Raw genomic sequence first — 72089 nt, 5'->3', positions numbered from 1 at the left:
CGTAGCCTCTGTATGTAGCTCTTTGATAAAACCAGCTTCTCTGAGTCGATCAATCTCTGACAGCATGGCTTTGCGGTTTGGTTCCGAAAAACGCCGCAAAGGTTGTTTGATTGATCTCGCTAATGGATCCAAGTTTAGGTGGTGCTCGGCAAGTTCCCTGGGTACTCCTGGCATGTCAGCTGGACACCATGCGAAGATTTTCCAGTGCTCACAGAGGAACTTGACGAGCATGCTTTCCTATGCGAGGTCCATGTCTGTTGCAATGGATGTCGTTTTCTTTGGATCTGTCGGGTGAATCTGCACCTCCTTGGAATCTTTCGTAGTGTTAAAGGTTGGATCCCTGAGAGGGCTTCCTACATCTGGCAACACATCATAATCAGTTGTGAGCCTTGACGCCATATATTCTGCTTGCATCCCGAAAGTTTCTGACAGTCGATGAAAATCCTTGTCGCATTTATCAGCTAATGCAAAACTGCCTTTGACTGTGATTGGTCCTTTAGGTCCTGGTAACCTCCATAACAGGTACGTGTAGTGTGGTACCGCCATAAACCTGGCATATGCTGGTCATCCCAACAAAGTGTGATATTGCGACGGGAAATCCACGACTTCGAACTCCAGCCTTTCGATCCTGTAATTTTCTCGGGTTCCAAACTGAACGTCGAGATTGATCTTTCCTAGCGGATAACTTGGCTTCTCTGGCGTGATTCCATGGAAACGTGTGTCAGTTGGTTTTAAGTTTGCCAAGGATATATTCATCTTCCTTAGTGTATCTGCATACATAAGGTTTAGATTGCTGCCTCCATCTATGAATACTCGAGATACGTCGAATCCTGCGATCACCGCTGGTAAGATAAGTGCTGACTTCCCTGGTCGAGGAACTTGCTGCGGGTGATCCACAATTGTGAAACCAATGTCCTGTACCGACCAATTTAGGTACTCAATCGTTGGTGGAGGCATCTTCTCTGCCATGAACACTTGTCGTGAGATTACTTTCTGAGCCCTATTAGATGGCCTAGCTTTCTGAATCATCGAGACCGCTCCGTTAGAGTTAGGATCGACATATGGAGGTGGGTGCGGTGCTGCCGCTATTCTGAGCTGGTGCCGATTTTCGTCCGTAATTGCGGGAGGAGGTGGAAGGTGGATCTCACTCCTTGGCCCCTGGGGGTTTTTGTGAGTTGCTTGAGCAGTAGCTTGCCCTGCAAATCTCAGCATTGCTTGAAAATTTCGACAGTCCTTCTGCAGAAGTCCTGACTGTCTCTTCCCGTTACTGTCAAGATAAAAATGCATCTGACACGGTCCATTCATCATATCCTCGGGAGACACGTATGGTCTCTGGAACCTTGGTCCACTATTTTGTCTATTGTTACGGGAATCATCTCTATTGTCGCCTCGCTGCTCGCTGCTCCTTTGATAATCATCTCGACTGTTTCCTCCAGTATTTCCTCGGAAGCCAGCCGATATTTGGCCAGGAGCATCATAACTCGAGAACTGCCGAGAGAATCGTCGTCTATTTTGGAAATTTCGATTGCGGTCCTCCTCTGGTGACCTATGTCGTTTATTGTGAACAACATCTTCTCCATCTGCCCATCTGTTTGCTATCTCCATTAATGTTGACATTGTCCTTGGGTTTGTTCTGCCCAAGTCTTCGACAAAATCTCCTCGTCGAATTCCTGCTACGAGCGCATCTATTGCCCTCTCGTCAGATATGTTCTCTGCCGAGTTTTTAATGATGTTCCACCTCTGGATGTACTTTCTCATTGATTCATCATGCTTTTGTCTACACGACCTCAACTCCTCTAGTGATGCTGGTTTTTTGCAAGTAGATCGGAAATTCTTGACGAACACATCATCAAAACTATCCCAGTTGTCGATGGAACCTGGAGGAAGCTTCTTTATCCAAGATCGTGCGGCTCCGCTTAGGTGTACTTGAATACTCTGCACGGCTGTTGTTGTGGTTCCGCCTATCAGCTTCACTGTTTCGAGATAATCAACTAGCCAATCCTCGGGATCTTGTAGACCATCAAATTTCTTAAAATTGTTGGGTAACTTAAATCCTGACGGGACTCGAGTTTTTCGAACTCGTCTCGTAAAGCACGGGAGTCCATACATATCTTCTTCATCAACTTCTGGTGAATGTCGATGTCCTCTTCTATCCTGTCGCGCTCTATCCACTCTGGCCTGAGTCGCTGTATCTATGACCCTGCTCGCTCTCGGGGGATCCTGCACCGCTACAGTAGGTCGTGGACTATTTTGCCTTGCAGCTACTTTGGGAGGTGTAGTTGCGAATGCTGCTCCCATGGCTCCGCATCCTGCCATGGCCATGTTATACAACGCTTCCCTTGGATCTCCGGGGGGCGGCCTGGACGCTAGGATGAAAGCTTGCGTCGCCATGTACCCAGCTTCTGGTGTTTTGGGAATGATATTCCCCCTCGTGTCGATTTACATAAAAGACATGTCGAGGTTTTGAACTAAATTCTCTCTCTGCCGCGGTATATTTTGCGGCCGAGATCTTGCTCGTTCCGAGCTTCTCCGTGACTATCTCCCGAAGTTCCTGAATGTCGGCTTAAATCCGCCCTTCGCCTACTTGACGCGGAAGCCGCCTCCCTTCTTCTATTCAGGGCAGCTGTCTGTTTTTCTAATTCTCTGCTAACACGACCAAGTCTGTATTGGTAAGCCTGCAATTCTTCTGCAGTGGCAGCTGTGGTCATTGGCTCTGTACCATCCATGGCTCTTGCGGCTCTGTCCCATGCTTCTTGTGGGATTTGAACCCTTAGGCGCGGTGTAGGCCCACCATACTTAGTGCCTAAACCTCGCCTGAGATCAGCGGGATCGACATCTGGGTTTCCCACATCGTCGAAAGCCTCTGATGTTTCCGGCTCTGATCGGCTTGGTTCTCCAATTGCATAGATCTGATGATATTTTGAACTTTGATATTTTTCGGGATTGGTGACACCATCATATAGATTGGTGAAGACCTTTCCTACAGCAATAGATCTGTCGATGAAGTTGAAGCTGTCGATGTTGCTCGAGTCATCGCTTATATCGGAGTCCGCAGATGACTCGAAAGACATGTCGCTGAAGATCTTGGCGAGTTTTTCACTTGCCCTGGTGCTGATGAAGCGTGGCGACGAAGTTTCCTCGTCACCTGACTCGATTGATGATGCTGAACTCGAAATATCGGGATCGACCGCTGATAATCCCGACGAGATCGGAATTTCGAGACGATACGCTCCTTCTTTCTCGACGCGGAAGTGGAACTTTCCGAACGTCATCTCCATGGGCTCCTCCAGATACGCATATGCATCCAAACGGGAGGGCGGGTGAGGAACAAAATCAACTAAACCAGTTTCGATCTGTTTACCTCTGTCCATCGCGTTGCTTCCAGCTGATGAAGTCGACGATCTTGAACGTGCCATCGAGATCAGATCCTTGACACCTCTAATCCCCACAGACAGCGCCAATTTACAAGGGATTAACTTATCAATGCCTACAGATTGTAGACTAGGGTTTTAGTCGGAAGCAGAGGGCAAGTAGATCTCGAAGGTTTCAGCCAAAAAGTACTCGACGATGTAAAAACTAGGGTTGCGTGAAACAATGAATCGATGCTCTCTTTGTCCCTCGACTCCCCCTTATATAGGAGGCGGAGCCGAGGGATTCGTAATACACAGGTTACAGAGTCCGGGAGGGTTTCTCACCCGTCCCGTAAAATTACAAGTCTATATTTCCTAATACAACTCTAGCTTTCCTTAGTAGTAACTTGGGCTTCCGAATCTTCATATTCATCGAGTCGTGGGCCTTCAATAAACCCCGGGTACCATCTTCGGCAGGCCCATTTGGGGATGCCTATGTCAACCGGGACTCCACCTTCCATGGTGATTTCTTCCGGAAAGTTCTAGAATATTCTAGCGCCTTCCATAAATGCACCGGATCATTTCCAAACTTGGAAAGTGACTTCCTATATATGAATCTTATACTCCAGACCATTCCGGACCTCCTCGTGATGTCCTAGATCCCATCCGAGACTCCGAACAAACATTCGAACTCCATTCCATATTCCATATATACTTAAAACGACATCAAACCTTAAGTGTGACACCCTATGGTTCGTGAACTATGCAGACATGGTCGAGACTCCTCTCCGACCAATAATCAATAGCGGGATCTGGAGATCCATAATGTCTCCCACACATTCAACGATAACTTAGTGATTGATTGAACCATTTACATACGATACCGATTCCCTTTATCACGCGATATTTTACTTGTCCGAGATTCGATCATCGGTATCTCCATACCTTGTTCAACCTCGTCTCCGACAAGTACTCTTTACTCGTACCGTGGCATATCATATCTTGTGAACTATTCACATGCTTGCAAGCTAATCAGACGACATTCCACCGAGAGGGCCCAGAGTATATCTATCCGTCATCAGGATGGACAAATCCCACTCTTGATCCATATGCCTCAACTCATACTTTCCTAATACTTAATACCACCTTTATGACCACCCATTTACGCAGTGGCGTTTGATGTAATCAAAGTACCCTTCCGGTATAAGTGATTTACATGATCTCATGGTCGAAGGACTAGGTAACTATGTATCGAAAGCTTATAGCAAATTGAACTTAATGACGTGATCTTATGCTACGCTTATTTGGGTGTGTCCATTATATCATTCATCTAATGACATAACCTTGTTATTAATAACATCCAATGTTCATGATCATGAAACTATGATCATCTATTAATCAACAAGCTAGCTATACAAGAGGCTTACTAGGGACTCCTTGTTGTTTACATAACACACATGTATCAATGTTTCGGTTAATACAATTATAGCATGGTATGCAAACATTTATCATAAACATAAACATATATAATAACCACTTTATTATTGCCTCTTGGGCATATCTCCAACACATTAATTATCTCTTATTGAATTTTATTTACCTCTTGATTAGAAGAAATGTTTTATCACATTACGGGGGAGTAATATACTTTGTCACTACTACACGACTAGGCCTACACCAACACATAGTCTGCTACGATGCAGATATGTGTATCTAGCATCCACGTCCCCACGAGTTCCCACGCCTATGTTTTTTTTATAGAACCCGTCCCACCACTCGGTATTCCATCCAACTCCCGATCCCCATTTACCCTAGCAGCAGCCGCCACAGATCAAGGCATCCTCCTCCCTTATTATCCACCTCTGCCTCCACATGCCATCAGATGCCCGGCGCCGCGGTTGCCTCGTCCGCATCGCCGTTTCCCTCGACCTGCTCCTAGTCGCAGCACTCGCCCTCGCCTATCTCTTCTTCCTGAAGGCTGCACAGGGACCACGCACCGCCGCGGAGCTTTGAAGCCCGGAGGTCAACTGGGTTCCGGTCACCCTTAGGCCTCCGCCGCCTGCAGGACCATGTGCCGTGACGGGAACTGCCGCAACGACTCTCGTGGGTTCTCTAGGTTTGTTTGTCGCCTAGTATTACATCATCTGTACTCCTATTCCAGCTTTGTATACATCTGAATGATCTGCTAAGAACAGGACGTGTATGGTTTGAGTGCTGATTGAAGAAACAAAAAAGATGCGGTGGCTCCCCGCTCTCATTGCACTTCTGGTATAATCTTTCAGAAATCACAGGTGTGTAGATTGGTTGTCAGCATGAAGTGAGTGCAGTTCATTGTTTATCTTGACTGCAGATAAAGATTTGTCTGCTATATGCTCTGTTCTACAAGCAGGAATAAAGATTCAGATGAAAGAAGAACCAAACATTGGTTGGTAAACATGTCAACTTACTCTTATTGCGATGTTCCCTCGTATGAATATCACTGTTAATTCAAAACTCATAATTTAGTGTTAGCAATTTGACCATCTAACAAGTTTATTAAACACAAACGTGTCCTTTATAATCACTAGAAAGTTACAGCAAGGGACTTTTTTTTGCTTACTGCATCTGGTTCTATTTAAGTCATAATGGCATAGTTATGATTAGATTCATTACCGGTTCAATTTATGTTGTAAGTCAGGTACATGTTGTGTTTGTGCTGTCGTTTTTTCATGCAGACATGTTCAAACCTAACTGTCAAAAAAAATGCAATGGCAGCTGAGGAAGATAAGAAGGTTTTTTAGCAGAATCTTCGCAAAAACTCCAAAGTTGTAGATGAATTGAACTGCTTGCTGAAGGATACCTTGGTAAAACTGAATGTGCAGAACAATTTTCATGTCAGTTCGGTATGGCTCTCCTCACTTCATATGCTACTAATCTTCTAGAATGCTGACAGCTAGTAATTCACCTCACGAGTGTGCATATCTGCTAGGGTATCCCCATTTGCTATACCATTGTTTACTTTGTGTAGACATATTTACTTGCATTTCCATGCATATTTATATTATATGTTTGTAGATAGAATAATTAGCTGTATGCTACTCCATCAAACGATTTCTTTTTAGTACCTTCAAGATGCCCTGAGTGCTCATAAGTAATAACAAGCAATAGGCCATGTTTGCTTTTCAAATGCAGATTCTCCCATCAAACAGTTGGAGGTATATGTATTTCCGTTAATTCAATATTTTTCCTTTCTATTATCTCTGGAACATATCAGTATCCTTCTTTTTTCATTTGTTGTGCTATATCTTTGTGCCTATGGTCCCAAAAAATTTATGGTCTCCAATAGTGTACCTAATACTACCTTTTCCCAGAAGAGAATCTAACATTATAAAAGAGAAAGTTGAGAAAGTTCTCAAGGCCCCGGTGCTAACTTTGTATTTACCACCAAGGGAATTGATTGATATGTTACTGGAGGTAAGATTTCATTATCCAAGAACAAGCTTTTCTTATTCCTATTTTTAATTTGATTTTGGACATGGTTTCAGCATACTCCAGTACAGACTATTTATGTATTTAGTTTAACTGTTCCATGCTAGTACTAAAATATACTGAGCTTCGGGTATTTTTGGTGGGTGCCACATACAGAATCTATCGTATAGCACTTAACATGATTGATTCAAACTAGAAATTATAGTTAGTTCCTTCCCATGGCCCGCAAGTATTAATTCCTCGCTTGTGTTACTTGTACAAATTAAACTGGTTATAAGCTATGACTATCATCACAGTTGTGATAAGATTAAGAATCATTTTTTTCTTGGAATAAAATTGCAGTGTGGCGACCAATAAGAGTTTGAAGCGACAGGAGTCCTTGTTAGTAGTTTCTCTAAGGTTTTTTAATGGTTTATTACATGTTATTTTCTTAAGTACACTTATAATTGTGTGCCCTAAAAAAATTTAGACTTCAAATGTTTGCACCATGCAAACTTCATTTATCTGAATCAGCCACTGTGTATGAACTTGTACTTATGCCTGTCAGATTAATTGTTGCTTTGTGATACTGTGATTGAACATTCTATTTCTTATTAATTAATAAGTTTGATCTTTTGTTAGGTGGAAGATCTAGTTTATTAAAGGATTTTGATCTTTTGTTTGATGGATTTGTTCAGACCTGTCGTGGTTATTTCTTATCCAGATTAGTATTTCCTATGTGCAACCACTGTGATTTATGGGTCTCACGAACTATTTCAAATGCACATAATAGAAAAAATGCCTTACATGCTTATATATAGAAGAGTTCACTGTACTCTACGCTGACTTTTGCCACTGATATAGTTTTTTTCTTCTATTTGCAGGTACCATACATCAGAACGACATGCTATACTCGGCACTTGTTGGCTATCAACTCTGAACATGCTAGGCAAATAATAGATAGGATATGTAGGACTTGGTAGATCATCATGTTTTGATGGAAGTTTGTAACCGTCTACTCTATATATGTAGGACTAGGTAGATATCATATTTTGATAAAGCATTGTAAATGTCTACTCTTTAGACAACTTTCATGTATCAGATGTCGGTTCCAATATTGAGTTCATATTCTACAATTTTTGGGTGTTGTGGCATGTCACATCTGAACCATGTTCTCTCGCTAAGAAAAAGTCTACAAACTTCAAAAGCGCTCAAACTATTTAATCCTGGAAATAGTAAAAAAAAAATTAAGCATAATTTTCAAACTATTTAATCCTGGAAATAGTAAAAAAAAATTAAGCATAATTTTCATTCCATTTAGGATCTCTCTACCAACGTATATGATTGTTGCCTCAAATCTGTAGCAATTTTGCAACGCCTATCCTATTGGTTACCAACGCACGTATATGCGTTGCATTGTATCTTTGCAACGCCAAAAAACGCAACGCAATATTATCCGTTGGTAAAGTCGCTAGTAACGCCTATATGTGCATTTAGATACACATACATGTGTTGCTGTAGGGAGGGTTCTCTTGTAGTGTGTGCATATCACAAGCCTAGAAAATGTGAACATATGAGGTTTTGCCACTTAGAGTTGATATTGTTAATTATCTTATTCGTAGGTGGCATGTTTTCTCAAACAAGCTCATCTTTTTATTAAAAGCTCTTATTGCTTATATTTTGGTCTTTGTTTGAGTAAGAGATTCTTGGCGTGGTTTGCTCAAATACATATCTATATGTTATTTGTGAAATCGTTTGCTTCAAGTTATTATAATCATTGCTTTGCATGATTGGATATATTGAGAATATCTATTTGTGCATGGTTCTTAATTTATATATTTAACCATATGCTTTTTGTGAAGTTGATCTCGAATTCTTGAAATATACCACCGTAAATTAATTTCAATATTCTCATTGTCTTTGACAATTGATTACCTTGTATGTGGTTGAATTTATGGATCATCTTCACCTTGGATTGCTTATTATTGACTTATTTTCTTGCCAAGAAATCTTTGTAGCTCCCATATGTCATCCTTGCCTCTTTGAAAAATATTTTGATAAATCTTTTGATTCATATCAAGTGTTTGTGTTTTGGAACACAAACCTTTTCTTTTCGGTACAGTGCGCCATTGTGAAAAGTGTAGAGGGTTTGGTTTATTTTTTAGAACCTTCCTCTTTTGGGAGTTTGCTATCTCATTTCTTCTTCTATGTTTTATTTGCTTGAATGAGATAAATTTTTGAGCTTGTTTATTTTATTCCATCCTTTCTGCACAATGGCTTCTACTTAGTTCTTTTTTGAACTTTATTGAACAAATCTGTTGTTGATTTGCTTCTTGGATATAATTTGGACAACAAATGTGTTTTTTCACGTATTTTTTGCTTTCTTGAATTTTTTGGTGTTTTGTCCAAAATTGTATCTTATTTGGATCTTGAAAGTGTTTGTGCATGCTTATATGTAATATTTTTATATTTATGGCATGCTTGCTTTGTTTGATCCAACATATAGTATAGACTCCATTAAATTCTAAATGGCTAAGATGTGCATGAAATTCCAATTTAATCTATAAATATGCAAATATTTATATGGAGTTTGTCCTATGTATTGTTTTTAGTCTAACCACTTTGGACCCAATAAGTTTGGGGACCAAATTGTACTTGATTGTCTTTTAGGTACATTGGAGATTCAATGGATGCTTGTCTCATTTATAAGGAAGGTGATTTCACCATATGATGATTGGAGAGAAGATAGGATGATCGACGAACTCATATCCACTACATCATCGATCACATTGCTATCTCGGTAACAAGTATATACTCATGCATACTATTATAGCATCCAACCTCTTGTAGGTTCCATCTTGGCATGAAATTATTTATTTGCAAATATTGCGGTTCTTGCAAATATCTTTTAAAAAAAAATCTTTTGTTGCTTATGTGACTAAGTTGAGATGATGCACATAAAGGGAGTATATAAAATCATGTTCGTGATTCACCTATCACAAATATGCCTATTAGCAATTTATTGCATATCAATTCCTCAAGGTTCTCTCATGAGCAATATTGTCGAAATTTCAATTTGAATATGTCTATGATACTTGTTGCGTTTCTCAATATATCCCAACTAGCTTTAGTTCCGTTATTGTTAGTTGTGATTTTTTGAGATTTTGTTGGTTGAGGTTCATTAATATACCTTAAGAGCAAAAGGAGCCATTGGCTATATATGATTTTTAGCAAGAATCCTTTTGGTATATCTTTTGACTTCCTCTTGGATATCATGTCTTCTTTATTTCAACTAACCTTTTGTGTGTGCATGTTTCTTTGTGGATTTTCATCATGATTTTTTGTCCACTCAGAAACTTATATACATATGAGTGTTAATCTCTAGCCTTGATATCCTCGTTCTTTGCCGACCATCTTTCTTATCCATTTGGTTTTGGTGGTGGTTGTAAGAACTTGATTTATGAGTGCTTGGTCTACTTTGATTGCATCTTCATGCACTCATATCTCATGAATGGTTTTGGGCTCAAGTTTGTCTTGATAAGTGTATTGATTATTATCAATACTCTATTTCTTGTTTGTGTTCTAGATGTTTTAGAGAGAGTTAGGATTCCCTGTTTGTGCATATTGTATTAAAATGCAACAATCCTAATTTATGCGCGATCCTTGGGGAGCTTACTTATTTCATTTAGACCACTGTATCTTAAAATCATGACAACTTGTTTTGTCCAATTGGTTCTTTGGATCTTTTGATTGATTGCTTCATTCGTTGAAGTTTCTTCATCTTGTTATCTTTTGCAATATTTGATCCTCAATATATTGTTTTTTCATCCATGTATTCGTTATTGGATACGTGCATTTGATTCCACTCATATTATGAGAAATGTACACCTTGGGGAGGAACTCATACTATATTGGCCTTCTAAATTTGGCAGCCATTTTGTCACTTGTTGACAATGGGGGAGAAGCTAGAGGGTTTAAGGGAAATTGTCTTATACTAAGTTTGGTTTGTGCTTAAGTGTTTTGCCTCTCATGCATATATTTCATCTTTATTATGCTTTGCATGGCTGAATATATAGTGGAAAATCTCCTGAAGGTTAAGCTTGACAATGTATGCAATGAAATTCAAGTTCATCACACGTGCATATATTGTGGTGGAGTTTGCTCTATATATGTTGGTTCTACTCACATCTCTTGCAATAGTTATAGTTTGTGTGAGTAGAATCAGTTTTGATATGGGCTACTAGCTTTGTGTTACTTGACCATATCAAATACAACCTCTTGTATACAATTTATTCTCGTATAAGTTTTTCTAATATTCATTATATAAACCCTCATGTTGATATTGTCATCAATTACCAAAATGGGGGAGATTGTAGGGTACATTTCCCCTAAGTGTGTTTTTGGTAATTAATGACAATCCTCTATGGACTAATGTTTTCATTTTCTTTATATTAAGGAATATTCCATAGGTATTTCTTGAAGTCCATATGTTGGATTCAAGTGTGGATGCCATAAATATATTGTTATACTTTTGGTATTGGCATAAAGATCATCGATTTAAAGAGAAGAATATGATATGATCAAGAAGAAGAAATGAAGATGGAGTTCTTGTGTGGTACTCAAGTTAGCCATGCTCTAGCTTAATTATGTGTTAAGCAATGAATGATCAAAATATTATGATAGAGCATGACGAGTGCTGGGCGCGGAGTTGATGAAGGAGAATTTATGCGCAATGTTGAGTGGAACCCCAAGAGGAAGGTATGATGAGCACAACAGGAAATTTTCCCTCAGTAAGAAACCAAGGTTTATCGACCACTAGGAGAAAAATGTTCTCTTCCGAGGTGTTGCGAACCAACTCGTGGCAGGGCGCACTGCCGGCGTCAGCAGCAACATGGAGACCTGCACACAAACAACCAAGTACTTTGTCCCCAACTTTCAGCGAGGTTGTCAAGCTCACTGGTTTTGCTGAAAACAAAGGATTAAACGAACCGTGTAGAAAAAGAATTGTTTGCGGAGAACAGAACAGAAAAATGTTGTAGAAGATTGCAACTAAAAGAAAAAGGACCGGGGTCCACAGTTCACTAGAGACGCCACCCCAATAAAATAAATATGATGGGTAAACAAATTACAGATGGGAAATTGACAAACTACGCTAATGGTTGGTGCAGAATACATGCTATGAAAGTATGCGGGCATTACAACAATATACATAGACCATAATCCAACTGCATCTATGACTAATAATCCACCTTCAGGATTGCATCTGCGACACCCTCCAGTATTAAGTTGCAAGCAACAGACTATCGCTTTAAACAATGTGTGTAAAGTAAACGATGTAACTACCCTTGAATAGAACATCGCTGTTTTCTCCCTAGTAGCAACAACACATCTACAACCGTAGAGAACAAAGTCACTTCCCATGGTTAAATAGAGGCATGAACCCACTATCGAGCATAAATACTCCCTCTTGGAGTCGCTAGCATCTACTTGGCCAGAGCATCTACTAGAAACGGAGAGCATGCAAGATCATAATAACATAATACATAATCTCAACCAAAGCAATCTCTCTATTAATCGGATCCACATCAAACCAACATGTAGCAATTACAAATAGATGATCTTGATCATGTTAGACAGCTCACAAGATCTACACATGAAGCACAACAAGGAGAGGACAGCCATCTAGCTACTGCTATGGACCCATGGTCCCGTGGAGGAATACTCACGCATCACTTCGGATGAAGACATGGCGATGTAGAGGCCTCCGGCAGTGATTTCCCTCTCCGGCAGGGTGCCGGGATGGACTGCAGAACCCTCGCGTGTCCTTCTGGCTCCGTCTTCGTCCCGGAAAAATAAGAATCTTGGCTTTTGTTTCTTCCAATTCCGAGAAACTTTCATGTACAACTTTTCTGAAACAAAAAAACATCAGAAAACAAGAACTGGCACTGCGTTAATAGTTAGTCCTAGTACTAAAAAGTGTGGAAAAGTGCACATAAAATATATAAGAATTGTAACAAAATAAGCATGGAGCATAAAAAATTATAGACACGTTTGGGATGTATCAATATCCCCAAGCTTAACTCCTGCTCGTCCTCGAGTAGGTAAGTGATAACAAACAAATAATTTTTGAGGTGACATGTTGTCACACTACTTTGATCAATCTAAGTGTAAAAGCAAACATAGTTGGAATCATAGAATCCTAACATAAGTATGATAGATATAATCAAACAATGAAACTTAATAACCATGCTAAAACATGAATAGTAATCAAACAAAAGAAAATGTATAACGTGCATGGAAAGCAAAGTGATTGTCAAGAGCATAGCATAGATGCATAATAAAGTGGTAATCAGCTTGTCCCATAAGTGGAAGCAAAACATAAATGCTTGGACAGATTTAAAAGATTATAAGGATGACTAGAAACAAAAATTTTGAACAAGCAATACCATAATTATGAATCAATCAATAAAATCTTGGGACCATGCACATAAAACTAAGAATGGCAACTATGCTCTCATAAGTGGTGCATAAACTAGAAGGTGGAGACTCAACATAAAAGCAAAAGAAGGTCTCTCTTTGAGAGGCAAGTAAGATCACTCATGTGCTAGAGCTTTTTATTGAAACAACAAGAGTATAAAATGCACTTTTGAGAGGTGGTTGTTCATGTCAATGAGTAGTAAAAAGAGCTATTGTCATCTTCCATACTAAGCAAGTTTGAGAAGGTTCCGAAATATTTGGGCGAAGCCTCTTTTCATTTATACTACTTATAAAATTGTAACACTCCTCCCAACCTTTGCTTACACATACCATGGCTAACCGAATCCTCGGGTGCCGACCAAGCAATCACAAACCATGGAGGAATGCCCTTTTCTTATAATTTTCCTATTTTCTTCCCCTATTGGAAGTTGTGGTCAAACCAGCTCTTCTTTTTTTATATACTATTTTATGTGAAAAGCAAGATGAAGCTCGCGAGTCTTTGAGTTACTTAACTAGTATGGAAGACGACAACCACAATTTTAATTTGCTTCCTCATGAGCTAAAAACAATGTCACAAAATTAGGGACTGTTTGAATATTTTAAAGGTAGCACATGAGCAAACTACTATGGAATGGCAATGAAATACCACATATAGGTAGATATGGTGGACACTTTGGCATATTTGGTTTTTGGTGGTTGGATGCATGAATAAAATACTGAAACAAATGGAGGCTAGAAAAAGACCTGGTGCGACCAACTAAGAGAGCATAATGGCCATAATCATGCACAACGACAAAATATATTAATCAAAGCATAAAGAGATACACAAGTTGCAAACTAAATGATCATAGAGGCAAGAATTAACTGGAATATAGTCATAACATGTTGCAAAACATGTGCCAAGTCGACCCAAATAAAAACATTCGCAGGAGAATATATACCACAATATTATGCTTTTCTATTGTATGCTAAAAATAATGCATGAAACCTTCAATGACACACTAAAAACTCTCAGTATTTGAGACTAATCATAATGAAAACATAATTAACAAGCTCATCATGAGAATAACATCTAGCAAGATATGCAAAAATAACTATGCCACGGTCTAAAAATGCTTCCATTTGCATCACATACTCATAAAACTTTTTTCATGCTTCCAACGCCAACCAAATCAAACCAAATAACTCATATATGAAAAATAAGTAAATTTACAGAGAGCTAATTAAACTCAAATAAATATAAAAGTGGAGCGCGTCTCTCTCCAACGCAAAATGCATAACAGTGGCCCGTGTCTCACTCCAAAATAAACATGCAAAACAGCGGAGCGTGTCTCACTCCAGAGTAAATATGCAAAGCGGTGGAGCGTGTCTCACTCCAAAGTAAACATGAATGATGGGATCCAACTTTATTGAAAGTAAACACACAGAAAAAAGTAAAGACGCTCCAAGGATAACATATATCACATGAAGGAATAAAAATATAGCATGTTGAAAAATGACCTGGTGCTTTTTGTTGATGAAGAGGGGATGCCTTGGGTATCCCCAAGCTTTGACGCTTGTACTTCTTGGATATTTCTTGGGTGGTCCAGGGGACATCCCAAGCTTGAGCACTTGTCCATGCTTCATCTTATTGCATCATTCTTCTCTCCCTACACTTGAAAATTTCCTTCACACAAAACTCAGCACAATTAATTAGCAACATTAGTGCAAATAAAAATATATCAAACCAGAAAGGCTTCAGTAATGGCACATATCAAACACTCATTTTAACATATTCTACTGTAGCTACTTCTTCTCAAAGCTCTTTTTCACAAAATAATTCAAAAATACGAAGCATAAGACGCAAATGCAAAACATGGCAGAAATCTGTCAAAACAAACCAGCAGGCAGAGATCGAAATTAAAGAAATATTTCTGTTGCTCAAATAGAAAAATTCTAAACTAATGAAAGTTAGCTAACATACTGGGGAATAAGAAAAAAAAATTGCAGCTCAAAGTAACATTCTGGCGATTTTTAAGATTTTTTTTCGTGACCAGCACAGAATCTGTTTCAGAATTGCAAATACCCCAAACACTGCTTTCTTTTTATAGAGGATACCCTTGGCACAAAAATGAAATAAAAACTATAAGGAGAGTTTATTAAAGTAGCAATAACTTCCAAGACTCAACAAAACAAAAATATCAAAAATAAAACATGGGTTATCTCCCATAAGCGTTTTTCTTTAACGCCTTTGAGCTAGGCGCAGAAAGGGTGCAAATCAAGTATTGTCAAGAGAGAAATCATTAAGATCGGGAATGAAAGTAGTTTCAACCAGACTATGCTATCTATAGTGGTTTTGGAAGTTCCTCTCTTAGCACTTTTAGGTTTACTTTCTTCATCAAATAAATTTTCAGGAACAATCCAATCAAAATTTCTATCGTAAGCTTCATGCACTGCTGAAATTTTAAGAGGTACTGGTATGTTTATTTCCTACGGTTTAAATTTACTAATCTTACCAAATAATTTCAAAATATCTATGCTTGATCCACCATAATGATCAAATATTTTCCTTGCTTGTATAGCTTCATACCTAAATTTTCTAAGCAAGATTTTAAGAATAAATTCTTTATTCTCACCATCCTCAATTTCATGAAGTTTAAGAAACATGTATTGCAAGGATGGGTGAAGGCTAATAAATTTACTCTCTAGCATTTTAACTAGGCAAGCCATAGCGGTTTCATAATCGGGAGCAAGTTCAGCTAAAGATTTTTCTGGGATTTTCTCAAACTTACTAATATGATTAAGGAACTCTCCAATATTATTTATCCCTACTATAGATCCATCACCTATAGATAGGTTCCTAAACTCAAACTCGGGAATAATCATGGTAAACTAAATGCAATAAAAATAACAACTACACTATTTTTTTTTTGAATTTTTGATATAAAATGCAAACAAGATAAAAATAAAATATGCAAGCAAAACAATAAAGTAAAAGAGTTGAGAGTGAGAGACTCCCCTCGCAGAAGAGATGCTTTTCTCCCCGGCAATGGCGCCAGAAAAAGTCTTGCTGAGCGCGGAGTTGATGAAATTTTTTTATACGCAACGTTGAGTGGAACCCCAAGAGAAAGGTATGATGAGCATAGCAGGAAGTTTTCCCTCAGTAAGAAACCAAGGTTTATCGACCAGTAGGAGAAAAACGTTCTCTCCCGAGGTGTTGCGAACCAACTCGTGGCAGGGCGCACTGCCGGCGTCAGCAGCAACGTGGAGACCCGCACACAAACAACCAAGTACTTTGTCCCCAACTTTCAGCGAGGTTGTCAAGCTCACTGGTTTGCTGAAAACAAAGGATTAAACGAACCGTGTGGAAAAAGAATTGTTTGCAGAGAACAGAACATAAAAATGTTGTAGAAGATTGCAACTAAAAGAGGAAGGACCGGGGTCCACAGTTCACTAGAGGCGCCACCCCAATAAAATAAATATGCTGGGTAAACAAATTACAGATGGGCAATTGAAAAACAGAGATTCTACGCTAATGGTTGGTGCAGAATACATGCTATGAAGGTATGCGGGCATTACAACAATATACATAGACCGTAATCCAACTGCATCTTTGACTAATAATCCAGCTTCAGGATTGAATCCGCGACACCCTCCAGTATTAAGTTGCAAGCAACGAACTATCGCTTTAAGAAATGTGTGTAAAGTAAGCGATGAAACTACCCTTGAATAGAACACCGCTGTTTTCTCCCTATTAGCAATATCACATCTACAACCGTAGAGAACAAGGTCACTTCCCATGGTTAAATAGAGGCATGAACCCACTATCGAGCATAAATACTCCCTCTTGAAGTCGCTAGCATCTACTTGGCCAGAGCATCTACTAGAAACGGAGAGCCTGCAAGATCATAATAACATAATACATAATCTCAACCAAAGCAATCTCTCTATAAATCGGATCCACATCAAACCAATATTTAGCAATTACAAATAGATGATCTTGATCATGTTAGGCAGCTTACAAGATCTATACATGAAGCACAACAAGGAGAGGACAACCATCTAGCTACTGTTATGGACCCATTTGTCCCGTGGAGGACTACTCACGCGTCACCTCGGATGAAGACATGGCGATGTAGAGGCCTCTGGCGGTGATTTCCCTCTCCGGCAGGGTGCCGGGATAGACTGCAGAACCTTCCCGAACTAGGTTTTTGGTTGACGGCGGCGTCGGAACTTTTCATGGATGGTGGCTCGGGTCCCTGGGGTTTTCCCGATACGAGGAATAAATAGGTAGAAGGGCGGAGCAAACGAGGCGACGAGGCGCCAGTACATGGGCCAGGCGCGGCCAAGGGTGGGGCCGCGCCTGCCCTATGTACTTCTGCGTGGCAGCTCTCCTACGCGTGTCCTTCTGGCTCCGTCTTCATCCCGGAAAAATAAGACTCTGGACTTTTGTTTCGTCCAATTCCGAGAAACTGTCATGTACAACTTTTCTGAAACACAAAAACAGCAGAAAACGAGAAGCGGCACCTGCGGCACTGCGTTAATAGGTTAGTCCAGAAAATGCTAAAAAGTGTGGAAAAGTGCACATAAAACATATAAGAATTGTAACAAAACAAGCATGGAGCATCAAAAATTATAGATACGTTTGGGACGTATCAACGAGATACAAGGTTGACCAAGATTAAGAGTGGAGATTGAATTCAAGTTGGTCAACACATGAAGCATAAAGAGTGTATCACTTTGGATCATGTGATCTTGTGGCCGGTATGGTAAGCCCTGTCAATTATGCTTCATGAGCTAACCCACTATATATGTGCATTTGTGTTGTTTATATGGGTTATGTATCTTTTCATGGGCATGCATCAAGAGTATGATCTCATATAGCCCATGTGAGGATGGCATCAAGTATGGATGTCATCAAGGTTGAGAAGGGAAAGTTCAAGATGTGCATATCGAGAAGATCATGCTTGAAGCTTGGCGTCCATTTGGTGATAATGGACTTGTGAAGATGTGCATCAATGGAGCTTTCCCATCATGGTGTATGGGGGAGCATTTGTGAGTCTTCACGTAGCAACAATGATCAAGTGAGGCATTCCGACTTGACTGGAGCTTGAAGCATTGTCATCAAGATCAAGTGGGATGGGCAAGGAAAAGGTATGTACTTTCTACCTTTTCCTTTTACCGGTCTCAAGGTGGTTGTTACGAGACTGGGTTATAGAATAGATAGCCGCATTATCAAGAGGGGCTTTAGGTTGAGTAACTTGACCGCATCATCTTAGGAAGCTCAATCCTTTGCATATCTTTCATCCCTATATTCTTGTTGCTTTTTGGTGTTTCTTTATTTAAAGTTCTTGAGCTTGTTGCTAGCTTTACAACAAGTTCAAGTTCATCTAAAATGGAATTCGTATGCATCTTCTATTGCGTTGTCATGTTTGGAGGTTTTACGGTTTGATGTTTTATAGATAGGCCAAACCTTTTATATTATTTTTATTACTCAATAGTTGTACTATGATGTTTCTATGCATAATTTTGTAAAGCTCGTTTTCGTGATTCCAATGAGCCCAAGATCATTGAAATCGGAGTCCGGATGCAAAAGTTATCGCATTTTCGGCGTGTGGCTCGGCAGGACGGGTGCTACTGCCGGGCAGCCTGGTATCTGGCCCGGCATGCCGGGTAGGATACCGAAAATTCCAGTACCTGCCGGGTTCAGCGCCGGGTTGGCTCGATTTTGGCCCAAACTGTCATATTTTTGATGGGCTATAAAAGGGGCTTCTTTCCCATTGTTTTTAGGGTTCTTTGGCATAGTTTTTACCACCATTGTTGGCTTTCTTGACATGCTTTCCCTCCCATTCCTCCCATGATTCTTGCATATTATTGAGGGATTTGGAAGAGCAAATCTAGATCTACAACCTCCACCAATCAATTCCTCCTCTAAGTGAGGGGAACTTTTGGGATCTAGATTTTGGAGTCATTTGTTGAGTTTCACCTTTTCTTCCTCTCTAGTTCCTCCATAGCGCTTTGGTGGGATTTGTGAGAGAAGGATTTAAGTACTTTTCTTGGTGTTCTTGCTTTGCATCCTTCCATAGTGTTGAGCTCTCTAATGCGATTAGTTAGAGTGAGAGACTATGAGCTTGTTAATCTTGGAGGGGTAACCTCCTATTTGGCTTGGTAGTTGGTGCTCCGGTGACCTCTTCGTGAAAGATTGTGAAGAGGCCCGGGCTTCTTCTTCGTGGAGCTTGTGAAGTGGTTGTGGAGCTTGCCATCTCTGGAGTGGAGAAAAATCTAGCCATAAGGGAAAGATCTTTATCATTCGTGGTATTGGGTTGGAGAAGAAGGTGAGGCTTCTTGGGGTTCGAGAGATCTTCGTGGTAGCCCGCATCTCTCCAACGTGACGTACCTCACCTTGTGTGGGGGAACACGGGAATACATCTTCGCCTCCGCGTGCCTCGGTTATCTCTATACTCTGGTTTACTTTTCTTGTGATAGCCATCGTGCTTGAAGTATATATATCTTGCTATCACTTGTGCTACATATATCTTGTGCCCATCTTGCTTATCATAGTTGTTGTTGTTGCACTTAGTTAGCCCAGCATATTTAGGTTTTGTGCTTCTAAAATAAACGTTAGTTTAATTTTACATTCTTACAAGCCAAATCTGTAATAGTTTTTTTAAAGGTCTATTCACCCCTTCCTTTAGGCGACATCTCGTCCTTTCAACCGTATTCTAAAATTGCAGATATTGAACCAGTGCCAGGACCGACGGTTCCACCAAGAGGCCATGGACCCATGGGTGAGAACCCAGCCTCTAAGCCACAATATGAGTGTGTATAGAGTGCTTATCCAAAAATAATAATAAGAGAGGAGCAATCATCTCTATATCATTATTGGTAATCCACCCGTCTTTCCAAAAAGAGGCATGCTGCACATTTCCAAGCACCTGCTGGACCGAAGCTTGAAAGATGACTCTAGCATTAGCCGAGAAAGGGAGTTGGTCGGTGACAAGGGATTAACTTGTCAATGCCTATGGATTATAGGCTAGGGTTTAGTTAGAAGTAGAGGGCAAGTAGATCTCGAAGGTTTCAGCCGAAAAGTACTCGACGAATATGAAAACTAGGGTTTGCAGACAATGATTCGATGATCTTCTCGTCCCCCGACCCCCCCTTTATATAGGTGGAGCCGAGGGATTCGTGCTATACAAGGATTACATAGTCCGGGACGGTTTCTAACTCATCCCGCCAGATTACAAATAACACTTCCTATTACAACTCTATCTTTTCCTTAAATACATCTTGGGCTCTCGAGTCTTCTTATTCTTCGGGTAGTGGGCCTTCAATAAACCTCGGGTACTATATGAGGCAGGCCCATTTGGGATGCCTATGTCGGTACCCCCGAGATTTTGCTTGAATCATTAGAATCAAGGAAAATCTCCACTGTTTATTTTTACTCGAAAGCTCTAACTTTCATACTCTTTCTCATAAAATTCTATATTGTACAGGGATATTGGTAGTTGGGGCTAGTTCATCTGACGGATCAGGTACTAGTTAACCTGCTCTAGTGGCAATCCGCAAAAACCTACTTCAAAATCACGTCCCTGGACATGATTTCGGGATCTCGGTGTAAACTTCGACAGGGCGCCGCTTAAGGTCTTACCATTCGTCGAGTCCCGGTTAAATTTATCGAGTACCTAACGCGTCCGTTAGGATTTTTCTTCGTATCCGTTGATACGGATAAAAGTAGCAGAGCGCAGTCTTCGGCGATGCCACGCCCAATGAAATAGGTGTGGGGTCTTACCTTCGCAATTTTGCGGCATTCAGAAATTGATCGCAACTTCGGCGTTCTGAGAATATATTGTCGAGTGCTTTTCCGGCTGTTGGAATGGCACATTTTATTGAGTCAAATATGACTTATATTGCTTTCCCGATGGGAGTATATGGAGAGTTAATGATAACTCGAAATATACTCTCTTGCTTGTTCTATTTTTCCTTTGTTAATTTCATCGGGCACGCGAACAGGCGTTCCGATGGGAGTAGCCCCCGAGGCTACAGCCAAGAACTTGTGCTTGGTTGTAGGCTCAACATTTTAGTCCACCTTGTCACTATATTGCCATTATCTCTTGATATTCTTTCCTCCTTCTTCTTCTCTCTTTCTTTTTTTTCTTTTTTTTTTTTTATCGGGTGCGCGAACAGCGCTCCTGATGGGAGTAGCCCCGAGGCTACAGCCAAGAACTTGTGCTTGGTTGTAGGCTCAACATTTTCTATACTTGCCATTGTCGAAATTTTTCTTTCTTCGAAGTAGCCCCGAGCATTTGGGCAAAAACTTGTTTCTGACTAAAGGCTCCCGATGCATTCAAATAGCTTATCCTGTCGCCATTCTCCTTTCTCTTGTCGACATATTTTCCCTTGTCAAATTTCTTCAACTCTGTCAATGGTCGATTTTTTTTTTTTTTTTTCTGCTTTGTGGGTCCATCGTTCCCACCATATTGACACGTCGTGGAAGTGGGGGACACACGTCCTCCGCTTTTTCTGGTGCACGTACGGTAACGCCTATCCCAGTAAAAATACTTTTTTGCCCTTGTAACTAGAAGATCGATTCTCGCCACACGATTTCCTCATCCAACGGTGCACTGCTTCACCCAATTCTTATATAAACCTGTCTTCAACCTCCGTTCATCCCTCGCTTGCGCCGCTCACCTGCTCCTCTTCGCAAATCTTCCTCTGCGCCCAATCTTCGCCGACTTCCCGCTCTCGCATACATTGCTCAAACCGCTTCCGTGGATGCCGCCGCGTGCGCGTTTGACCCGCCACGAGCACTCCGAGTCCGCGATGGCCGCCGAAGATCTTGAGTGGGAGAGATCCAAGATCTCCAACCAAGACGCCAACCTGATGAAAAGGCTTGGCCTGATGAAGAAGGAAGGCGCCATCCGCTTTCCCAGTGAAGAAAGCTATCCCAAGCCTCCAATGGAGTATCGGGTTAGTTTTGTTGACCATCTGATCCGCGGCCTTTCACCTCCAATTCATGATTTCCTCCGCGGCCTTCTTTTCGTTTATGGGATTCAGTTGCATCATCGACCCCCAATTCCATCCTTCACATTTCTATTTTTATCACCCTTTGCGAATGCTTTCTTGGAGTCGCTCCTAATTGGGCTCTTTGGAAACGCATCTTACGCCTCCGCCGCAATGGCTCCCACAACGTCACTTATAACATAGGTGGCGTTGTTATCTGTATTCGTACTGATGTCGATTATTTCGACGTCAAGTTTCCTGATTCTGTCCAAGGATGGCGCAAGAAGTGGCTTTACATTCACGAAGAAAGCGCCAACTCTGTTGAGCACAACATAGTTCCTTTCGACGGAAATGCCAAAATCCAACGTCGCCGTTCTTGGGATGCCGAAGCTTCTGAGGAAGAGAAAAAGGCGACAGAGGCGCTCATGTCTCGCATTCGCCAGCTTCAAAATACTCGAGGCGAGGAGCTATCTGGTGTTCAAATCACTGCCTACTTCCTTAGGATTAGAGTGCAGCCTCTTCAGGCTCGCAAAAATCCCCTTTGGACGTACTCTGGTGAAAATGACGCCAACAGAATCTCCGGTGACCTTTCCACCAAGGACTTGGAGAAGTTGGTTCGAAGACTTTCTCGCTTGGGCAAAGATCCAGTTCCTTCTTCTTGTCGTGTGGAACCATACAGCTCCACCAATCCACTCCCCAAGGTATTTTGTCTTTCCGCGTTTTTATCTTGTTGCACCTTTTTTCTTGCATCTCATTGTACTGTTATGTCTTTACCTTTTCTTTGGTTTCTATTTTTTCAGGATCATCCTAGTATAACTTCCCTTCCTCCTCTTCCTGAGGGTGGAGAGGTCGAAGAAATGACCATCGTTGCCGACGATACTCAGGGCTCTTCTGTTCCTGAAAGTGAAGTTGCGGGTTCTCACAAATCTGCGGCTTCTCATGAGAGAGAAGCTGAGTCTGAGGCCAGTGAGTCGACTGAATCCCTTCCTCCTGCTGTTTCTCCGAAGAACAAAAGGAAAAGGACTGAAGTCGAGGATTCTGGCATTTCTAAGGCTGAAGAAGTTGTTCCTTCGGATCCGAAGGCAGCTTATGATCCTTATTTTGAGTCCCTCATCAGCTCGTAAGTCAATTTTATCTCTCCTCCTTTTTTGATGTACTCGAAAGGTTTAACTCTGTCTTGCTTTTTATACTGTCAATTTTTGTTTACTAGTGATGAGGAAGAAGTACCAGTTACTGACGTAGCTCCTCGGACCAGCACGTCACGTACTGTGCTTGTTTCAGACACGTTAGTTGAAGGAGATGAAACATCGTCTCCCCAACAAAACGTCGTCACTACTATTCCACCGTCAAGCCCCCTTGTCCCTTCGCCAAAAAGGGCAAGGGTTGAAATGGTCGTTGAGCCTCCTCCTCAATTGGGCAGCTCTTCGTCGCAGCTCTTAGATGATGTAAGTTTATCGAGATCTATATTTCCTCTATTTTGCTTTTGCGGACCCTTACTATTGTAATGCCGAAGTTTTTCCCCTTCTTACTTTTTTCTTTGACAGCCTATGATCAAGGATCTCATCCGCATCGGGTCCCAATTTATTGGGTACCGCGAGTATGCCAGCAGAGCCGAAGGTAACGACCGTTCTACTTGCTGTTTTTCCTTGAATTTTTCCTCCTTACGCTTGTCGCTATTTTGAATCTTTCTTCTCTTTCTTTTCCTTTCTCAACAGAAAAACTTGCAGAGGCTAACAAACGTGCCGAGACACTTTCTCGGAATCTTGAGAAAAGTGAAACGGCTCGCAAGAAGGCTGAGCTTGCCGCTAGCGAAGCCAGAGCTGAAGCTGATGATGCCAAGGCAAAGGCTGCTAGTGTCGAAGAATTGCAGCAAAGGCTCAAAGATGCTGAATCTGCCTTGCACGACCAAAAATCTGCACAGGTTGCACGAGAACAAGGGATCATCAAGCGCTTGAATTCGCAAAGTCGACGCACGCTGAGTAATATCGCTTGTCCCTTCTTTTTGTTTGTACTTCTTGTTTCTTGGTTTTCGACTAACATTCTGTTTTATGTGGCAGCTCAAACCAACCAAGATTTTGATCTGGAGAAATCTGTCAATGACCCTCTCCTTGACGCACTTTCTCTTCTAGAGTCCCATGGACGCGAAATTCGTGAAGGTGTGGCCAATGCCAGTGGGGCTTTGTCGGCGTTGTTCCCCTACTTCTTCCCGAAGAAAGAGGAACCTTCGACTTTCCTTGACCTCGCCAAGATGTTCAATACATCAGAAGATCTTGGGCTGAAGCTGCGCCATGAGAACATGAAGGTAGCGGTTGAAAATACTGTTGCTACGGTTGCGGACGGTCAGCGAGACTCTCGGCCGGACGAAGGTTGGCGACACCGATCCGATAGAACGAGTCGAGGTGGAAGTCAGCGATGAAGGCGGCCAAGCCCAATACGAAGAAAATCTTGGCGTATCTCGGGATCCAGCCAACGTCGACTCCTAGTTCGTCAAGGCCGGAGGTCTAGTTGCATGCCTCTCGTTTTTCTTTTGCTTCTTTTGCTCTTGTCGCCAAAGTAATCTTTTGGCGACACGTATTTCCCTAGCCCCATTTGTAGTGCCCTTGTAATTATTCTCGAGAGATTAATGAAGAACTCTATCTTTGCCTGTTTTTTAATGTTGTTCTGTTTTAAATTTCAGTTGATATTTGATAACTATACTCCAATCCCTACTCCTTCCAATGCTTCGCCTTCTTTCCGCGGGGAGAGAACTGTTACTGATACTGCACCTGTCGATGATACCCTGTCGCAAGAATTGAATGATCTTCGACAACAACTTCAGTATGCGAAAAAGCAAACACTTGTGATGATGGAGCAGTCTCGTAAATCATCTGAAGCCGAAAAGTTGCCCTTCGACAGGTCCATGAGGCTATGGCTGCTAAGGAGATTCTTTGTTCGAAGCTGAAAAAGCGGTCACTCGAGAAAATTTCATGCTCGAGTTAATGAATGAAGCCGGTGCGAGATATGTCGGGTATGTTTGTCTCGTCTTGTGATATCTTTCATCTTCATGCTATTGTCTCCTAAAGGTTGTCCCTTTGTTGTGTTGATAGGTGCCTTTATTGATCTCTGCTTGCCGAGGAAGAGAGGGTAAACACTAGGACAAACCTCCTTGTCAATCTTTCCTTGGACCATGGTTCTTTGTTTTGGGCCACTCCGGAGAGGACCCGCCAAATTACCGAGATTTCGGGATCGTACCTCTCAAACCCGTGATTTCCTTCACTTCTGTACCAAAACCTTATCTATGGTTTACAACTCCATGTTTCCTCGGAATGTCCCACCAAAAACTCTTCCTGAATTGATGGAAAGATTCAAGGATGCTCGCAGTATCCATGATTTTGTCAAAGCACAACTGGTAGCTGGTGCCAGATTTGCTCTTATCATGCTCCAGATCTGTCACTCAAAGCTTGACCTTGCCCAAGTTGTCGAGAGGGTTCATCAAAAGGTAAAACGCCGGAGAGTTGGTGTTGATAGGATTAACACGAAGGTTACACCTATAGCCGAAGAAATGATTGAGGACCTTCTTCGGATGGATGCCGACTTTTTTGCCGATGGCCATTATGCCGACTTTCTTGGTGCTGCTCCTGAAGAGAACGAGTTACTCTTGACGACATACTTGAATCAAGACTAGTTATTTGCTTCTTGTAGAAATTTCTTCTTTGTAGTCCATGACCATATTGTAAAGCAACCATTATATTTCTATGTTTGTCTAGCCCCGAGTGTTTCGGTGACTTTTTTCTATATTTGTATATTTGCGAGGTTGTGGACCAAGGCATTTATATATTGAAGGCAAGTATGAGCCCCCGAGCTTTTATTGAGTACTATTTTGTATTTTTATTGACTCACGAGGTATTTGAATACCAAGGCAAGATTTTTTCTTCTTTTATCGATGAACTATATTGAAATTCGTCGGAGCGATGACTTTGGTCGCGTTGACAAAGAAGAAGGTGATATAGCCACTATCTTTATTATATTGCAGCACCGCGAGCCCGCCTCATTAAAAACCTTCTCCGACCCCACTCGGTGCCCCGAAAAAGGAAAAGAGTGCGTCTGAAAACTCGCGGGCGTTTCAGTACATTGAAGTTTTACAAGGACTATATTTCGACTCTAGGCGTAGAACCGCCTGAGTTGCGCCACGTTCCGGGGGTTTGGCTCCTCCACCCCTGTCTTCTTGTCCTTTATCCTGTATGCTCCTCCTCCGATTACTTCCGTGACGATGTAAGGGCCGAGCCACGGTGACTCGAGTTTTTCATGACTTTTTTGCGTGAGCCGAAGAACTAGGTCGCCCACCTGAAAAGATCTTGGCCGCAAACGTCGATCGTGGTAATTCTTCAAGTCCCGTTGATATTTGGTTACTCGAGATAATACTTCATCTCGAGCTTCATCAAGTGCGTCCACATCATCTTCTAATGCTTTTCTCGACGTTTCTTCGTCATACTCCGCGACACGTGGAGAGTTGTGCTCTATCTCGATTGGTAGTACTGCTTCTGCTCCATGTACCAGAAAAAACGGAGTTTCTTGTGTCGCTGTATTTGGAGTTGTTCGGATACTCCACAACACACTTGGTAGTTCCTCGGGCCAGGTATGTCGAGCTTTTTCTAGTGGTCCTAACAAGCGCTTCTTGATGCCATTGCAGATGATGCCATTGGCTTTCTCGACTTGCCCATTGGTTTGAGGATGTGCAACTGATGCAAAGTTCAGCTTGATACCCACCTCTTCGCAATAGTCTTTGAATTCATTGGACGTGAAGTTACTCGCCGTTGTACTGTGACGATGCTTGTGGGGCACTCCAAATCGAAGACGAGGTCTTTTATGAATTTTACTGCAGATGCTCCGTCTGGTGAATTTATCGGCTTCGCTTCTATCCATTTTGTGAATTTGTCGATAGCTACTAGCATGTATTCCTTTCCTCCTGGCGACGATTTATGTAACTTGCCTACCATGTCGAGTCCCCATTGTGCAAAGGGCCATGACAAAGGTATTGGTGCTAGCTCTGCTGCTGGAGAGTGAGGTTTTGCGGCAAACCTTTGACACGCGTCGCAAGTTCGTACTATGTCCTTAGCGTCCTCTATTGCTGTCAACCGAGTAGAATCCTGCCCGAAAAACCTTGGCTGCGATAGCTCGACTACTTGCGTGGTGGCCACATATTCCTTCATGTACGTCCTTTAGAATTATTCTTCCTTCTTCGAGTGTAACGCACCTTTGCAAGACGCCTGAAATACTTCGCTTATATAATTCTCCTTTAACCACCGTGAAAGCTTTGGAGCGTCGGATTACTCGCCTTGCCTCAAGCTGGATCATCCGAGTATTTCTTTCCGAGGATATATGATATGTATGGCTGCATCCATGGTATCTGTATTACTAGGACCAGGTCTTGCTCTTCTTCTTCTTCCTCTTGCTTCTCCTTGATAGCCCCCGAGGGTTTCTTCTCCTTCTTTTTTGATTTTGTCGTCTCAGTGGATCTCTCTGTTATCTCCTCCCAAAATACGCCTGGTGGGACCGCAAGGCACCGCGACCCGATGTTTGCAAGAACGTCGGCTTCGTCGTTGCTCAATCTGCTAATATGTTTTACTTCGCATCCATCGAACAATTTCTCGAGCTCATTGTACACCTCCTTGTATGCCATCATGCTATCATTGACTGCGTCACATTGGTTCATAACTTGCTGAGCTACCAACTGTGAGTCGCCAAAGATTTTTAGTCGAGTTGCTCCGCAGGCTTTCGCCATTTTCATCCCGTGTATGAGAGCCTCATATTCCGCTTCATTGTTAGATGCGTTGGGGAACGTCATACGAAGGATGTACTTCAACTTGTCGCCTTCGGGTGATATGAGTACTACTCCTGCGCCAGCCCCTTCTAGCCTCTTGGACCCATCGAAGTTCATAGTCCGGGTTCTCGATAAATGCGGGGTCCCGTATTTTGCAACTCCATCCACTCTGCGATGAAGTCCGGTAGTATTTGCGACTTTATTGCTTTTCTTTTTTCATACGTGATGTCCCGAGGGGAAAGTTCTATTCCCCAAAGGGAGACACGACCCGTAGCTTCCGGGTTGTTCAAGTATATTTGACAAAGGAGCTTCATTGACCACTATGATCGGGTGTGCCGAAAAATAGTGGCGCAATTTTCGTGTCGTCGTGAACACTCCATATGCTAGCTTTTGGTACCGAGGGTACCTCCGTTTCGAGGGCGACAAGACTTCGCTCACGAAGTATACTGGTCGCTGCACTCCATGGATTTTCCCTTCTTCTTCTCTTTCGACAACTAACACCGTGCTAACCACTTGGGGCGTGGCTGCAATATACAGCAGGAGAGGTTCCTTTTCCTTAGGAGCCACTAAGATTGGTGGTGTCGATATTTTTCGCTTTAGATCTTCGAAAGCTCGATCAGCTTCTTCGTTCCATCGGAATTTATCTCCTTGCTTTATCGGCGCATAAAATGGTAGTGCTTTTTCTCCTAACCCGGCGACGAATCTGCTCGCAGCTGCGACTCGCCCGGTTAGTTGCTGTATTTCTTTCAACTTTGTTGGCTTCCTCATTGTTACTATGGCTTGTATTTTGTCGGGATTTGCTTCAATCCCTCTTGCTGAAACTAGAAATCCCGAAGTTCTCCTGCCGGGACCCCAAAAGAACACTTCGTCGGGTTCGGCTTGAGGCAGAATTTGTCGAGGTTGTCAAAAGTTTCTTTGAGATCCTCGATCAGCGTTGCCCCCTTTTTTTATGTTATGACGACATCATCGATGTATACTTGCACGTTTTTCCCAATCGTGTTGCTAAACACTTCTGCATCATCCTCTGATATGTTGCTCCCGCATTTTTTAGACCGAAGGGCATTGTCTTGTAGCAAAACACGCCGTAAGGTGTAATAAACGCTGTCTTGGCTTCGTCATCTTCTTTTAGTCTGATCTGGTTATAACCAGAATATGCATCCAAAAGGAAAGACGTTCACAACCTGCCGTGGAGTCGATAATTTGATCGATCCTTGGGAGGGGAAAGTGATCCTTAGGGCAATGTTTGTTGAGACACGTGAAGTCGACGCACATGCGAAGGACTCGTCGTGTTTTTCTTTGGCACCATCACTGGGTTAGCTACCCATGTGGCTTCTGTAGATATCTCTCTGATAAAACCAGCTTCCTCTAGTCGATTTATTTCTGATAGCATGGATTTGCGGTTTGGTTCGGAAAAGCGCCGCAAAGGTTGTCTGATTGGTTTCGCTGTTGGATCCAAATTTAGGTGGTGCTCGGCAAGTTCCCTGGGTACTCCTGGCATGTCAGCTGGACACCATGCGAAGATTTTCCAGTTCTCACGGAGGAACTCGACGAGCGCGCTTTCCTATGCGATATCCATGTTGTTTGCAATGGATGTCGTCTTTTTGGATCCGTCGGGTGAATCTGCACCTCCTTAGAATTTTTCTCTCGTGTTGAAAGTTGATTCTTTGTTTGGCTTTCCGACGTCTGGCAGTACGTCGTAATCAGTCATGCTCTTCGACGCCAAGTATTCCGCTTGCATCCCGAAGGTTTCTGACAATCGATGGAAATCCTTGTCGCACTTATCAGCTAAAGCAAAACTCCCTTTGACCGTGATTGGTCCCTTGGGTCCAGGCAATCTCCATAACAGGTATGTATAGTGTGGTACTGCCATAAATCTAGCGTATGCTGGTCGTCCCAACAAAGCGTGGTACTGCGATGGGAAATCCACGACTTCAAACTCCGAGCTTCTCGATTCTATAATTTTCTCGGGTTCCAAACCGAACGTCGAGGTTGATCTTCCCCAATGGGTAACTTGGTTTCTCCGGTGTGATGCCGTGGAACCTTGTGTCCGTTGGCTTCGGGTTTGCTAAGGATATGTTCATCTTCCTCAATGTATCCGCATACATGAGGTTTAGGCTGCTGCCGCCATCTATGAATACTCGAGAAACGTCAAATCCTCGCGATAACTGCCGGCGTAATGAGTGCTCGACCGCCCTGGTTGAGGAACTTGCTGCGGGTGGTCCGCTATGGTGAAGCCGATGTCTTGTCCTGACCAATTGAGGTACTCAACTCGTTGGTGGAGGCATTTTCTCTGCCATGAACACCGTCGCGAGATTACTTTTTGAGCTCTATTGGATGGCCTTCCCTTCGAATCATCGACACCTGCCTCCGTTGGAGTTAGGATCAACATAGGGTGGTGGTGCTGGTGCTGCCGCTATTCCGAGCCGGTGTTGATTGCCTTCTCGTAATCGCGGGAGGTGGCGGTAGATGAATTTCGCTCCTAGGCTCCCGAGGGTTTCTCTCGTGCTGCTCGTGCGTGAGCGTTTTCTCGCACATCTGAACATTGCTTGGAAATTTCGACAATCTTTCCGCAGGTGTCCCGACTGTCTTTTTCCATTGCTATCGAGGAAAAATGCATCCGGCACGGTCCGTTCAGCATTTCTTCGGGAGACATAAAAGGTCGTGGAAACCTTGGCCCACTATTTTGCCCGTTACGGGAGTCGTCCCTATTATCGCCTCGCTGCTCATTGCTTCTCCGATAATCATCTCTCGTTGCTTGCTCCCGTATTTGACCGAAATCCTGCCGAAATTTGCCTCCGGGGCGTCGTAATTCGGATACCGCCGAGGAAATCGTCGCCTCGTCCGATAATTTCGACTACGGTCCTCCTCTGGCGACCTGTGTCGTTTATTGTGGACAGCGTCTTCTCCGTCTGCCCATCTATTTGCTATCTCCATCAACGCGGATACCGTTTTTGGATTGGTCCTTCCCAAGTCCTCGACAAAATCTCCGCGCCTGATTCCTGCGACAAACGCATCTATTGCTCTCTCGTCAGATATATTTTCTCGCCGAGTTTTTTATGATGTTCCACCTTTGGATGTATTTTCTCATTGACTCATCTGGCTTTTGTCGACACGCCCTCAACTCTTCCAACGATGCAGGCTTCTTGCATGTGGATCTAAAGTTCTTGACGAAAACGTCCTCGAAACTTTCCCAGCTGTCGATGGATCCTGGCGGAAGTTTTTTGATCCAAGATCGAGCGGCTCCACTTAAGTGCACCTGAATACTTTGCATCGCTGTTGCTCTAGTTCCTCCAGTTAGCTTCACCGTCTCGAGGTAATCAATTAACCGAGTCCTCCGGGTCTTGCAAGCCGTCGAACTTTTGAAGTGATCGGGTAACTTGAATCCCGAGGGGACTCGAGTTTTTCGGACTCTTCTCGTGAAGCACGGTAGACCACACATATCCTCGTCATTAAGCTCCGGGGACTGCCGATGATCTCTTCGCTTGCCTTGCTCTATCGACCCTCGCTTGTGCTCCTGTGTCTCTTGCTCCACTTGGTCCTTCCGGAGCTGCCGCCGTTGCTGCCGCAGGTCGTGGACTATTTTGCCTTGCTGCTCCTTCGGGAGGCGTTGCTACGAACGCTGTCCCCATAGCTCCAACTCCTGCCAATGCCATGTTGTATAATGTTTCCCTTGGATCTCATGGGGGCGGCTTGGATGCGAGGATGTAAGCTTGTGTCGCCATATACCCAGCTTCTGGTGTCTTAGGGATAATATTTCCTCTTGTATCTATCGTCATAAAGGACATGTCGAGGTTTTGAACCAAGTACTCTCTTTCTGCTTCGGGTATGTGTTGTAGCCTTGATCTTCCTCTGGTTCCGAGCCTCCCCGTGGCTATCACCCGAAACTCTAGATTGTCCACTTAGATCTGCCCTTCTCTCGCTGGATGCGAAGCTGCCTCCTTTCTCCCGTTTAGCTCAGCCGTCCGTTTTTCTATTTCTCGGGCAGTTCGTGCGAGCATATATTGGTAAGCTTGCAGTTCTTGAGCTGTAGCTGTTGTCGTCATTGGTTCTCGAACCATCTATGGCTTTTGCCGCTCTATCCCGAGCTGCTCGTGGAAGTTGGACTCGACGCGTGGTGTGGGCCCGACGTATTTAGTGCCCATACCTCTCCTTAGATCCGAGGGATCGACAAAAGGATTTCCCAATTGATCGAAAGCCTCCGATGTTTCCTCTTGATCTTCGATAGCATAAATCGATGATATTTTGTACTCAGCATCTATGTTGGGTTTGGTGACATCATTGTTGAGATTGATGAAGACCTTGCCCATCGTGAGAGATTTGTCGATGAAGTCGTAATCTGTCGACATCGCTTGAGCCATCGCTATATATGAGTCCGCGGATGACTCGGACGATGCGTTGCTCGAAGATCTTGGCGAGTTTCTCTCTTGCTCGGTGCTGACGTAGCGTGTTGCCGAAGTTTCTTCTTCTGACTCAGTTGATGATGCATAGCTTGAAAATTCAGAATCGACCGCCGACGATCCCGACGAAATCGGAATTTCGACACGATACGATCCTTCTTTCTTGACGCGAAAGTGAAACCTTCCGAACGTCATCTCCAAGGGCTCCGCCAGATACGCATATGCATCCAAACGGGAGGGTGGGTGAGGAACAAAATCAACAGGACCAGTAGCGATCTGTTTACCTCGATCCATAGTGTTGCTCCCGGTTGACGATGTCGAAGATCTTGAACGTGCCATCGAGATCGGATCCTTACGCCTCTAATTCCCACAGACGGCGCCAATTGACAAGGGATTAACTTGTCAATGCCTATGGATTATAGGCTAGGGTTTAGTTAGAAGTAGAGGGCAAGTAGATCTCGAAGGTTTCAGCCGAAAAGTACTCGACGAATATGAAAACTAGGGTTTGCGGACAATGATTCGATGATCTTCTCGTCCCCCGACCCCCCTTTATATAGGTGGAGCCGAGGGATTCGTGCTATACAAGGATTACATAGTCCGGGACGGTTTCTAACTCATCCCGCCAGATTACAAATAACACTTCCTATTACAACTCTATCTTTTCCTTAAATACATCTTGGGCTCTCGAGTCTTCTTATTCTTCGGGTAGTGGGCCTTCAATAAACCTCGGGTACTATATGAGGCAGGCCCATTTGGGATGCCTATGTCGGTCGGACATTCACGAATTATCTGTCGATGTACGGTGCAGCCACAACCACTTCATGCGAGGAGCGCCATTCAACATATGCGGTTTATTTTTTAATAAGCATATGCAGATTTCGAATACCCAATCGCCATACATTGTAGGTGTACATACCAAAGTACACCTGGACATTCCTTGGGGCGGGCCTAAAAAGCATGACCTTAAATTCCTAGGCTCGAGCCCGGCCCGACCTTCAGGCTTACAAATCAGGCCCGTGTCCTGCCCGAATAGAGTAAAGCCCGGCCCGAGAAGCCTGTCCTGAACTAAGCCTAAATTGTGGTTTTTTGCTTGTCCGAGCCTGGTCCGGCCCGAACATGGGTTGAGCTTTATATTTACAAATTTACAAAAAACTAAAACAAACGATAAAAAGGAAAATTACAACGGGAGCTTGGTCAATTTGATTTTGATTGCATGCTATTATCATGTTCATATGGGTATGTACTTAGCACTACAACGGTTAGGCCAGGGATGGAGGGTGGGTCGCAGTGGTTGGTGGACTTCGGCGGGGTTGGTGCTTCTGTCCCCTCCTCTCGGGCCTGAAATGACATAGAAATTCATGTGGAAATTAAAAGGGTTTATTTGGGAGCGTGAGTTAGCAATGCCCAACAAAGCGAGTGGAATGTGCAAGAAAGATAATGGCATCGCCTCATTGCGGTAGCTAGGGACGGATGGACGCTGAAGAATGCGCCATTGATTGCGTGCTTTGACGCTCGTGTTCACAAAATATAATGGTATTCTCTTATCTTTGTTTTTACCTATTTATTATTTATTCTGTAGCAATGTATGGGCATTCAACTAATATATTAAATACATATTCCCTAGGTTCCTAGATACTATAATTCGTTTCCTGCACTAAAAAATAACATTAAGGAACCTGCAACAAAGAAAGCACTATAACCCCAATCGGTTTTGTGAATCGATGAAGAGGCCTGGCGTAGGAGGAGACTTTGTCGTTGTGGTACATCACCAGTGTACTTGTCTAACTTCAGATTTCGAGGAGTGGCAATCCCGGTGCTGTTAGATTCCCCGTAAATATGTCCACCCACGGGCTATCGAATCCGCGCTAACAACATCTAAAGCATTTTGTAAAAAAAAGGGCCAATTGCATGTGCAACTTCATAGTAGCGCGAGTCAATGGTACGCTCCAACTATCCATGGCTCCAGTGCTCCACTAAGATTTAGTAAAATCTCAATGGGCTGATAATTAGCAAATTAAAACCAAGTAAATAAGTGTTCCCTATCACATGATCCAACCAAAGGTTGGCTGGCTAGTAGGAGGGTTGTACCCAAGCCTCTTAGAGCTGAAGTCCCAGATTGAACACGCATAAAGTCGGAATATTTCAGCGGAGGTTTGACGGTTTGTTGATAGCAAGGCTTTTGTGATGATTTTGTCGATCTCATGATCCGACCTATCGGATCGATGGTGGTCATAGAGGTAGGTTGTGCATACTTTCACAGGGGTGAGTGTATGCGTATGTATGCTCCTCAGAATAAAAATCTTCCCTATCACACCCGTATTGTCATAACTCACACGATAGAAACTGTTCAGTTGCATGAAGAAATGATGTTCTATCATGAAGGAATTATAAGATGCCATGGCACGAAAACATAGACGACTATTGCAAACCCAGTTTCATTTTGAGCATATAAAAATCACGACATGCTGGTATTGAAAGAAAAAAAATCCAATATCGGTTGGATGTCAATGGATCCAGAATGCACGGCATTCTCTTTGGGGTCTGTCCACGCGGAACGGAGTAGACTAGAGCGATCAGCTTTGGTAGACGCCGCCTTTCTCCACCCTGCCAACGTACGAGCACTTCAGCGTCGGGCTAGGTGAGCCGCCCTACGGCGTGCCTTGAGGGCGCAGTCCCTGTCATGTTTCTTTCCCGCGCGGTGCTTCCACACATAGGACTCGTGCTCCTCGTCAGAGAAAGAGTTGTGCGACTCGATGGCGGCGGCGGAAGCAGCAGCACCATATCGCTACAAGGCCAAAAGAGCAGGGGGGGTTAATATGCTAGCTAGGCGGGATGGAGGGATGCTGGAGCTGGGCAATTCAATCGAGAAGCTAAATTAAGCTAGGGAAATGTAAGCCAAGACCAAACCTGTCTGAGGAAATTCTTTTGCCACCCAACGACACTGCTCATCCAGTCAAGCCACGAACCATAATTTCTCTTGCCGTGGCGTGTCTTAACAACATCCTTTGCGATTTCCGTCAACACATCAACAAGCACGAGAGGGACATCATGACCTTCATATTTGACTCGTATCGAGCTGAGGTTTTGGCAACCGTGGAATGATGTACCGCACCAACTGGAAGCTGATTGCCCCCTACAATGCCCTGAGATCTGTTTGCAGTACCAGATATTAGTTCCCTTGCAAAGAATATTTATAGGAGCATTCGTTAGACAATTGGAAAAAGAGATACAGCACCTTGCAATCTTGCAGCACAAGTCTCTCCAAATTCGGGACGTTCTCTAAGATGTACCTCACCATCTGGCATCTATCTCCAATTTCACATTCTATCAGGATCAAGGTCCTGAGGTTATGGAAGTTGCGCAATCCTTCGGGTTCATCCTCGAGCAATCCCTAAAATTTAAATTCAGACCCATAAAACAACCGAAAGATTTTATTACAAAGCTCTCTACAATTTACAATGCTGTTACGAGATCATGAGGATGACAGGAAGCAAAAGGACGAAGATGAAGTTAGGTCTTGATTCACTCACCGCCGTGGTAAAACTCCGGAGCTCCAAGACTCTGGCTTTGCGCAGCGACTTCAAGAAACGGTATTTGCCCGCATACTTATCCGGGTCTGCGATGGATGCCACGGCGAGGGACGGCAGAGCATAATCTTGAATATCCAGTACAAAGATCTTGTCGAGGCTCATGGAAACTAGTGCAGGAAGGGCGAGAACGTCTAATTGTCTCAAGCTGTAGTAACTGTAGTAGCTCCCCTCGATGTGCAATCTCTTAAGGCCTCGTTCGGCAGCAGTGTTTTTGTGAGTTTTAAGGGGGGTTTTGAGAGGTGTTTTGGGTGAAAATAACAACCACCCAAAACACTACCCAAAACACTACAAAACCCCTATCATCAAAAACGCTTGTCAAAACACTTGTTTGACACACTTGTTTTACAAACCAGTGTATTTAAGTGTTTTCAACACAAATGGATAAAAATTCGATCTTTTTTTGACAGTTTAAACTATATTTGTATCACAAATAAAAATCTGATCTTTTTAGCACACTATGATAGATAGAAATTCAATAAACCATGATTGTATTGAACAATAAAAATACGAGCTTGTCAACAACGGGACATAACTGATCTGTGGGCACACTAAAACAAGACAAAACTCAAGAAATATGACACTTTGACATGATGTTAAACTCTGTCTACCAAACGCACATGCCATGTCCTGAAGCTAAAGATTTGCTAAACAATAAATTATCTTTCTTGTTTCAGCTGAGTTTTAACAACAAATATCTTATCAGCAAATGACATGAATCCACACTTCAAGAACTGCAAAAGGCCAGCTAGCATGAACAGAAGTCTTCTCTAAGTTGCTCATCGATCCGTAGCCTGCAGCAATGAACAAGTAAAATCATTGAGCATCTGCCATCCACACACAGATTCAAAACAAGCATCGAGGAAAATAATATGATCTGCTAGCTGGCACGAATTCTAGAAACTGTGGCTTTGTATGAAAGATCATTCAGTATGACAGATCAGAGTGTGCAATTTACTGATATGAACAGTCAAGCTAGCATGACATCAATGATCAGAGAGTGCAATTTACTGATATACTACGTATAGGATAAGCTAATGTTCATATATCTCTAGAAAAATGAAAGGTTTTGTGTGCTATATTCTGTATGACAAACGATAATTAGGAACTGGACTGAAGCTTAGTACACTAGGGTTCAACTCGTGCCAAGAGGGCATAAATTAAAAACATTCGCCTGTTGAACTGCAACAAGGGGGGTTGAGTTTGAGTACAAACTTCCGCCTGTCCAACTGTAACGAACATATGTGCGGAAGTACCGAACCAGGCAGCCGCATGCCAAGATAACAGCATGTAATGACCTCTAGACGCTGTGCTAGGAACTGAAACAAACTACAGACACCATCCAGGTTCACACATAATAGCCAGTGACACTAACAGAACAAACAGCAGCAACCGGGTGGACCTAGGCACGGCATTGCGCGACCAACAGAACCAACTGCAGGAACCAGCCACTTACTCTAGCTAATATCATTTCTGTTTCGTTCAGATGAGTACAGCCACTACCTAGGTAATGAAGCATGCAAGTAGTAAGCACAACAACCACCAGATGTTTATACAGGACCGAATGTTACTAGGAGCATACTTCAGTCTATTTTCTTTCCACCCAGGAAATGAAAAGTTTCTATCAGTGTAACTCTGCGGCTATTTTAGAAAACTGAATAGGAAGTTTACTAGAGCCTTTCTTTCAGTGTAACTCTGCGGCTATTTTGGAAACAGATGTGGGTCGGTAGAACTGACTATTATATGAACTTGTCAGCAGTGTAAATTATTACTGTTTGTATCAATATGAAAAATCATCTGAAAGAGTCAAAACTTTATCACTGCATAATCAAGCAAGCAAGCATAGTAAATTTGATGGTTTCTAACAGGAAATTTAGAGCGCAAGAGTAAAAACATACCTCATGGTAACTTGGCTATCTGCCCAAGGAGCCACGTCATGGCGGTGCCATCTTTATCATCTTTATCATCAACAAGGTTGAGAAATATTTCACGATTGTCGGCAATCCTGAAGACATCCAATGCAGGGATTTTAATAGAACCTGTCATACCATCCAATGTTTTCAGTGCATCCATGCATCTGGTAATAGAGAACTTCTGTAGAGGTTGTTCTTGATTGACTTCCTTTTCACGCACTTGCACCATCCTCTCCATCACTTGCACAATTCCATCGGAATTCCTCTTCTTAGGACTCCTCTTTGGTATCTTTGGAAGCTTGTTCCTTGCAGCAGCAACCCTTTTTCCTTTCACTTGGTGTTCCACCTGAGTCATACTCGAGCACTTGGAGCTGGATCCATAACTTCGTATTCATCTTCACTTTCTCTCTCAGGTATATCAGCCTCGGTATCTCCTTCAGGTTCATCGTCATCACTTATTACTTGTGTCAGATCCTCCCTTGATGTAGTTGAGGTTGAAGTGAAGTTAAAATTGCCTTCAGCTATGCTCCCTGCAAAAAGAGCCAACAAAGCACTCAGATGGTTAGTACAATGGATGACAATATGTTCACTGCAAGCATAGTACATATATTACCTTCATAAAGTTGTCCAAGTGAATCATAGAGAGGAAAAGCTTTTGTTTTGAATCTCTTGATTCTTGTACCAAATGACTGCAAGAGTTAAAAAATATGTGACTACAATAGTTGAATAAATAATGACTACAGAAAGTTTAGTTTAATGGGTCAAAATTGAAGGCTTACAATTTCCAGATTTTCCCAAAGATGGGGCTCAGCCTGTAGCTTGAATTGGCTTTCATCCCACCCAACCCCACTTTGCATTCTTGCTTCTTTTAGCATCCTGTAGTCTCTCTTTAAATCTTTCTCCTTATCTTGTATTTGAGACTTCTCCATTCTGAGATATGGGTGTCGAGATAGGAAAAGCTTCACCATTACATTCCACGTTTCACTACTCCACCCATTTTGTCCTCTATGGAATGTATTGTTATGCTCAAGAAGAATATCCACTAGAGACTTCTCCATTCCTATGTTCCATGAGGCTCTAGGTTTCCCAGCTACAAAATACAAGAGCTACAAATAAAATTCCAGTACATTTTGCAAATCATGTTGTCCATTCCAGAAACAATAAGCATGGAAAATCTTGCATATATCAAGCAAATATCCAGGTATCAATATAGTACAATAGTATTGGGTACCTTTTGGAGAAGCTTTTTTCTTAAATTTAGGTGAAGTCTTCTTTGTGCAATTTGGAGACGCCCTTTTCTTATTTCTTTTCCCACCTGAGAAGGCCTTCTGCACATTATGCTTAGGAGAGCCTGTGGCATACACCACCTGAGATGCTTTCTTAGGAATCATATCTGCTTACATTATAAAACACCACAAAAGATTATGACAATTATCAAAGATAAACACAATGCCATTAGAAATAGTTCTTTATTACATAGTTAAACACCACGAAACAGTTCCTTTGTTACATGAATAAACACCACAAAATAGTTCCCAGTTACATGATAAAACACTACAAATCTTTTAGGCAATGTAGTCATTCCACATTTGAAAAGCAATGTGATCTCTCAATTGATTGCCTAGCACATGGTTCTCGTGGAGCTGGTTTTCTTGGATATTTTCTCCATCACCATTTGGCAGATCCACAAACACAGCAGGGTCTATGTTATCCTCTTGATCCTCAAGCCACTCTTCATCTCCATCTTGCAATTTTATTATATTATGGAACACCGCTGCAGCAGCTGGGATCTTCACTTGATTTGTTATAGAATGGAAAGTACCAACATTTAGGATTGGGAACCGTTTCTTCAGAATTCCTATAAGCCTTTCAATGTGATTTCTTGCAACGGCATGTCGGTAATTAAATAACTCCATATGGTTCTGCGGCGCATGGTGACCATGGCCCCACTCTTTCAAATGATACCTTACACCTCTGTATGGTGCAAGGAAGTGCTGGGTGTTTGCGTAACCGCCATCCACTAAATAAAATTTTCCATTTGGTACATTAAAACCATTGAGTAGCGCAGAACTAAGTACACGGGCGTCAGTAGCGGAACCTTCCCATCCACACGATATGAATGTCACATTCAGGTCAAAATCACAGGCTAGCATAAGATTCTGGCTTAGTGACCCTTTCCTATTCCTCCACGGAGCTTGAAGTTGAGGAGACCTAGTGACAGGAACATGTGACCCGTCTATGGCACCTAAACAATTCTGCAAATGGGAAAGGGAATGGTAGTCATTGTTCTTTAGATTATCGGAATAAGATAAGAAAAGAAACTTTTGAAGTGACAAAGAAAAAATGAAACCTCAAAATATGGGAAGAAGCGGTCATCATTTGCGATTTTGGAATGTGGCCCGTCAATGTGTCGAGGCCTCAGAAAACGACTTGCTAGGATGGGAACAACATCAAAAAACTCGTTGATGTAATCATGGAATGTTGAGGCGCTATGCTGAAACGCCACCTGTAGATCCTCATACGATGCGTTGTGTGATAGCATATACAGGAAAAAGGCCAACTTTTCTTCGACCTTTATGGTGTCGCTATCTGATATAAGACCTTCAGTTCTAAGATAAGATGCAATCCATCTAAAGATTTCTGGTTCCATCCTAAAAGCAGTCAAGCAATCTTTAAGATGACCATTAAGAAGTCTCCTAACTTTCCTTCTGCCATAAGTGATGGAGGAATGACGTTTAGTCTTTTCTGTATTTTTCAGGTAGAGGTACAGTGCTGGTAGAATGGAGAAGAATAGCTCATCATCATCATCCCTCTTCCTCTTCCTAATCCGTTCTAGGCTTTGTTGATCCATTTAAGACTAACGGAAAGCAATAAGCAGTCACAAACATGCATAAAGCTCTAACAAACATCCAGAAAGCAGTAATGAAAAGCAATAAGTAGGTTGTGGACTTACCGAAGTCCGGCGTGCTCACAGGGTCCCAGGAGGGCGGCGGCTCGTCAATTCCCGCAAGAATCCGTGAATAGAGACCCTGCAAGAAGATTCAAAACAAACATGCTATGACTTCTGACGCCTTCTTGCTATCGCGAGCATGCAAGTACAAACACTATAAACTAAGCTATACCACCAACAAGAAATTACAATCACTGTAAACAGGCTGCGGGGGTTTCACCAAGGATTGTACCTATGGTTGTTTGCTTAGTTACCAGTGAACTAAGCTTAGTATTCTATGCACTTGATCTGCACAACTAAGTAAAGTAACCCAGGCAAGTTAGGAACGAAATAATATAACAGCTATACAAAAACGAAACTACAATCTGGTCATTTTGAAACCACCACCCAATGGCAACAGAGAGCTGCCCCACCACAAGCATGTAAATATATACAGATAATACTGGGACACCACGAATTTTTAGTGGCAACACACTTGAGTCCCCATGTAAACATATACAGATAATAAAACAAGAAGTAGTCGTACATATGATTTGAGTCAAACATAGTGCATAGTTGCTAGCTACTAGTTAGCAAATTAAATAGATTATATTCATGGCACGATTATCTCTGAAGTCTGAACTGTAGTATGCATTGAGGAACTAAGCTACTATGAAGATAGAACTCAATGCTGAATCAAAAACAAATCTCCAGATCAAGAAATTATTGACTACACATCAGAACTAAGCTACTCTTTCTTGAAACCATGTCCATGATGTACTTTTCAACTGCATTGAAATATATTTTGTAACAAGTCACAGCCAAGGAGATTTAAAAAATGCAGGACACTTCCTAAAAATGCTCCTCTGCTTGTTCTCTCATTTTTTTACAGAGCCAGAATACTAAGATATATTATCACTGTATATACCACAGCAGGTTACTATAACCAAGTTTATACAAAACCTCGTAGAAAATAACATTCATATTTTCACAAAGACAACAAAATAAAACCAGATATAAAGAAACAAGCAACCCTCGCATGACTTGTAGGTTTACTAGCATCTCCTACTGCTTAACCTTCAGATTTCTTATTCTTAGATACACAAACAGGTTGGTTGTGCAAGACAATTGTGGTCAATCCAGGGCATCATAAGATCCTAGCACCATATATAAAGAAACAAGCAGCCCTCGCATGACTTGTAGGTTTACTAGCATCTCCTACTGCTTATCTTTAGCCAGTCAAATGTCACAAGCAGCACAAATCTACAAGGTTCATCATCACTACAGGGATCAAGAACCTAGAATTCAAGAACAAACCTAGAAATCAAGAACCCTAGAAATCAAGTACCCTAGAGTCTTCACTACAGGGAGAGGAGGTGGATGGAACTCACAAACGACTCCAGCTTCGCACGAGAGGAGGGGCGGCGGCAGGATCTCCCGGTCGACGGCGGCAGGAACGTCGGCGGCGCCGTCAGCGGGAGCGTCGGCGTGAGGGAGCGGCGGCGGGACAGTGTGAGGGAGCGGCGGCGAGACAGCGTGAGGGAGCGGCGGCGTGGCCTTGGAGTGTCGGCGGCGGCGGCGGCGCCGGCGTGGTCTTGGAGCGTCGGTGGCGGCGACCGGACAGCGTCGCCTCTTCGTCCCTCGCCGCCAGCGACGAAAACGCGAGGGGGGTGGAGCGTTTCGATTCCACCCCGACCCGACGTGTCTTCGGGTGTTTTCTGGGCCCTAACCTAGCCAAATCCGGTCCACCGAACGGCCCACGAGTGTTTTGAAGTGTTTTGGAGTGTTTTAATCTGGCCCGAAAAAAACACCCCAAAACCGGCCCAAACACTTCTAATTACACTGGCACCGAACGAGGCCTTAGGGAGCTGGAGGCGATGCGGGGGGGCACACTGCCGCCAAACCTGTAGTCGACGTCGTACCTGCAATTGACGAGCTTCAAGTCTTCCAGGACTGGGCACTCGGATCTTAGTTCGTCGGCGAATTTTTGCGATAGCTTCAGTCCAGAAAGGTGCAGCCTTGTTAGACGGCCGGTGATGGGCAGCGCGCTGGCGCCGCCGGAGGCCAAGTCGAAGGGAAACAGCAGATCGTCGTTGTTAGATCTGCAGTCGTAGTCGTAGGCGTCGTAGACCTTCGGCCTAAAGTCGAAGGGAAGCAGCAGATCGTCGTTGTTAGATCTGCAGTCGTAGGCGACGTGGAGCTCCGCCGGATGGCGCGCTAGGCCACGGCGTATCCACCGGTGCAAGCCCGTACGATGATCCCGGTGGGCGACGTGTAGTCGACATGCGTCGAGGGGCGACACGCCGTTGAAGAGCAGCATGGCATCGGCGAAGTCCTCGAAGCTGCGCTGCCGCTTGATCTCTCGCTCTCGGTCGAGCCTCTCCTCCCGGACCTTGCTGTGCAGGCGCACATCGGGAGCCTTGTAGGCGGACGCCTCCGGCTCCGGTTCGTCAGACAGGAAGTCCCGCTGGTCGACGTCGAGGCACGGCACGGAGCGCCACAGGTACCTCCACCGGCGAGACAACAGGGAGGACTGCACCACCTGCCGGGAACGGAGGGACGACAGCACACTGTGCAGCAGGCAGTCCGGAAGCTCGCTCAGCCGGTCCCTGCCGGCACGGGAGGCGGCGGGCACCACCTCCATGGGGACTTGATCAAAACCTGCGATTCGATCTGTATCCCGGCCGGGGCGGCCGGTATATCTGTGTGCAGTTAGGTCACATGTATGCCTTGCTTGTTTATATAGGCTTTTTTTTTGCGAATTTTTTTCTACAAGGGCCATTGGCCGCACTTTTTATTACTATAGAAGAAGAAGAAAAGACGTACAAGGCGTACACAGCTTACAAGATGTACTCGTGCGAGTACAAAGGAGAAAACTCACACGGCCACACCTGGCCAACGGTACAGCCTCGCCAAAGAGACACCACCGGCACAACAACTCAAACACGCTACAGGCCTATTCCGGGGAGGAAACCCACATTACATATTGACGATACAGCCGGCCGCTCTCCAAACGTGAATATCTCCGATGATCAGCTCGAACACTCGATCAACAGAGTTTTCTTCTTGCTGAAAGATACGAGCATTCCTCTCCTTCCACAACCTCCAATGGGCAAGGATGGCAACGGTGTCGAAGTCACGTCGCAGGTTTTTAGACGCTTTCCGCCTAGCAGCCAGCCACCATTCTTCTGTGCTATGGAAACTTTGCCCAGGTATTGGAAAGGCGGCGCTCGCCCAAGAGCGTAGACGGTGCCATACTTGCTGTGAGAAGTGACAGTGCACAAAAAGATGCGTACAGTCCTCATTTGCCGAAAAACAAAGCTGGCATGTAGGATTGTGAGGCCAGCCCCATCGTTGAAGGTTGTCTGCGGTGAGGCAACATCGGTGAACCACAAGCCACATAAAAAATTTACACTTCATCGGTGCCTTAGATTTCCAGATTGGTTTAGCGCAAGCAAAGCGATGACTCGCCATGAAGAAGAGCTCATAAGCTGACTTAACTGAAAATGTTCCATCGGCAGTGCAGCGCCAGATTATCTCATCTGGCTGTCCCTCGGTAAGCTGGACTTGGGCGATCAGATCCCATAGCTTTAGATATTCAGCAAGGGCCTGAGATGATAGACCTCCCTGTATATCCCGAACCCATCTGTTGTTGAAGAGAGCAGTGGCAACCATGATTTTGAAGTTACGGATAAAGGAGAATAAAATCGGCACCACATCTTGTACGGTGCGACCTCCAGGCAGCCAACTATCAACCCAGAATTTTGCCCGCTGCCCATCACCCAGCCTAACGAATGCTCCAGCTTTGAAGAGTTCTAGAGCGTCTTGATCATCAGACAAAGGTATCAGCGACCATGGACGTTGTTCTGGTGTCCATTGCAGCCATGGCCACCTACAGCGAAGTGTCGTCCCAAAGAGCCGGAGGTTAAGAATTCCCAGGCCTCCAACCTGAGTTGGTCTGCAGACCCTAGACCATGGGAGCAGACAATGTCCTCCATTAACATCTACCTCTCCTTTCCAAACAAAACCTCTACATCGACGGTTTATAATATCCAGGGCCCATTGCGGCAGCGGAAGGACCGAGAGAAGGTGCAGGGCAAGGCCATTAGCACCGATCTTGTAAGTGTTAGCCTGCCACTGGTGTAGAGAAACCTGGGCTTCCATCCCTTCAGTTTGCTGGAGTACTTATCAATAAGGGGCAAAATGTCAGCTCTTCTAAGACGGCCAGTAGTAAGCGGCAACCCAAGGTAAATGATCGGGAAGTCCTTTTTGGTGCAACGGAAGTGATTAGCCACCATGGTTGCGACGTCCTCATCACAGCGATTGCACATGATGGAGCTTTTCTGAAGATTGATTTATAGTCCAGAGGCGTTGAGCGAAGAGATTCAAGACAGTTTCAATCACCTCCAAATCATTTAGCTTTGGGCTGAAGAATAACACTGCATCATCAGCATAAATAGACATTCTTGGGGTGTTGTGATGCACGCCTAGATCCTCCAGGAGAGCATGTTCTGAGGCCCATTGCAATATAGCATGGAGAGAGTCCATGGCCAAGATGAACAGCGATGGCGATAGGGGGTCGCCTTGGCGAACGCCCCGAGCCAGATTAATCGGTCGGCCTCTTTGACCATTGATTAAGATCCTTGTATAGGCAGTGGCGAGGATGCCGCATATCCACGTACACCAGCGCTCGCTGAAACCTCTTCGTTTCAAAATTTCAATCAGGAATTCCCAAGAGAGAGTGTCAAACGCCTTTGAGATATCTATTTTCATTAGAACCGCTAGCTTCTTTTTTCTGTGGAGAAATTTTGCAGCGTTAGCCACAAGTTTGAAGTTTTCATGTATACTCCTTGTCTGGACAAAGGCGCTCTGGGCATGGGAAATCAGTGAGGGAAGCAAATGGGCAAGACGTGATGCAAGAAGCTTGGTGAAGATCTTCAAGATACCGTGTATAAGGCTTATAGGGCGGAACTCCTTGATGTCCAGCGGGTTTTCCTTCTTTGGCAAAAGTGTGAGGATGGATCCGTTAAGAACTATGGAATCTACCATCATATAGTTGCTGGCGGCCAGCAGGTCATCGGCAATAACATCCCAGCAGAGCTTGAAAAATAAGCCAGAGAAACCATCCGGGCCAGGGGCTCGATCCGATGGCATATCCATAACAACTTTCCTGACCTTCTCGCACGAGAACGGAGCCTCGAGATCTCTCACTTGTGAAGGGGACAGTGAGCGGAAAGGGATCGCGTCAAGGTTGAGCGTCCGCTGCCTCCGCGGCGCTGTACCGAGAACTTCCGAGAAGTAATCTTCAGCAAGTTCTAGTTGTCATCCGTCGTTGTTGCCGCTCTGTCATTGTGTTTTAGGATGGGAATTAAGTGCTTGCGCCGCCTCGAATTCGCCTTCATGTGGGAATACTTAGTGTTTGCGTCTCCTTCCTGGATGTCTCGAATACGAGCGCGTTGCAGCAGCCTTGTTCTCTCCAAGGAAGCCAAAGCAAGGCATTTGCCTTTAAGGAAGGCCCGCAGTTTCCTTTCCTCTTCTGAAAGAGACCGGTGTTCTTGAGCTTCATCAAAACGAAGTATAACTTCATTTGCTATCTGGAAGAGTAAGGCGAAGTGGCTTTGCTTCCTTTGTCCCCAACTTCTCAAAGCTTTGGCTGTACATGTGAGTTTTGTATCGAGGATGCGAATGGGATCGCTCGAACTAACAGGCTTGGACCAAGCTCCTTGCACCACTTCCATGAACCCCGGTAATTTTGGCCAGAAATTTTCGAATCTGAACCTATAACTTCTGGGTTTAGCTGAAGTACAGGACATGAGCATCGGGCAGTGGTCAGAGATATTTGAACTGAGAGCAGCCAGATCGCTGATAGGGTATAAATCTTCCCACTGTGGATTAAACAGAACTCTGTCAAGCCTTGCTAGAATTGGTTCTTCCTGCCCATTACTCTAGGTGTATCATCGCCCTTGAAGAGGCATGTCTTGCAGAGCCAAGGAATTGATGGTGTGGCGAAATTTATTCATAATCCTTCTGTTAACCCGTCCGTTGCTCTTTTCAGAAGGATCACAAACCAAGTTAAAGTCACCATTGATTAACCAGGGAAGTTGGATCGATGCACCAATGTCAGCCAGCTCCAGCAAGAATCTTTCTTTATCAGCAGTTTCTTGAAGTCCATAAACAGAGGTCACGACCCAGGTTTTTGCATCTTTCAGTGAATACACCTCAGCTGTTATGGAGAATTCCCCTTTATGCTTTGTGGTGACACGAAGCTGATCAGTACGCCATGCAACAATGATTCCACCACGCGTGCCATCAGCTGGGACAAAGTCAAAACCATCAAAATTAGGGCCAAAGGTTTGTCTAATAATGAACGAATCAACCTCTTGCAGATTAGATTCTTGAGCACAAATAAGTGAAAACTTGAACGAGCTAAGGAAGAGACAAATAGAGCTCCTTCTCGCAGGATTATTCAACCCTCTCAGGTTCCAAAGAGCAATATTTAAATCTGAATCCATTATTAATTGATGCTGCTACTCAAACTCTTACAAAGCCGACCCAATCAGGTGCAATGCTCAACTTCTTCAGGAAGAGAGAAAGTCTGGAAGCCGGTGTAAGCCGGCTCATCGAAGTCCACCCCTTCCGGTGCAAAGAGTGCAGCTATTGCCCGGAGGTGCTGGGGCGCCAGGGGCTTCGAGAAGAGTAGCATGTACTCGTCAATGGCTTCCTGCCTGACTGTCTCTTCTTCTTCTTCAGCGAAGCCCAAGCGTCGTGCTAGGACTGTCTGAGCGCGATGGTAGGTGAAAGGATCGTATGCCGCACCTAGAGGGGGGGGGGTGAATAGGTGCTAACCAATTTTTAGTTCTTTTTCAAATTAGGCTTGACACGAAAGGTAAATTCTCTAGATATGCAACTAAGTGAATTTACCTATATGACAAGGATATCAACTAAGCAAGGTATAGCTACGCAATAGTAGATAGAGTGGGATAGAGGTAACCGAGAGTGTAGCACGCGATGACACGGAGATGATTCCCGTAGTTCCCTTCCTTTGCAAGAAGGTACGTCTACGTTTGGAGGAGTGTGGTTGCTACGCAAGCCAAACCAACAGCCACGAAGGCTTCACTCAGATCTCCTGTGAGCAACGCCACGAAGGCCTAGCCCACTTCCACTAAGGGATTTCCTCGAGGCGGAAACCGGGCCTTTACAAAGTTCTTGGGGCACACATCCACAACCAAATTGGAGGCTCCCAAATCTGTAACAATACAACAATCAACAACAACACATCAACAACAAATCAACTAGGGAACCAAATAGGAACACTAGCATGAGATCCCTCAAACAAGAGAGGGGGAAATGAAGAACGCTTCGGTGAGGATGTAGATCGGTGTCTTCTCCTTCGAATCCCCAAAGATCAAGAGCTTTGGTTGGGGGAGGAAGGAGATCTTGCAAATCTTGACTTTCTTGAGGTGGCTCTAATGGAGGTGGCTTGGCAGATTTCTTGTGTAATGATTGAGCAAGCAACCAAGGTAGAAGAAGGGGGGTATTTATACCCCCTCACAAAATTGAGCCGTTGCTGCTTCCGGGGGGCCGGATAATCCGGTGTAAGTAGGGGCCGGATAATCCGCCCCCCCCCGGATAATCCGGCCTTCAGAACAAAAGCGTGACATTGTCCGGCCAATTATCCGGCCCATGTACAGATTCACATTTCTTCCAGTCCTTAGCCAAAATCGAGGGGGCCGGATATTTCCAAAATATCCGGCCCGGATAATCCGGCCCCGGTACAATACCGGGACATTATCCGGGCAAATGTCCGGCCCCCCTACTGCGCTGCTTTTCCTCGAAGACTTAGCCAAAATCAGGGGGCCGGATATTTCAAGAATATCCGGCCCGGATTATCCGGCCTGGCCACACTTTTCCTGTTAACTTTTGACAGACCGACCATATCCAACACACGCAAATATGAAACTATGTAATCCCTGTACCACTTAATCAAACATTAGTGTATCACATATATTGACATCAAACACACAAAACATAATGCAAGAGATGTTCTTTCAATCTCCCCCTTTTTGGTGTTTGATGACAATATACGGATTTGCTAAGGAATCACAATAGAGACACGCATGATGGCAAGACATAGAGGCACTCCCCCTACATGTGTGCATATAAGTAATTTGCATTTGAATACAAATACACAACACATAGGAGTATGGTGCCTCAACATAAGAGATATCCAACATGAGCTCTAACAAAAGACATTGACACATATGAAGTTGAGATAGGAAGCAGGAAATCATACCCATGTGTAGATATATAATGCGGAGATATAGCATCACACACAATGTAATATCCTTGATCTCAACAAATAGAAATCCGAAAACCATAACAATGTCTCACACCACATAGCACATAGTTTTGAACGGCACACAAACAAACCAAATAGTTCAACTAAAAGGGGAACACAAGCAATATAAGAATGATAAACGCGTATGCTTGTGCCCAAACCATGCAAATCCCCGAGAATCCTAATAGAACACTTCTCCCCCTTTGGCATCGAGACGCCAAAAAGGGGACAAGCGCGATGCTACACGTCCCATGAGAATCACTCGGAGGCATCATCATCATCGGACTCGTATGTCACTTCCTCTTCTTCTTCTTCCTCATCAGTGTCAGGTGCATCCGGAGAGCGGCGAGAGGTGTTGGACCTTTGAAGGCAATCATCAAGATCACTCCATGGAACTCGTGGCCGAGTGCCAACCACCGTAACCTCGGTGAGCCGGAGGCTGAGGCGGGGGTCCTTGTTCACCACTAAGCTTGTGAAGAATAACCGCCTGAGTATGCTTAATCTCAGAGCGCTCTCGGCTAGCTGCATAGTTCTCCTTATGGATCTCAACGTTCATGCAAAGGATATGGCGCTGGAACCAACTAAGCCGGGTCACTTGCTTCCTCATAGCTGGGACATCATGATGACGAGCAGGAGCAAAACCACTAGAACGAGCATCACCCATGAAGGAGTCAGGAGCAGGAACAGCTGAAGAGACTGGCTTAACCTTGTAGGGCTTCTTAACATGGTGCGTCACCAACGGGTACCCACTCAAATCTTCACCAACCACAGCCACAGTGTTGTTGATGAGAAGCTGGATGTAAGGAGCATAGGGTATGGAGGTCCGGGAGACCATGGCATCATGGATCTCATGGAAAATAAAATCCATGATATCAAGAGTGAAGTTCCGGTCCTCATTTCCATCACGAGCACACTTATAGCTGAGGTGCATAAGGTTCACAAGGACTCCCCGGAGAGCATCATTGTTACCACCACTTGGGCAAATGGTTGACCGAAAGAACCGAAGCAGCTGATTGTAAATGGGAAGCAGCCCCTTAGTATAACCAATTTTCCCCGCTCGAGGTATAGAGCTGCGCAAGAGCATTCTTATCTATCGGTTGTGGTCCATGAAGACGACGCCCCCCTCAATAGGAACTCCAAGAAAACCAGCAAACTGGCGAAGAGTGGCACTGCAGTGAGAGGAGCCAGTCATCCATTCCATAGTGTGTTCCTCATCTTTCTTGATCGCCAAAGTGGCAAAGAATTGCTTCACCAAATCTGGGCTATAGTCACATTGAATCTTCATGATATCATGCAAACCCAACCTTCCAGCCTACCCGGATGGCATCTTCAAAGTGATCGTTTTCAGCCGTAATGTCCACATCAATAGCTTGCATGGGTCTCAGCCTTCTTCATGGGCTCATATATGTCCTTGTAGATGAATTCCTGCTCAATGCACCGTAATCTCCTCGCCCTCAATCTCTTCATCCCTTGGGATATCTTCATACCAGCTTGTTCATGCGAATAGCGGAATAGGAGACTCGGGTCCATGGTCTTGTAGTTCTCCCTCACTTCCTTGTTCTTCCGCCTTGAGGAGACGGACTTGCGAGGTGCATTGGTTGCAAACTCGTCACTTGATCGATCATGCCTTGAGCGTCTCCGACCACCCCGAGAAGCACCACCTGTGAGAAGCAAAGGCGGGTAGCAAAGGAAAGGTAATGCTCATAAGTCATGTAAGATACAGTAATACACTCGAGAAGCATGCAAATAAGTCGGTACAAATCTTAGACATGATAGATTGAAGCAAACTGCAGCGGCGATGAAGCTCCAGGCCGGATAATCCGGGGTCCCCTGGGGGCGGATAATCCGGCCTGGCCGGATAATCCGGCCGGCTCGGGGGGCGGATAATCCGGCCCTGCGAGATGTGCAGTTTTTCAATCAAAAACTTGTCTACGACTAGATCGGCCTCATAGCATGCAAGAGGAGTACACTACACACGATTTGGAACAACTAGACACCAATTCCACCAAGAAAATAGCACATATAAAACACAACATCTAGGGTTAGAGATTGTGAATCATACCCACATCCATTGTGGAAACCGCTTGGAGGAGAAGGTAGCTAGGGAGGAGATCCACCCGATCCACCCAAGAACTCCGAGAGGGGGCGGATGGAGTGGCTCCGGCGAGGAGGAGGAGCTCCGGCGGCTTGAGGAGGAAGAAGGGGGCGCGTGGGGGAACTGATTGGTGTGCCAACCGTTCACCCCGCGGCCTCCCTTAGTCTTCCCGCAGAACGCCCGAGCCGGATAATCCGGCCCAAAGTGGGGGCGGATAATCCGGCCCGGCCGGATATTCCGGGGTGCTCGGGGGCGGATTATCCGGTGTTCTGGAAGATTCCAGAATTCCGTAAATCCAGCCTATCTTTAGTTGGATATTTGCGAAACCATATGTGATGTAATGAACTATCACGTCACATATGAGATGCATATTTACCAATAAGATGGGGCAACCTAGATCATCCGACCGAGAAACCTCAAACTCCAAGTTTTTACCAAACATGACAAATGAGCAAGATGGAAGTGGCTTATTGGAGAGAATAGGCTTAGGTTTAGAGGGTTCAAACTCGTTAATGGTACATGATCACTCAAGTTTGCAAGATATGAGCAAATAAGGCCAAACTTGAGTGATTTCCCATAAGAACATGGAGTTGTCAAATAAGAGGCAATAAGATCCAAATAACTCCAACTCTTCACAAAGAAGAGTGTGGTGGCCTAGGCCACCATATATGAGTGTTGTGGCATGGCACCGCGAAGATATATCTTGGGTCCAAGCCACTACTCATCATTGAAGCTCACATATCAACATATGATATAAAGAGAATGATTTCTTAATGTTGGCATTATGGGGGGAGGGATAGCTCAATAATTTAAACCGCACTCCCCTATATCCATGCCCACATCTAAACCAAATAAAGTTTTGAGACGAAAGTGTGTTTGCAAGATGGTCAAGCTATACTCCTTGAATCAATGATATTTAGCTCATTCCTCAAATAAGAGAACCTTGCTTCATCAAGAGGCTTCGTGAATATATCGGCAAGTTGATCTTTGGTAGGAACATAGATAAGCTCAATATCACCCCGGGCAACATGATCCCTAATGAAATGATTCCGGATCTCAATATGCTTCGTTCTTGAATGTTGCACCGGATTATAGGCAATCTTGATGGCACTTTCATTGTCACATAATAGAGGCACTTTGTCACAAATGACACCGTATTCCTTTAAAGTTTGCCTCATCCATAACAATTGAGTGCATCCACTTGCGGCGGCAACATATTCGGCTTCGGTGGTGGAGAGAGATATACAATTTTGCTTCTTAGAAGACCAACACACCAAGGACCTACCAAGGAATTGGCAAGCCCCGGAAGTTGATTTCCTATCATCCTTATCACCCGCCCAATCCGCATCGGTATAACCATTGAGAATAAAACTTGAGCCTTTGGGGTACCAAATACCATATCTTGGGGTATCAACCAAATATCGAAAGATTCTTTTGAGAGCCATCATGTGGCTCTCTTTAGGAGAAGCTTGATACCTTGCACACACACCAACACTCAACACTATGTCCGGTCTAGATGCACAAAGGTAAAGCAAGGATCCAATCATGGAGCGATATACCTTTTGATCCACCTCTTTACCATTGGGATCTAGTGCAAGATGACATTTGGTAACCATAGGAGTGGCCACACCCTTCATCTCGGTCATCTTGAACCTCTTGAGCATGTCTTGGAGATATTTTGCTTGGTTGATGAAGGTTCCTTCCTCAATTGCTTGATCTCAAAACCAAGGAAGAACTTCATCTCTCCCATGATAGACATCTCAAACCTATCGGTCATAAGCTTTGAGAATTCATCATTGAAAGCTTTGTTAGTAGATCCAAATATAATATCATCAACATATAATTGGCAAACGAAAAGCTCCCCATTGACCCTCTTAGTAAAAAGAGTGGGGTCGATTAGCCCAACATCAAACCCACGGTCTACCAACAATTCCTTAAGGTGCTCGTACCAAGCTCTAGGAGCTTGTTTGAGACCATAAAGTGCTTTATCAAGCTTGTAGACATGGTTAGGAAAGTTGAGATCCTCGAACCCCGGGGTTGCTTAACATAAACCTCTTCATGCAAAGGACCATTAAGAAAAGCACTTTTCACATCCATTTGTTGTAACTTAAAGTTATGATGCGAAGCATAAGCAAGAAGGATACGGATGGACTCAAGGCGAGCCACGGGAGCATAGGTTTCTCCAAAGTCAATACCCTCAACTTGAGAGAATCCTTGAGCCACCAATCTTGCCTTGTTCCTCACAACATTTCCAAACTCATCTTGCTTGTTCTTGAAAATCCATTTAGTGCCTATAACATTGCGGCACTCCTTTGGCTTCTTTACTAAAGTCCACACTTTGTTGCGCTTGAAGTTGTTGAGTTCTTCATGCATAGCTTCCAACCAATCCGAATCTTCAAGGGCTTCAAATACTTTCTTGGGTTCCACTAAGGAGATATAAGCATGATGATGGCTAAAGTTCGCCAATTGCCTTCTTGTGGAAACCTTTGCCCTAACATCACCAAGAACCTTGTCATGAGTGTGTCCACGTAGCTCGAGGTTCCTATCTCTTCTTGCTAGACGACGGGCCTCGATCTCCTCCTTGGTCTTTCTAGGCCTTGGAGGTGTCACTTGATCAACTTGATCATTTTGGTCCCCGTCTTGACCTTGAACTTGAGCTTCCTCAATTGCTTGGGGTTGCTCAATCTCATGTGCTTGATCTTGAACAATGTTCGGAGAAGGGCAAGAGTTGTTTGGTTCCTCATTGGAGGCATTGTGAGTGATAGGTTGATCTTGACCTTGATCTTGTCCTTGATCTTGCACATAAGAGGGAGAGTCTTGTTCTTGTTCTTGGGTTGGTGCATCATTTGCTTCACTAGGTAAGGTTTGTTGATGTTGAGAAGATGAGGGCTCCACCGTGGTAGAGCATAGTTCTTCCCGAGACGCCACACCGTGTCCCTCAATGGGGCGGAAAAATCCCACACCCATTCTTACTATGGCATCTTGAGGTATTTCATCACCTCGCACAAACATCAACTTGCCCCACTTGGGAGCCATCATTTTCTTCGAACTTCACACTACAAGATTCAATGATAATCCCGGAGGATACATCAAAGATTCAATAAGTGTGAGATTCGGCACCGTAACCAACAAATATACCCTCCAAAGCTTTAGGAGCGAATTTAGATAAACGAACTCCTTTGATTTTGTAGAAACACTTACACCCGAACACCTTGAAGTATGAGATATTAGGCTTGTTCCTGGTGAGTATTTCATATGGAGTCTTGTTCAAGCCCTTGCGGAGATAGAGCCGGTTGGAGGAGTGACAAGCGGTGGAGATGGCTTCGGCCCAAAAGTTATAGCGGGATTTATACTCCGCCATCATAGACCTTGCCATATCCATAAGAGTCCGGTTCTTCCTCTCCGCAACACCATTTTGTTGAGGGGTGTAAGCAGCGGAATATTGATGACGAATCCCCTCATCACTAAGAAAATCATTGAGTGTGTAGTTCTTGAACTCGGAGCCGTTGTCACTTCTTATTGCCATAATGAGGAGGGTGTGTTGGCGTTGCACCTCGGTAGCAAAGTCAATGAATATTTGTTGAGTCTCATCTTTCGTCTTGAGAAAGTAGACCCAAGTGTATCTTGAGTAGTCATCGACAATCACCAAGCAATGTTTCTTCGCACCAAGACTTGCATGAGTAACGGGACCAAAGAGATCCACATGAAGGAGCTCCAAGATCCTCTTGGAAGAGATAATGGTCTTGCTTGGATGCGGAGAGTCATGCATTTTGCCTTCAACACAAGCCCTACAAACACGATCTTTGGCAAAAGACACATTTTCCATTAGTCCCACAATATGGTTCCCCTTGTGAAGACTTTGCAAAGTTCTCATGTTGACATGGGCTAGGCGGCGATGCCACAACCAACCCACGTCCGCCTTTCCGAATAGGCACATCGCACTTGACGTGGTGGTCCCCGAAAAGTCCACCACATACAAGTTGTGTTCGCGATACCCAACGAATGCGACTTTTAGAGTCTTGCTCCACAAGAGGACCACAATATCATTATCAATAAAGACGGCGAAACCCATCTTGCCAAGGGCGGAAACGGAAAGCAAATTGTAACCAAGGGTTTTGACAAGCATGACATCCACAAGAGTAATGTTGTGTGCAACCACAACCTTGCCAAAACCCAATACCTCGGATGTAGAATTATCGCCAAAGGAGACGGTGATATCATTAATGTTAGGCCTCAACTCCTTGACGAGGTTCTTGCCGCCGGTCATATGACTTGTACATCCACTATCAAGTACCCATTTTGAACCTCCGGCGGCATAGTCCTACATGAGATCAATTCTTGATTTAGGTACCCATTTTGCAATGGGTCCTCTTTGTTAGCAACAAGGGTCTTTGGGACCCAAATAGACCAAGCAACATAACCATCATATGGGCCAACATATTTAGCATAAACATCACCATAATAATCTTTAAATAAAACATAGTGAGGGTTAGCAATTCCCGCATCATCATCATTCATGGTTTTGCCCTTGGAGGCTTCACCATTAGTGACGACTTTCTTCTTTTCTTGTGCGGGCTTGGCCTTTTGCTTGTTTGCCTTCTTTTCCTTGGCATTAAAACCAAGGCCCTCCTTCCCATTGTTTGATCTTTGCTTACTCAAAAGATCATCCAAAGAAAGTTTACTTTGGGGAGAGGAGGCCTTAGCAAGTTCATCCTTCAACCTAGCATTTTCCTCAACAATGTTTGCATGATCACATAGAGGAGTAGAGGAACTAGGCACATCATATGAAGCAAGCCTAATTTGAAGTTGCTCAAACGACTTGGATAGGAGAGTGTATTCACTCTTCAAAGCTTTGTGAGCTTTGTCTAGTTCATCTAGATCCTTCACAAGTTTCTCATGATCAACCCCAAATTGGGCCTTTTCCTTTGTAAACACTTTATTCTTAGCCCTAGCAAGATCTCTAGCTTTAGTGAGCTTGTTAATTTTATCTTGAGGCTCTTCAATATTTTCTAACCTCTCTTCAAGAGAAGCTATGGTTTCTTGACATTCCTCAAGAGCATTTTTAAGAGCATGGATTTCGAGAGAGTCTTCTCTCTCTATTTGACCCTTTTCTCAAGCATAGCACTTTGTTGAGCTAAACGAATCATGAGGTTTGAAACATGCTTTTTAGTGTTACCTTGTAGGTTGAGAATGAAATCATCAAAATCTAGCATTTCTTGTTTCACTTTTAGACTAGCATCATCAACCCCTAGTTCACTAGATATGTTAGGGATAGAGGGGTTAGGAGATGATACCTCTGGAGGATTTAGCCATGAGGCAACTTTCTTCCTCCACAAGGATGACCTCATTGGGGGATTCACTTGGTGATGAAGAGTTAGTGGAGAGGGAGGCAAGAGCAATCAATCCATTGGAGGATGCATCTTCTTCATCATCAACATCATCATCTCCGGGAGGTATACTCTTCTTGAGTTGATAGCACGATAGATGTGTCCAAGGAGGACCTTGCCATGAAGCAATGTGCATTCTTGATAGGAGGGTTCTCATTGGGAGATTCAAAGAGAGATGAAGAGGGTATGTTGGTGGTGACGATGGCGGCCAATTCCTTTGAGCTTTCTTCATCTTCATCACCACTAGAACTTTCAACTTCATCGGTTGAATATTCTTCCCTTGTTACTAGCACAACTCTTGAGGGCCTCTTGCCTTTCTTTGTCTTGTTGTTGTAGAACTTCTTGTTGGGGGCTTTTGAATACTTGCCCTTGGTGTCCTTGCTCTTGTCCTTGGGAATGAGCCTTCCATTATGAAGCTCTCTATTTTCATAGGGGCATTCGGCAATGAAATGGCGCTTGTCATCACAATTGTAGCAAGATCTTGTCTTTGGACCAAAGCTAGTGAAACCACTTTTGTTGTTCCTCTTGATGTTGTCTTCCTTGGCCTTGGAGGGATCAACCCAAAAGGATTTTGCATGGAAGGCCATGTGATCATGGTAGTGGCATTGCAAATCTTCCGGATAGGACATACTCCAAGATGCCCTATAAGATTCTTGAGGGATCACTTCTTCACCGGAGTTGACCACCAAGGCAAGATTGGAACCTTTTGCCATTCCAAGAGCACGATTGCGAGAATCATGAGAGGTTTCTTCAAGCACCTTGAGAGCTTGCATCTCGTGCACGACTTGTTGAGAGGTGAGAGAGGAATAGCATTCCCTTCCCACAAGAGTCTTGACATCAATGGGAGCAAATGGCATCATGCATTCAATGTACTTCTCCTTGATCCAAGAGTCATTGATGTGGGTGGCACCAATAAGCCGGAAGGCATCGGCAACCGTGACAAGTCTTCCATACATGAGTTCATGATCTTCATCCGGTAGCCTCAAGAATCCTTCGGCTTTATTCTTAAGAGCATTATACTTGTTCCTCCTTGTGCTCTCACTTCCAATGCAACTAGCGGCCAAGCCGTCCCAAGCTTCCTTGGCGGTGGTGTAGTTCCGGACACGATGCAATTCCGGAGTCCCCACACTAGTTTGAATCATGTGAAGGGCGGTGTTGTTGAGTTGACTATCAACGGCTTCTCTTCTAGTCAACTTGTCGGGGTTGTATGGCTTGAAGCCCTCCAAGATGATTCTCCATAGTTCATTGGAGGCACTACAAACATGAGAGCGGAACTCAAATTGCCAAGTATCGAAATTATCAACGGAAAACTTAGGTGGGTCACCCCGAATGTTTAAATGAGGAAGGGGAACCGGTATATCGGGAGATAGGAAAGGTGGAGCTACTCGATTGTAGCTTTCACCTCCACTAGTTCCCCTAGGAGATGCACTTGTAGATTTGATAGTGTTTAAGTTGTCACCTTCCACGGGTTTGGTAGATGAGGGTAAGTCCGAAGCCTCTCCATCATCTAACGCACCCGTGTCTTTTACCTCTACACTAGGTGCCTTGGGTAGGGCCGGAGCCAAAAGCTCGGCAATCATCTTTTTCATGCTTTCCATTTGGGCTTCCATGGAGGACTTCAATGAATTGAAGTCTTCCACGGAGACCGTCTGGGCGGCCCCTACCGATGGCACCTCGTCCGGCATACTCTTAGGCGGTTAAGCCCGAAATAAGAGCCGAGGCTCTGATACCAATTGAAAGGATCGTATGCCGCACCTAGAGGGGGGGGTGAATAGGTGCTAACCAATTTTTAGTTCTTTTTCAAATTAGGCTTGACACGAAAGGTAAATTCTCTAGATATGCAACTAAGTGAATTTACCTATATGACAAGGATATCAACTAAGCAAGGTATAGCTACGCAATAGTAGATAGAGTGGGATAGAGGTAACCGAGAGTGTAGCACGCGATGACACGGAGATGATTCCCGTAGTTCCCTTCCTTTGCAAGAAGGTACGTCTACGTTTGGAGGAGTGTGGTTGCTACGCAAGCCAAACCAACAGCCACGAAGGCTTCACTCGGATCTCCCGTGAGCAACGCCACGAAGGCCTAGCCCACTTCCACTAAGGGATTTCCTCGAGGCGGAAACCGGGCCTTTACAAAGTTCTTGGGGCACACATCCACAACCAAATTGGAGGCTCCCAAATCTGTAACAATACAACAATCAACAACAACACATCAACAACAAATCAACTAGGAAACCAAATAGGAACACTAGCATGAGATCCCTCAAACAAGAGAGGGGGAAATGAAGAACGCTTCGGTGAGGATGTAGATCGGTGTCTTCTCCTTCGAATCCCCAAAGATCAAGAGCTTTGGTTGGGGGAGGAAGGAGATCTTGCAAATCTTGACTTTCTTGAGGTGGCTCTAATGGAGGTGGCTTGGCAGATTTCTTGTGTAATGATTGAGCAAGCAACCAAGGTAGAAGAAGGGGGGTATTTATACCCCCTCACAAAATTGAGCCGTTGCTGCTTCCGGGGGGCCGGATAATCCGGTGTAAGTAGGGGCCGGATAATCCGCCCCCCGGATAATCCGGCCTTCAGAACAAAAGCGTGACATTGTCCGGCCAATTATCCGGCCCATGTACAGATTCACATTTCTTCCAGTCCTTAGCCAAAATCGAGGGGGCCGGATATTTCCAAAATATCCGGCCCGGATAATCCGGCCCTGGTACAATACCGGGACATTATCCGGGCAAATGTCCGGCCCCCTATCGCGCCGCTTTTCCTCGAAGACTTAGCCAAAATCGGGGGCCGGATATTTCAAGAATATCCGGCCCGGATTATCCGGCCTGGCCACACTTTTCCTGTTAACTTTTGACAGACCGACCATATCCAACACACGCAAATATGAAACTATGTAATCCCTGTACCACTTAATCAAACATTAGTGTATCACATATATTGACATCAAACACACAAAACATAATGCAAGAGATGTTCTTTCAGTAGGGACCTCTGTTCTGGCCATCATCTTTCTTTTTGCGAATTTTTATATAGGCATTCTCGATTACACGTACTGTACCGACTATCTTGTGTCTATTTGGACTAACTGATTGGTGACTATTTCATCAAAGGACATGCTACTGTAGCATGGGGAACGAGATCCTCTGACGTTGTGGAAACAACTACATAGGGACGTCAATCGCTCTCGTTCGTTCGTCGACTATACAACGGTAGTAGGTCGGATGCCTGGGGAACAGAGCTGTGGGGTCGGCCCAAGGCCCAGTTCTACGAACAGGAGACGGAAACAGCGTGCTGCAGCTCAGAAAAGAACTCCCATCAAATTCCCATTCCCTGCCGTCGCCGTTCGCTCGTCGGCATGCCCAACTCTACAGTGGTGGACTGGTGGCCGGCTGCACCACGCCGTCGATGAAGCTCTCAACCAGCACCCGTGCCTGATTCCGCTTGGCTTCTGCGTTGTTGCTGCCCCGGCACACGTCGGTGGCGTCCTCCAAGAGGAGGAGCAGGATAGCGTGGCTGTGGTCAGCCTGGTCGCCGCGGTTGACCTCTGCACTGTCGCTTCGCTGGTGCACGCCGGATGCTTCCTCTAAGCGGCGGAGCAGGAGCGGTGTTGGCATGGTCGCCGTTCCGCTATTCCAAGCGGAGGAGCCGGAGTTGTTACTGTGTGTTTTGACTGAATACGAACTTCAGTTATTACTGTGTGTCAAACTAACAGATTGTAAAGGCTGATGTGTATAAAGTGAACAGATTTTAAATGCTTCCTATGTTATGAATAAATGAGTGTTCAAAGATTGTTCTAGTAATAAACTTTGTGCATGTGCAAATTGATCATAAAGAAGTGCATATGTGTGTTGAATTTGTTAGAGATATATTTGGTATACGTACGGTTAGGGATAGATTAGGTAGGGATAGATTTGTTTCTTGTCCTCTACTCCAAGTCGGTCCCTTGTACTCCTATATATACTCGCCCATGAGGCTCAATAATACATCCAACATATTCCGCACATCCCTCTCCCTCTCTATCCTTCTACATGGTATCAGAGTGGCACGCTCCTTGACCTAGCCGCCGCACAAGCTTCCGCCCGCGCCGCCCCTGGGGAGGTCAATCTCCATGGCCTACTCCGGGAGCCGCGCAACCCGTATGAGGGTTCGTCCGCCGATCCGTTGATCCGCTGCCCTCGAGTCCTTTTTTTTCTAATCCGTAGATTGGTTTTCTTTTTGCTCCGCCGGTCGCTCGACCGACGCTTTCTTTTTGGTTTTATCGATCATAGATCGGATTGAGTCGCCCATCGTCGTCGTCCTCTTGCGCCTCTACTCTGACAACAGCATCGACCTGCATCGGCCATCAATCATACGGCACAACCACACGCGCCGCACACGGTGTCGAGGGGACTCCTCGCCAATGCCCTCCGATAGGGGCTTAGGGTTGATGGAATCCTGCAAGCTGACACGAGACATCGGTTCACAGACAAGCGGGGAGAGCGATTTACCCAGGTTCGGGGCCCTCGATGAGGTAAAACCCTTACGTCCTGCCCGTCCGTTCTTGATTATGATGATAATGGGTTACAATGGGGTGCCGAATAGTTCGGCTGAGATCTCGTCGAGATGGCTATTACTAAGGTGACCTAGCTCTAAGCTTCTTCTGGCTAAGATTGCTAAGATTGATTCTGTCCCTCGGCAGCCCCTCTCCTAGCCTTTATATAGGAGGCCAGGTCTCAAGAGGTCTCACCGAGTACGACTAGGTTTACAGTAATATTAGATCCGATCTTTCCTTGTTCGATCGCTTCCTTGTCTTGCTCGTCAAGGAACCTTCTGGTGCGCCGTCCTAGTGGCCCATCTCGCCTTCATGTGTCTTCATGGGCCTCCAATTAGTCAATACAAGATAGGGTAATGTGGGTTACCCGAAGGGTAGTGCCCACGTCAGTAGCCCCCGAGTGTCTAGCCGAAGATAGTTCGGGTAGAGACTAAAGTATGTCTTCTCCTGATGTTCTTCTCCTTCATTGTCCTTGTTCACCTTGAATCTGCTCTATCTTCATTTTATCGGGTGCGCGTCAGCGCTCCCGATGGGAGTAGCCCCCGATTCTAGGTGCGGATGCTCGCAGTCCACGCGTAGACTCAAGTTGTACCACTCGAATATTTTCCTCTGCCGATGTTTTCCACAGATCTTCATAGGTCATCCGATATATTTTCTTTATGCAAAGGATAATGAGTAACGTGCCCAACTGTTGTTTGGTTAATCGCCGATGGCAAAACAACGTTACCCTACACAGAATCAAGTCCCCGGGCATGATCCTGGAGTGCAAAAAACTTCTATCAGGTGTGCATCACGCGCTCCCGATGGGAGTAATAGCCCTCGAGTGTCTGGGTGCGAGCGCTTTGCAACCAAATGCTGACTCAAACCTTTAAACTTCGACTGCTCATTCTGTCGAGTCTTCATTTTATCGGGTGCACGTCAGCGCTCCCGATGGGAGTAGCCCCCGAGTCTAGGTACGGATGTCTGCAGCCGGGCGTAGACTCAAGTCCTTCATCCGATAGCTCTTCATTTTTCCTTCGAATGCTTCAAGTTTTTTTTATGACGTCACTGTTAACGTGTAACTTCTGTCCCCTTGATTTTGACTGATAGGACGCAACCTGCCAGCCCTGTTTTCGAGCAATTCCTGCTCCTCTTTACACGGTTAGCGAGGCACCTCCTCGATTTCCGCAACCATTAACTGGAGAAAAGGCCCATTAACAATACGAAGCCTTCCTTAAGTTCCCCAAGAGATAGAAATCCCTAGCATTCTCCTTCATTCTATCCTTCGTCGTTCTTCTTCTTTTCCTGTTCACAACTGCTCGCGCCGCCACCACTGTCTTCCGATTTCTCCTAGATCTCACAATGGTGAAAAAGAAGAACCCTAGCGCCGCCACCAGTTCCACGAGCGGTGGTGCCGCCGCCAAATCTTCCTCGATTCTTTCGAAGGAAGGCGCGCCTGGCGCTCCTCCCCCAGCTCCGGCACCGATGGCACCACCAAGTTCAGCAGCCAGGCCCGGAGATTGGACAGCCTCTACCGTCACCAAGCGTGACGAAAAAAGATCCCGAAGCCTGGGATTGATCTCCTCCGCTGAGGGGAATGTGATCCTTCCAGGTGCGATTTCTCGACCTAATCCCCCCGCCGGTTTTACCGTGATGTTCTTATCGTTCTTATACCGAGGTCTTTCGCTTCCCGTCCACGAGTTCCTCCTCCATCTCTTGCGAACTTACGAAATCCAGTTATGGCAACTCACTCCCAACTCAATCCTCCACGTTGCTGTGTTTATCACGCTCTGCGAAGCATATCTGGGCGTTGAGCCTCATTTTGGGTTGTGGAAAAAGATCTTCTATGTGAAAAGATACAGCAGTAGTAACGGATCTTTTGTCACCGGAGGAGTGGGATTTGTAGCCCGTTCGGATGTCAATTACTTCAATTTCCCAATGAAAGAGTCCGTGCAAGGGTGGAGATTGAAGTGGTTCTATATCAAGGATTCCTTATCACCCGAATCTCAGCTTCCCTGTTTTGTCGATGCCCTTGAAGCCAAGCCCAAGAATTCCTGGAAGAATGTTCTCTCTCCCGACGAAAAAGTAGCTGCCGACGAACTATTTGCTAGATTTCTTTGGATTGAAGAAGCTGATGGCCAAACCATGGTTGGTACTGAGGTAGCGGCAGTGTTCTTGAAACGTCGAGTCCAACCAGTTATGGCTAGAATTCGTCCAATGTGGTTGTATTCTGGTCCAAAGGATGAGACCAGAATTAACGCTGCCGAGCTGTCGGAAAAAGAACTGCTTGATGAAGTCCGCCGACTCACTTTCTTCAGCCAAGAAGACTCGATCCCATTGTTGTCCCCGTATACTCCTTTTGATGCCGATCATCCACCACCAGAGGTAATTTTCCTCCTCGGATTCTTCTTATGCTGCTATTTACTTAATCAACATGGTTACTATTATTCTCATTCATCTTTTCTTCTACAGACCCTCGTAGCTTCCGGGGAATTTCATAACTTGCCAAATGATACTTCCGAAGGAAGAGGCTCTTCAGAACCCGTTGACTCTCGTACTGTTGAGCATAAAAACCCGACAAGCGATCACAATGACCCGACAGATGCTCACACCAATCTCCCCCCATCAGCCGATGACACTTGCGACACAGAGGGATCAGTGCGTGATGATGACGCTTATCACGATGCCTTTGTTAATGCAGCTGCGGAGGAGACCAGGGCTTCACCTACGAAGAGGTCAATCGGCGGCTTTGCCGATGAAGATGATCTCCTTGATATGTAAGTGTTTTTCTTCTTCTTACTATTTTCAGCTCCTTGGTCTTTTCATATTTTTCTCATGACTTAGTCGATCAAACCTTCCTTGTAGTGACGATGATTTTATTGAGCCTCCACCTAAGAGGGTCAGGTCTGATGCTGTCTCACCAACCGCCGCAGCTTTCGAAGCTTCGGCTCCTAAGGCGGCTCCCGCGGCACAAGCATCGACTGCCTCCTCCCTTTCCAGAGGGAAAGATGCTCCTGCTGCTGCCACAGCTCCTCCTTCCGTAAGTCTTTGTCGAATTTAATAAGAATCTTCTGGAATGTGTCTTTGCCTAATGATCTTTGTAAAACGTTCCCTTTCTTCAAGGATCTACGGGGTGTGATATCCTCTTTAGAGGCCTTCGCCTCTCAATTCACCTCTCTGGAGGCGGACAAAATCCGGTTGCAGGAGGAAGCTAAGTCTTCCTCTTCAAAGCTGGATGGCGCCATCAAAAAGGCCGCCATAGCTCGCCAGGAGGTCGACTCCCTGAAAGAAGAACTGAACAAGCTGAAGGAGAGGCTGAAGGAGGAGGAGACTCGGTCGGCAGAGAAGGATGAACTCCTCCGTCAGTCTGCGTTGGCCCTGCTTGGTAAGTCCCTACATCTCTTGTAGATTACCACTTTTTATGAATTTGTTTCTTCGTCAATGATTCCCTTTAATTTCTTTGCAGAAGCCGCCAGCATCCCTGCTACTGCTTTGGACAACGTTCCAAGCAACTCCCCGACAAATGGTGTGTCAATGGTTCTCGCCACCCACCAGCTTACCCGGGAGCTGCTTGACAAGGGAAAGGGTGCTCTGGCGCGGATGCATTCAATGATATTCCCCAAGGCCAAGCAGGAGAAGACTCTGGGGCAACTGATTGATGCCTTCGCAGTCGACACCAAGGAGGTCATCGAGGTATTCAAGCGCACCTCACGTACCTATGGTGCCCTCCTTGCCTTCCAACTTATGATGGGTCACGGCTTTAAGGCTGACATTGAAGGAATGACTAAGGAGCTGCCGAAAGAGAAAGATGGGCGACTTGTTAACTTAAGCGCCTTTACAGCATCCGCCCGTACTTGTGCTCGCCAGCTCCTTGATTTAGTTTCGTCGGGAAAGGCATCGGCTGGCCCCAGCCTGTCGACTCAGACTCAGGCTCCTTGATTGTTGTAACGATTTTGTCCTTGGGCTAGTACAAAACATTATTCTGTCGCAAGAACTTAAGTTTTGTAATGAACACTGTGCTGGTATTGTTGCCAGGATGCTTTTGCCATAATATCTTCATTTGTACTTCTCCTGATAGGAATTTCTTGTACTTCTCCCGATGGGAGTTCCGTTGGATGCTTAATTTGTCCATATCCATCATCTTTTTATCGTTGTTGCTTGCAGGTTTTCCCGGTGCCCTCTTTTGCTGATGACTCTTCGGGCGTTCTTCCTGAAGGTGATCGGATCCAACGGATGAAGGATCGGATCACCCAGATGGAAAAGGACCTGCGCAGCACTTATGCCTTGGCTACGATTGTCAACAAAAAGAGCGAGATTGCAGCCGTCGTGGAGTGGTACGCTCTTACTGAGCTACATAAAGCTACCGAGAGCTTGAACTGTGAGTTCCTTGATCTTTGCACCTTTTTGTCGATAATGCCGTATCTGATCCTTTGTCTATTTCCGTGGCAGTCATAGCTTTGAACCACGCAGAAGAGAACAAACGGATTCACGAGCGTGTGAATGCATTAACTCAGCTATCCTCAGCCGAAGAGATCTTCTGGCGGGAGCACTCGAAGGCTTCGGCTGTCGCGCAATTTCAGGACCGGGTTCAGCAGGTCCACAACTTCTTTGACAAGTGTTACAAAGCTATGAGGGTTGTTTGGAAGACAATGTTCCCTTTGAACGCAGTTCCCCCAACGCTCCTTACTTTGATGTCTGAATTTGGTAATGCCAAGAAGATTCGAGACTTGGTACGTGCGCAGGTTTTTGCAGGGGCCAGGTTTACACTTCCCCTTGTGGTTGCCCGTTATCCTTCGGCAGGTTTGCTGTCGATTGCCAACGCGACTGGAGATTTGGGGGCGCTTTATCCGAAGGTATTGTTTCCTGCCAACATAATTGTCGATAGACTCGAGGAGAACTCAAGGGTACCTGAAGAAGGAGAAACTTCGCAAGGGTGATTTCAGGGTTTAAATGTCCGTCTTGTAAATAGACAATTTGGCTATTTTATCCAAGTGTTTGGATTTATGTAATGACGCCTTTTTATTCGGTAGGTACATGATACGTCTCCGACGTATCGATAATTTCTTATGTTCCATGCCACATTATTGATGATATCTACATGTTTTATACACATTATATGTCGTATTTATGCATTTTCCGGCACTAACCTATTAACGAGATGCCGAAGAGCCAGTTGCTGTTTTTGGTTTCAGAAATCCTAGTAAGGAAATATTCTCGGAATTGGACGAAATCAACGCCCAGGGTCCTATTTTTGCACGAAGCTTCCAGAAGACCGAGGGGGAAAGGAAGTGGGGCCACGAGGCTCCGACACAATAGGGCGGCGCGGCCTGGGCCCTGGTCGCGCGGCCCTGGCGTGTGGGGCGTGTGGCCCCCCGCGTTGCCCTTCCGCCTACTTAAAGCCTTCGTCGCGAAACCCCCAGTACCGAGAGCCACGATACGGAAAACCTTACTGAGACGCCGCCGCCGCCAATCCCATCTCGGGGGATTCCGGAGATCACCTCCGGCACCCTGCCGGAGAGGGGAATCATCTCCCGGAGGACTCTTCACCGCCATGGTCGCCTCCGGAGTGATGAGTGAGTAGTTCACCCCTGGACTATGGGTCCATAGCAGTAGCTAGATGGTTGTCTTCTCCTCATGTGCTTCATTGTCGGATCTTGTGAGCTGCCTAACATGATCAAGATCATCTATCCGTAATTCTATATGTTGTGTTTGTCGGGATCCGATGGATAGAGAATACTATGTTATTTTGATTATCAATCTATTACCTATGTGTTGTTTATGATCTTGCATGCTCTCCGTTATTAGTAGAGGCTCCGGCCAAGTTTTTGCTCTTAACTCCAAGAGGGAGTATTTATGCTCGATAGTGGGTTCATGCCTCCATTAAATGCAGGACAAGTGACGGAAGTTCTAAGGTTGTGGATGTGCTTGTTGCCACTAGGGATAAAACATTGATGCTATGTCCGAGGATGTAGTTATTGATTACATTACGCACCATACTTAATGCAATTGTCTGTTGTTTTGCAACTTAATACCGGAAGGGGTTCGGATGATAACCTGAAGGTGGACTTTTTAGGCATAGATGCATGCTGGATAGCGGTCTATGTACTTTGTCATAATGCCCAGTTAAATCTCACAATATTCATCATATCATGTATGTGCATTGTTATGCCCTCTCTATTTGTCAATTGCCCAACTGTAATTTGTTCACCCAACATGCTATTTATCTTATGGGAGAGACACCTCTAGTGAACTGTGGACCCCGGTCCATTCTTTACATCTGAAATACAATCTGCTGCTATTGTTCTTTACTCGTTCTTGCAAACAATCATCATCCACACTATACATCTAATCCTTTGTTACAGACAAGCCGGTGAGATTGACAACCTCACTTGTTTCGTTGGGGCAAAGTACTTTGGTTGTGTTGTGCGAGGTTCCACGTTGGCGCCGGAATCCCTGGTGTTGCGCCGCACTACATCCCGCCGTCATCAACCTTCAACGTGCTTCTTGGCTCCTCCTGGTTCGATAAACCTTGGTTTCTTTCTGAGGGAAAACTTGCTGCTGTGCGCATCATACCTTCCTCTTGGGGTTCCCAACGAACGTGTGAGTTACACGCCATCAAGCTCTTTTTCTGGCGCCGTTGCCGGGGAGATCAAGACACGCTGCAAGGGGAGTCTCCACAATCCAATCTCTTTACTTTATTTTGTCTTGCTTTACTTTATTTACTACTTTGTTTGCTGCATTATATCAAAACACAAAAAAATTAGTTGCTAGCTTTACTTTATTTATTGTCTTGCACTCTATATCAAAAACACAAAAAAATTAGTTACTTGCGTTTACTTTATCTAGTTTGCTTTATTTACTACTGCTAAAATGGCTACCCCTGAAAATACTAAGTTGTGTGACTTCACAACCACAAATAATAATGATTTCTTATGCACACCTATTGCTCCACCTGCTACTACAGCGAGAATTCTTTAAAATTAAACCCGCTTTCTTGAATCTTGTTATGCGAGAGCAATTTTCTGAGTGTTAGTTCGATGATGCTGTCTGCCCATCTCAATAATTTTGTTGAATTGTGTGAAATGCAAAAGTATAAATATGTAGATGGTGACATTATAAAATTAAAATTGTTTCCTTTCTCATTAAGAGGAAGAGCTAAAGATTGGTTGCTATCTCTGCCTAAGAATAGTATTGATTCATGGACTAAATGCAAGGATGCTTTTATTGGTAGATATTATCCCCCTGCTAAAATTATATCTTTGAGAAGTAGCATAATGAATTTTAAACAATTAGATAATGAACATGTTTCTCAAGCTTGGGAAAGAATGAAATCTTTGGTTAAAAATTGCCCAACCCATGGATCGACTACTTGGATGATCATCCAAACCTTTTATGCAGGACTGAACTTTTCTTCGCGGAACCTATTGGATTCAGCTGCTGGAGGTACCTTTATGTCCATCACTTTGGGGGCGGCTACAAAGCTTCTTGATGATATGATGATAAATTACTCTGAATGGCACACGGAAAGAGCTCCACAAGGTAAGAAGGTAAATTCTGTTGAAGAAACCTCTTCCTTGAGTGATAAGATTGATGTGATTATGTCTATGCTTGTGAATGGTAGATCTAATGTTGATCCAAATAATGTTCCTTTAGCTTCATTGGTTGCTCAAGAAGAAAATGTTGATGTGAATTTCATTAAAAACAATAATTTCAACAACAATGCTTATCGGAACAATTCTAGCAATAACTATAGGCCATATCCTTATAATAATGGTAATGGTTATGCTAATTCTTATGGGAATTCTTACAACAATAATAGGAACATACCCCCTGGACTTGAAGCCATGCTTAAAGAATTTATTAGTACACAAACTGCTTTTAACAAATCTGTTGAGGAAAAGCTCAATAAAATTGATATTCTCGCTTCTAAGGTTGATAGTCTTGCCTCTGATGTTGATCTTTTAAAATCGAAAGTTATGCCTAATAAGGATATTGAAAATAAAATTTTTACTACAGCAAATGCCATCCAAGTTAGAATTAATGAGAATATAAGATTGATGGCCGAATTGCATGCTAGGTGGGAAAGAGAAGAAAATGAAAAACTAGCTAAAGAGAAAAATGTAGCTAAAGTTTGGACTATTACCACCACTAGTAATGTTAATGATTCACATGTTGCTGCACCTCCTACTATCAATGGTAAAATAATTGGTGTTGGCAATGTTACTACTCCTAGTGCAAAGCGTGCAAAATTGCCTGAAACTGCTAAAACTGCTTGAAACCGCCCGTGATAAAACTGCTGAAATTTTTTCCAACATTGGGGATGATGATCCCATTGCTTTAGATTGTAATGGTTTGGATTTTGATGATTGTCATATCTCTGAAGTTATAAAGTTCTTACAAAAACTTGCTAAGAGTCCCAATGCTAGTGATACAAATTTGGCTTTCACAAAACATATTACAAATGCTCTCATAAAAGCTAGAGAAGAGAAACTAAAACTTGAAACTTCTATTCCTAGAAAGCTAGAGGATGGTTGGGAGCCCATCATTAAGATGAAGGTCAAAAACTTTGATTGTAATGCTTTATGTGATCTTGGTGCAAGTATTTCCGTTATGCCTAAGAAAATTTATAATATGCTTGACTTGCCACCATTGAAAAACTGTTATTTGGATGTTAATCTTGTTGATAATGTTATAAAGAAACCTTTGGGAGAGTTGACAATGTTCACATTACCGTTAACAATAACCTTGTCCCCGTTGATTTTGTTGTCTTGGATATTGAATGCAATGCATCTTGTCCCATCATATTGGGAAGACCTTTTCTTCGAACTGTTGGGGCTATCATTGATATGAAGGAAGGTAATATTAAATATCAATTTCCTCTCAAGAAAGGTATGGAACACTTCCCTAGAAAGAGAATGAAGTTACCTTTTGATTCTATTATTAGAACAAGTTATGATGTTGATACTTCGTCTCTTGATAATACTTGATATACACTTTCGCGCCTAGCTGAAAGGCGTTAAAGAAAAGCGCTTATGGGAGACAACCCATGTTTTTACTACAGTATTTTTGTTTTGAATTTGAGTCTTGGAAGTTGTTTACTACTGTAGCAACCTCTCCTTATCTTAGTTTTGTGCTTTGTTGTGCCAAGTAAAGTCTTTGATAGTAAAGTGAATACTAGATTTGGATTGCTGCGCAGTAACAGATTTCTTTGCTGTCACGAATTCCGACCTGCCTCTCTGTAGGTAGCTCAGAAAATTATGCCAATTTGCGTGCGTGATCCTCGGATATGTACGTAACTTTCATTCAATTTGGGCATTTTCATTTGAGCAAGTCTGGTGCCTCGATAAAATCCATCTTTACGGACTGTTCTGTTTTGACAGATTCTGCCTTTTATTTCGCATTGCCTCTTTTGCTATGATGGATGAATTTCTTTGTTCCATTAATGTCCAGTAGCTTTATGCAATGTCCAGAAGTGTTAAGAATGATTGTGTCACCTCTGAACATGTTAATTTTTATTGTACACTAACCCTCTAATGAGTTGTTTCGAGTTTGGTGTGGAGGAAGTTTTCAAGGATCAAGAGAGGAGAATGATGCAATATGATCAAGGAGAGTGAAAGCTCTAAGATTGGGGATGCCCCGGTGGTTCACCCCTGCATATTTTAAGAAGACTCAAGCGTCTAAGCTTGGGGATGCCCAAGGCATCCCCTTCTTCATCGACAACATTATCAGGTTCCTCCTCTGAAACTATATTTTTATTCCATCACATCTTATGTGCTTTACTTGGAGCGTCGGTTTGTTTTTGTTTTTTTGTTTTGTTTGAATAAAATGGATCCTAGAATTCATTGTGTGGGAGAGAGACACGCTCCGCTGTTGCATATGGACAAATATGTCCTTAGGCTTTACTCATAGTATTCATGGCGAAGGTTGAATCGTCTTCGTTAAATTGTTATATGGTTGGAATCGGGAAATGCTACATGTAGTAATTCTAAAATGTCTTGAATAATTTGATACTTGGCAATTGTTGTGCTCATGTTTAAGCTCTTGCATCATATACTTTGCACCTATTAATGAAGAAACACCTAGAGCTTCCTAAATTTGGTTTGCATATTTGGTCTCTCTAAAGTCTAGATAATTTCTAGTATTGAGTTTTGAACAACAAGGAAGACGGTGTAGAGTCTTATAATGTTTACGATATGTATTTTATGTGAGTTTTGCTGCACCGGTTCATCCTTGTGTTTGTTTCAAATAACCTTGCTAGCCTAAAACTTGTATCGAGAGGGAATACTTCTCATGCATCCAAAATCCTTGAGCCAACCACTATGCCATTTGTGTCCACCATACCTACCTACTACATGGTATTTCTCCGCCATTCCAAAGTAAATTGCTTGAGTGCTACCTTTAAAATTTCCATCATTCACCTTTGCAATATATAGCTCATGGGACAAATAGCTTAAAAATATTGTGGTATTGAATATGTACTTATGCACTTTATCTCTTATTAAGTTGCTTGTTGTGCGATAACCATGCTTCTGGGGACGCCATCAACTACCCTTTGTTGAATATCATGTGAGTTGCTATGCATGTCCGTCTTGTCTGAAGTAAGAGAGATCTACCACCTTAATGGTTGGAGCATGCATATTGTTAGAGAAGAACATTGGGCCGCTAACTAAAGCCATGAATCATGGTGGAAGTTTCAGTTTTGGACATATATCCTCAATCTCATATGAGAACACTAATTGTTGCTACATGCTTATGCATTAAAGAGGAGTCCATTATCTGTTGTCTATGTTGTCCCGGTATGGATGTCTAAGTTGAGAATAATCAAAAGCGAGAAATCCAAAATGCGAGCTTTCTCCTTAGACCTTTGTACGAGGCGGC

The 72089-nt window shown here is 44.1% G+C and overlaps 1 protein-coding gene across 1 annotated transcript; it reads right to left on the bottom strand.

Moving 5' to 3' along the window:
- Positions 1-39515: 39515 nt before the first annotated feature.
- LOC124663498 (protein ALP1-like) lies at positions 39516-42301 on the bottom strand. Its single transcript, XM_047201193.1, has 4 exons — positions 42271-42301; positions 40904-40979; positions 40301-40807; positions 39516-40205 (listed from the first exon to the last, which is right to left on the bottom strand). The coding sequence occupies exons 3-4, from the start codon at positions 40799-40801 to the stop codon at positions 39516-39518; spliced, it is 1191 nt and encodes a 396-aa protein (XP_047057149.1). The 5' UTR covers positions 40802-40807; positions 40904-40979; positions 42271-42301.
- Positions 42302-72089: the final 29788 nt, after the last annotated feature.

This window comes from Lolium rigidum, chromosome 6, assembly GCF_022539505.1.
Source record: "Lolium rigidum isolate FL_2022 chromosome 6, APGP_CSIRO_Lrig_0.1, whole genome shotgun sequence".
NCBI lineage: Eukaryota > Viridiplantae > Streptophyta > Magnoliopsida > Poales > Poaceae > Lolium > Lolium rigidum.
Note: the sequence above shows the minus strand (reverse complement) of the source record. Positions and strands in the feature narration are given on the sequence as shown.

Excerpts from the sequence above, each read along its gene's own strand:
- LOC124663498 (XM_047201193.1), bottom strand. The coding sequence starts at position 40,801 with ATGGATCAACAAAGCCTAGAACGGATTAGGAAGAGGAAGAGGGATGAT. Across the intron at positions 40,206-40,300 it reads GCTTCTTCCCATATTTTGAG|AATTGTTTAGGTGCCATAGA; the intron begins GTTTCATTTTTT and ends TCCCATTTGCAG.